The sequence below is a fragment of the Vulpes vulpes genome, chromosome 7 (genome assembly GCF_048418805.1).
Source record: "Vulpes vulpes isolate BD-2025 chromosome 7, VulVul3, whole genome shotgun sequence".
Classification (NCBI taxonomy): Eukaryota; Metazoa; Chordata; class Mammalia; order Carnivora; family Canidae; genus Vulpes; species Vulpes vulpes.
Genome location: NC_132786.1, coordinates 31904991 through 31965062, shown reverse-complemented (window position 1 = coordinate 31965062; position 60072 = coordinate 31904991). Strand labels below are relative to the sequence as shown.

Genomic DNA, 60072 nt, shown 5'->3' with positions numbered 1-60072 from the left:
GCCATGTGGGGAGACGCACTTACCCCGGGGCGCGACAAGGACAGTGCCAGGAAGCCAAGCTCCCCAATCCTCTGCACCACAAGCCCCCTGGCAGCAGAGATGTGATTTGTCTGGTTTTCTCACCTGTGTACTCAACACCCGAAACCCACAGTGCCCGGCTTTTTACAAAGGCCTTGGGGTTGCCCCCCAAGGGACTCAGAAGGACTGTTTTAGGGGAAAACAGTGGTCCCGTGTCCTGCCTCACTGTCCCATTGCTGACTGCCCCCCAGCAGCTGCTGAAGGCTGAAGACCCAGCTCTCCCTGCAGGCTGGCAGCCAGGTCCCCAGGCGGCAAAGACCCTTCTCCTCAAGCCCCTTTGACCTGCCTTTGAGCTGAGCTGCCTGGTGTTGGGGAAGGCCGGCCCCACCCTGGTCTTCGGGAACCCAGAGGGTGAGGACTAGGGGGTGGGGGGTGGGTGCAGAGCCAGAGAGGACCCAGTTCTGGGCTCAAGTTTCTGGGGCAGGCGTCCCGTTAAGAGGAGAAACTTTTTTTTTTTTAAAGAAAGAAAAACTAATCAGAAGAAAGAAGCAAGAGCTTTTCCCTGCCTTTCTGACTTGTTTATTACTAGGATATCTGATTTCAGCAGAGGAAGCCGGCACTGAAGCAAGGTTTTTATTGGCCGTGAGCAAGAGGAATTTCAGGGTTTGCCTCTGATTTGGCTTCCCCAGAACATGCGGCACCGGCACCGAAGAGAGCTCACCGCTTTCAGGGAGTAGCTCGTGCTTGGGGGGGTGGGGGGTGGCCAGAACTCCTGCTTTCTGCAGCTTCCACCGAAATTCCCCTTCGAGGAGCCAGGGGCCCAGCCTGGAAGGTGGCCTCATAAACATTTCAGAGAGGAGAACAAAATAGGGAGCAAGAGTTAGGAAGCTCTGAAATTGGCTGGGGGCAGGGGGGGGGGGCGGTTGTCGTGAGCTGTGCTCACCGCACCCCTCCCTTCTGAGTGGGGACCTGGAGGGGAGTAGGCCGGGTTTGGATGAAAGCACAGTGTCTCTAGCTGACAGAGCCAGGCAGGCTGCAGTCGCAGGGCCAGGCCTGATGGTTTCAATGTGTGGGGAAGATAAAGCCAGGATGTGCAGAGGCAGCCTCTGCCAACAGCTCTCCTCAGCTGGGTCGGCCGGCCTCTGGGGAGGGGATTACCAGCTGGGCCTCAGGCTGGAGGAGCTGCTGCTGATCCCCAGGGCTCCCCACAGACACCTCCACGCACGGACAGCCCAGCCTTCCTGCCTCCTGCTGGCAACTCCTCCGTGGACAGAGGGCGAGGGTGTCCCTCCAATCTGGGGCCTCTGGGGGTGGGGGGAGCCCAGCCATCTCCCTCTCTCCCTCCTCCTCCCCCCATATCCTATGTCTACCTACCTTGCCCTCTAATCCCTCTCATCACCTTCCCCTCTCCAAACACCAGGGACAGGATGGACCTCAAAGCCAAGATCTCTAGGAGTCCCTGCCTTGCTGTCCTACTTGCCCCATCAGGAGCAGGATCCTTGTGCCAAGGGTGCAGAGACTTTGGGGGCCCACTCGGAGTGGAGAGGGCAGCCCCTCTGCCCAGGGATGGCTCTCTTCCAGATCCAGGTCTGGGAGCACCCCCTACCACCCCACTCCTCTTCTGGGCATGGGTCTGTGCAACGGGTCCAGGGCCCTGTCCCAGGGCCAGTGTGCACCCCATGGTGTCGGCTGTCCCCAGCGGGCTCTGCTCACCTATGAGGGCTGGGCCCCACTCTGGAGCCTCACTGTGCCCGGGAGCTCTGAACTGAGGCCCAGACTGGGGGATGGGGGTGGATAGAGAAACAGGGCTCTCACTGTGTCCACTTCGAGGAGCCCAGGCATCAAAAGGACTTTATGCCGTCAGCTTAGGAACATGCTCCCAGGGAGAGGAGCTGCAGGAGTAAAAGTGGATGGTCCACATTGGGGTGGGGAGCTGCTACAGGGGACATACACACACACACACACACACACACACACACACACACACACACACACGGCAGGAGGCTTGCTCCAAGCCTCTGGTACCAGTCTGCCCCGGTTTGACTCCCCACTTCTGTTCCTCACCAGTCAGATCACCTTGGGCCAAGACTTAAGCATCTCGGTGCCTCAGTTTCCTCATCTGTAAGTAGGGGGCATATTAAGAGCATTGGCCTCCTGGTGTTTCCAAGTTGAAACATGATAAAGCAGGGTGCCCCCAGCTGGCTCAGTTGAAGAGAGCCCAGGACTCGGTCTCAGGGTCACGAGTCCCAGCCCCATGATGCATGTAGAGATTACTTAAAAATTAAAAATCGAGGACACAGATCTTCTTTTAATGTGGCAAAGCAGGTAGAGCGCCGTGCACACAGAACCTGGCACATCCTGAAAGCTCAGAAAACTCTAGAGCCCCAGCGTTGGACCCAGCCTGGTTGGGCTTTGCATTCTGCTCAGATCTCCATGGAGAAACGGGGTGGAGCTCTGATGGACCCAGCAGATAAGGACTGTCGGGAAAACTGTTGCCTTCCTTCTTAAATGAAACATGATCCTCTAAGGCCTAGGAGGAAGGGTGACCGTCCAGGAGGCAGCAAATCTCTGAGTGCCCACGACGAGCTCTCTTTCCAGGCATCTCAGCAAGCGCACGGCGAGGTGGAATGGCCCAGCTTCCCCTTCACACGCTGCCCGGATCTGGATGCCCAGGCCTTCCCTGCCTGTCCCCGCAGCTTTAAACTAAAGATCTCGCTAGGGACTGGGGCATAAAAAAAACAGCAAAATCAGCCCAGAGTGAAACCAAAACTAGCCACTCTGGCTCTCATACCCTGTGTCCTGAGAGGCTGATGACACACCCAAACCTCTGAGTGCTGTCCCCACGAGGGAGGTCCAGGGAGGGGGCTCCTCTTCCTACATTTCTCCCAACCTCCCCCTCCATGACCACGGGCCTGCCGGGCCCCAAAGGTGGCCAGCCAGGACTTAGGTAATAGAGCCCAACGTACTGTCCTGCACCAAGTCTGACCTTGACCTTCCAGGGAGGTTGGGGAGGGGGGGGGTTGGTTAGGGTACATAAAGCAGACAGAGGATGAGAGGAGAAAGAAAAGAGAGAGAGAGGGAAAGAAGTAGAGAAGTAAAAGGGAGATAAGAGAGACAAAGGCCAAAGGGCCAGCCCAGAAACCCCCCATGGCCAGCTAGGCATCCAGAGGACAGCTGCTTCAGGGAATTGGGGTTCACGCAAATTACAAGTCTAATGGGCCAGGCTGCAGATCAGCCTCAGCTGTGTGTTAACAAGGCTCTCGGAGACAGGAGGGGTTTCCCACACACCCCTAGTGGGCCAGAGTGCCCTCAGGGGACAGACCGTGGTGTTGGGAGAGGGCAACGGAGACCCAAAGACTCAGGCTTAAAGATCTATGGAGAGCCACGGCCCTGAAGGATGCCCCCCTGGTGGGGAGTTGGAGGGGGCACGTTTCCCAAATCTGGACCTACAAATCCCACCCTCAGACAGGGAAGCTCACACCAGTATAAGGCTCCTGCAGTGACTGCACTGATTGACAAAGAGCATAGAACTAAAAGCAAACCAGGTGAAAGCTGCCTCTGGACAGCTGGTTCAGGGGGAGAATGTTGTTTTTCATTTCAGGCACTTCCATGCTATTTCATTCCTTTTTCAAAGATTTTATTTATTTATTCATGAGAGACATGGGGAGAGAGGCAGAGACACAGGCAGAGGGAGAAGCAGGCTCTGTGGGGAGCCCGACTTGGGGCTCCATCCCAGGACCCGGGGATCACGACCTGAGCCGAAGGCAGACACTCAACCGCTGAGCCAGCCAGGCGACCCCATGCTGTTTCATTTCTAACCATATGTGTGTCCTACATTGATAAAAACAATTTTTATAAATAGTGGTGAGGGTTGGAAGCCAGCTTTGCTCCAGACAAAATTTGAGGTCTGCCTCAACCTGGGCTCCCTGCCACATGCCCAGCAAAGGGAGATCCCTGTCTTCAGTCTTGCCAGCGCCCAGCTGGCCCAGTCCCCCTGGATGAGTGGACCCCAAACACTCCAGGCTTGTCTGGACCTCTCCTCCTTCCCAGAATAACATGAGAAGCCACTAAGTAGCTTTTTGCTCCTCTTCTGTTTTCTTCAGTACTGTGTCAAGCCTCCTCTGGGGTGAGAGGGGCACAGATGTGTGAGCCTCAGCCCTGGGAAACCAGAGGTTCACACCTACCCACACTTGCCCATCACGTGCAAGGTAGCAGGTGGAGTACGAGGGGTGTTGGGAGAGCCAGGGCCCCACCCAACTGCTCCACTGAGTGATCCTGTCATAGCACAGAAAGAGTGAGGTCAGCTGAGCCCTCTCTGCCCCAACACACATGTGCATAGACACCCACACACATACGCACACACAAGCACACCCGCATGTCACTTAACCTGAGTTCCAATGTCCTCATCTGTGAGAAAGGATAGCAGCCGCATATGGGGCAGTGGTTAGGATGAAATGAAATACAGTTGATCCTTGAAGAACATGGGGGGTTAGAACATGGGACCAACCCCTCTGCACAGTTGAAAATATGAGCACAACTTTGGATCCCCCAAACACTTAACCACTACTAGCCTACTGTTGACCAGAAACCTCACTGAAACATGAACAGTCAATGAACACAGTTATATGTATTATATACTATATTCTTTTTTTATTAAAGATTTTTATTTATTTACTCATGAAAGACACAGAGAGAGAGAAGCAGAGAAACAGGCAGAGGGAGAAGCAGGCTCCCTGTAGAGAGCCCGATGCAGGACTCCATCCCAGGACCCCAGGATCATGCCCTGAGCCAAAGACAAATGCTCAACCACTGAGCCACCCAGGCGTCCTTATATACTATATTCTTATAATAAAAGTAAGTTAGAAGAAAGAAAAAGTTATTAAGAAAGTTGTAAGAAGGGAAACCTGGGGGCTCAATCAGTTGGGCATCTGCCTTCGGCTCAGGTCATGACCCCGGAGTCCCAGGATCAAGCCCCCGAATCAGGCTCCCTGCTCAGTGGAGAGTCTGCTTCTCCTTCTCCCTCTGCACCCCCCACCCCAGCTCATGTTCTTTCTCTCTCTCTCGCTTACTCTCTCTCTCTCTACCCGAATCAGGCTCCCTGCTCAGTGGAGAGTCTGCTTCTCCTTCTCCCTCTGCACCCCCCACCCCAGCTCATGTTCTTTCTCTCTCTCTCGCTTACTCTCTCTCTCTAATAAATGAAATCTTTTAAAAAAGAAAGTCCTAAGAAAGAGAAACTAGATTTACTGTAAAATACCCCACAGAGAACTGGGTCTGTGGAGTTCCAACCATGTTCTAGGGTCAGCTGTCTGCACACAGCAGCACCCTCAGTACCTTAGCACCTCGATAAATGTCACTCTTGTTCTCCTCCTCTCCACTTCTCTCTCTACACCCTGGAAGCCACACGTCTACACACAGTCATAAAAATGTTGGCCTTCTGCCCCCCGCTCTCCCCTCCATGGCCACCTCCACCCATCCCACTCCACCCCCCTACACACTTGCTCACACTCTTCTGGCCAGTGTTGCTTGTCCTCCTTCTGGGATAGTCCGACCCCAGCAGGGCTCAGGGAGAGGGCAACACACTGTGCCTGGCCTCCTCCTCTCATCTGCCTCTAGGGAGGAAAGGCAATGGATGGAGCTGTTCCTCAGGGAGGCCTAGAAGAAACAGGTCACAGGCCCCTAAGGAGCCATGAAACCAGATGGAAACCAAGCCCTGATGGGCTTGGCTACCTTGGCCCACCAGAAAAGGCCCTCCTTCTGGACCTGATGAGGCTGTGACTTGAGAGGATTCCTGAGTCCTGATCCATTGGTGAGACTTGGGCAAGAGAGATGCACTCTGTGACCTGGGCTCTGAGGAGACTACGAGCCTGCAGAGGTGTCTCAGGGCCCACCAGGGAGAGGAATGGGGTGGTAGGAGGAGACCCCTCACCCCTCCACCACCAGCCCTGCTTCACTCCCTCTAACAATACAGGTCTGTCCTCTGTCTAAGGCTCCAAGCTTTTCCCTGGTCTCCCTCTCTGCCTGGCTGATGCCTGTTTATCCTTCTAGGTTAGCTTAGCCACTGCTTCCTCGGAGAGGCCTTTTCTGGTCCCCCAAGGAAACTATGGGCTCTCGTCCCCCATTATTCTAATGGCCCCTTCCTTTCACACACATCACCCACCTCACAATTTGTAATCATAGAGTCATTTGTGCCCTTCTTTGTTCAACCACAGCCTCTCTTACTAGACTATCAGCTCCCTGAGGGCAGCAATCATGGCTTTTTTTTTTTTTTTTTTTCTATGATAGTCACAGAGAGAGAGAGAGAGGCAGAGACACAGGCAGAGGGAGAAGCAGGCTCCATGCACCGGGAGCCTGACGTGGGATTCGATCCCGGGTCTCCAGGATCGCGCCCTGGGCCAAAGGCAGGCGCCAAACCGCTGCGCCACCCAGGGATCCCTGGCTTTTTTTTTTTTTTAAACCATTTTATACCCAGCACTGAAGCCCACAGTGATGGGCCAAACTCTTGATTTTCTCCCCAGGTTTTATCCTTCCTGGGTCTTCTCCAGCTTAGTAAATGGCAACTCCATTCTTCTCACAGCTGAAGCCAAATACCTAGAGGACCAATCTTTTTCTTCCTTTAATTGAAATATAGTTGACACGCAATGCTATATTAGTTTCAAGTGTATAACACAGTGGACAGTTTTATAAGTTATGCTGTACTAGGGGGTCATTTTTAAAAAATATTTTATTTATTTATTCATGAGAGATACAGAGAGAGAGGCAGAGACACAGGTAGAGGGATAAGCAGGCTCCCTGCAGGGAGCCCGATGCAGGACCCGATCCCAGGACCCCGGGATCATGACCTGAGCCAAAGGCAGACGGCTCAACCACTGAGCCATCCAGGTGTCCCTACTAAGAGTCGTCTTTGACAAGTTTTTCTCACAGCTCACTTTCAGTATGTCAGGGAATCCTGCTGGACTCACATTCCACTCACGCCCAGGACCCAACCACTTTCTGCCTCCTTCCCCACCTCCTTCGTCCAAGGTGCCATGGCATCTCCCCTGGACGGGTATCCTAACTGGCCTCCTGTGCCAGACTTGTCATCCTTCATCTGCCAGATAGACAGGAGGTTTAAAAGTCTAATTCAGGTGAGATAATGCCTCTTTCTCAAACCATCTGGTCTTTTCTTCCTATTTAGAATCAAACTGAACGCCTTTACCTGGGTCTTCAGTACCCTAGGTGATGGGCACATGAGGTCAAAGGGCACAGTGACCACATCTCTCACTCTGCCCCAACCACATGAGTCCCCAACTTCCTTGATTGAGAACCAAGAGTGCTCTCCCACCTTGCTGCCACTGCTCTTTCCTCTGCATGGGATGTTCTGTCCCCCCAGAGCCATGTGACCTGCTCCCTTCTGAACTCGGCTGGAAGATCACCCTTGTCATAGAGGTCTTCCTCATTACACTTTATTTCCTTAAGCAGCTTCATTTTGCTTCATTGATCTTATTATCCCCCACCTACTAGAAGAGGCATATTTGTTTATTTATGTTCTCTCTCTCTCTCTCTCCCACTGCTGTAACAGTAGTGTCATGAAACTATGGACTTTCTTTTGGTTTATCGCTGTATCTTCATAACCAGAAACAGTATCTGGCACATGGTAGATGCTCCATAAGCGTTGCTTAAATGAATGACTGAGACTTCCGTAGCACTTTGTTGAAAAAATTAAATAAATGTCTCTTCTATTTGTTGGGCACTAAAACAGGTCAGAAATTTGAAAGATCAAGATAAGAATTCCCTCCTCTGGGACCTTACATGCTAAAGGAAGAGTCAAATACATAAACACTGAGCCATAAGAGAGGACAGAATTAAGTAGGTACTGTGGGGAAAAAATGATATTCAACTGACTAAATTTGCTGATCTAGTTGGCTTTATTCACTGATTCATGAACCAGGCAACATCCCATCTAGTGAGCAGAACAGAGCTGCTTGAAGCTGAACAAAACTGAAGGCTTTTCCAGGCAGAAGGGGGTGGGAAAAGGAAGTTCCTAGCAAAGAGTGGATTGGTTCCGGCAAGGTCTCCTTTCTTTGGGCAAAGGCTGGGGTCTATCAGGCATTACCTCACTGGTGCTGACAAGGTAATTCCAGATTGGCTGGTTAAAGGTCAGATTTCTGGGAGGGCTGAAACTGAAATTAGGCTAGGTATTAAGTCTTGGTTTGCTGATGTGGGGCTTAGCACAAGTGACTCCATTTTTGATCTGTTGTTCCTTTTTCAACAGTGCCAATAAGAAAAACAGCAGCAAGCCTCCAGTGAGGAGGTTAGCTAACATTTACGGAGCACTTGCATGTGCCAGGCTGGGGTATTCTCTGACACCGATTAATTCTCCACTGAGTGTCCTACAATTTAATTCCACTCAGAGGTAGAGCAAACCCCACAAGTTAAGGGCTCAGTCCTCCCAGTTCAGATGCCAGTTGCGAGTCTTGGGGCCACCGATACTTCTGACTCCCTGGCTGTAAATCAGAGCCTCCCTTGATCTCTTCTTTAGTTTCAATAACTTGCTAGTATGGTTCACAGGACTCAGGAAAGCACTGTACTTACGTTAGAGGGTTTATTTGTAAGGATTCAACTCTGGAACAGCCAAATGGAAGAGATGCATAGGACCAGGTATGGGGAGGGGAGAAGGAGCTTCCATGCCCTGTTCAGGTATGTGGGCCTCCCAGCACCTTGTCATGTTCAACCTGAAAGCACTCTAAATCTCACCATTGGACATTTCAGAGACCTCAATCTCAAGCACCCCTGTCCATTTCCCAGAAGCCAGTGGGGCTGAAAGTTCTAATCCTCTCATCACTAGGTCTTTCTGGTGACCAGCCCCATTTCCAGGCTACCTAAGAGTCTCACCCTCAACATTAGCATAAAGTCAGGTGCAATCAAAGACGCCCCTTATGATTATTAACAAAAAAACTCCAAGGGACACCTGGGTGGCTCAGTGGTTGAGTATCTGCCTTTGGCTCAGGGCATGATCCGGGGTCCTGGAATCAAGCCCCGCATCAGGCTCCCTGCAGGGAACCTGCTTCTCCCTCTGCCTATGTCTCTGCCTCTCTGTGTCCTTCATGAATAAATAAATAAAATCTTGGAAAAAAAAAAAAAAGACAGTCCTATCACTCAGGAAACACCAAGGGTTTGAGGAGCTCTGGGTCAGGAACCAGGACAAAGGCCAAATGTATTCTTGTGCTACACTACACAGGCATCATTTATATACAATTGACATCAGTACAATTCTCTGAAGTAAGTGCAGATGAGAAAACTGAGACTTTGGTATATTAAGTGATTTGCCCAAAGTCACGTGGTCCATAAACTAGAGAGCCAGGATTTGAATGCAGCTGCAGAGTCCATGCCCTTGGCCACAATGCTCAGTTCAGGAGGCAGCCCAGCATCTGGGGGAGTGTGAGTAGATTTCACTTTAAGGGTGACTCCAATTTTAATAGACACAGAGATCATGACCACTTCCTGCGAGATTGCCTAAATTATACACAGGTGCCTAACGTGGGATTATATCTGATCACCAAAAGGAAGGCCTCCCAGGCCCAAAGATTTACCTGGGTAGCTTCTCACAATCGTTATTGTTTCTTCTGCTTGAGTAGAGCATTTCTCTCCATGAATACCCAGTGTGAATGTTGCAGCAGGACAGGCAGCCTCAGCCCCGTCCCCAGAGGAAGGTAGGAGACAGAGAGCCCGGAGGACTGCCCAGCACAGCCATCCTGGGATGGAGGTGGGAGAAGGAGAATTGGGGGGGAGGTGTCACAGGCTCTGTGCCTCCACAGTGTCTAAGCTCATGGAGCCCTGGAGAAATGTCCTATTTGCATTATCGACCTAATTGTGGACCATTATCTCCTGTACTATTGTCCAGGGTCTGTGTTAGGATCCTGCCTCTGAAAGGCAAGAAGACCCAGAGGGTGTTAGAAAACCTAAGTTTAAAGGTGAACACCCAGGATGGGGCCCCCAGACAGCTGGGGGAGCTAGCTAGCTAGCCAGCTCTTGCTGGTTCAGAGTCTACACATGTTACAATCTTTAGTCACCCTTTCCTTTCTTCTAGCCGAGTATCAAGGCTCTTTTGGAAAGTTTCTGCCTTCCTTGATTCTGTTAGAATCGGGATGGGGGTCCTGCCCAGCTATGCTTTGTGAGTGGACATCTCTAGAGGTTTAGCTCAGAAGGGCCCAGGGAATCAAAATGAGAAAACCTCTAGAAGTAAAATTTGGGGGGAACTGTTGAGAGATCTCCTCCTCTCAGCAAATTACAGAGCCTGGTGGTTAAAAAATTGGACCCTGGAGCCCAGAGTGCCTGAATTCAAATCCTGGTCCTACTACTTATTAGCCTGAACCTGTGGACTACTAAGGCGCCTCTTCACACCTCAGTTTCCTGTCTGATAAAACAGCCATCCTTATCCTGCTGGGAGGACTCAATGAGCTAATTCTTGTGAAATGTAGTCAACAAATGCCTGGCATACAATAAGCACTCGGGAGATGTTAGCTCCCGTGTGCAGGTCCTCCTGCCGTAGCCTCTGCTCTGCTCCAGTCTCGGAGGGAGGGGACACTGACCATTACCCCAGCTTCTGCCCTCAGCTGCTGCTAATGGGAGGACTGGTCTGCCATGAGGTTAAAGGCTCCAATTCATCCTTGACAAGGAAGACTGGATGAGCCTGGAAGCTGGGGGCAGAGAAAGGTTTGCTAGCAGCTAAAACCTAGCAAAGACAAGCTTACTTTGGGCGGGGGGGAGCCCCAGACCCTTAAGGGAATAATTATGGGTTAGTAGTCAGGTGGTTTGCACTTCTGCCCTGAATTGGATTAAAACTTCTCTCTTGCTTCAGCATGATCAGTTCAGCCTCCTCTCTGTGATCTTGATACCTTATCCTTAGTCCATTAAACAGCTTATCACACCAAGAGGGTGTATGTAATTGGCAAAACTCCCTAGCCAGATTTCTTGAGATTGGGACTAAGTTTGAGTTCCTCTTCTGTCTCAAACAAACTTCGAAACAAAAAGATCTTCTTGTAGGCCACTCATCCATCCCACCCTGTGCTTCTGATGACAGTTAAACTGGGAAGCTTCTGTGGGAAAAGCTTTGAGTGGCTCAGAGGAAAGAGCACTTGAAAAGTAATCAGAGGGTAAATTCCCACCCCTGGCTCTTGACTGCTCATGACTCAGTTTCCTCAACCACAATGGCAAAGTGGGAAGGTAGCTCCTGTCCCATTCACCTCTCTGGGTGGGTATAAAAGACAAACGTGATGACAAACAGGAAAAGAGAGAGTTTTATAAATGTCTCCATGCAGCACCTCATTCCCACCTGTGGGGAAGCTTTGCCTCATTAAATGTCATTTGACCTCTGTACAGCCTCACAGAATACGAGTCCCAGTGCAATTCCTTTCCAGACTTTTGAGTGTCTTCATGTAGCAAAAATAATTGACCAAAAAGCTCTGTGTGTGATCTAGGCCAGAGGCCTCTCCTCCCCTGAAAAGTTTGCCTTGCCTGAGAACAGGACTGTTGAATGGCAGACCCTGCCTGTGGCCGTGGCTCCATCTCGACCCTTCCAAAGGAATGCAGTCTCAGCCTGCCTGCCGCCTGTGGAGGGCTCCTGCTGGGGAGTCCATTCCCCTTCTCTCTTACTCCATTTGCAATCACTATTTATTTATCTTTGGAAGTTGAAGGAACCAGAGCCTACAGCTGGGAAAGACTGGAGGAGCCAGAGAGGGAAAGTGAAGAAGCCCGTGTCTGGGCCCAGTGTCTGTCTCTGGCAGGGCAGGGAGAGAAGGTGCTTCTCAGCAAAGGGGGGTGGGAGACTCCAGCCAAAGGCTAGGGTGCTGGAAAAGATCTTGCACACACCAGTAGGGCCTAGACCATAGAAAGGAGGTGGCAGTTAGAGACCTTCTTTGGCGATACAGTGATAGATGAGACACAGGAGTTCTGCCCAGGGATCCCCCAACCCAGGTGGCCTGCCCCTCAGCAGCAAAGGGTCTATTAGGCCCCATTCCCAGCTTGCATTACAGTCCCTCTAGGACCCTCAGGATCCATCCCCAGACAATATTCGAAGCCACCAGCCCTCTGCCTATGGAAACTGAGTGCCACCTCTCGTTCACTCAAATGCCACAACTGACATTCATAATCTAGAAGCCCCCCCCTTATGACCCCAGAGATTAGATGCTCCAGGATGTTAGAGGCTGTGTCCAAGTCAAATAGAGCTGAGTAGAATGAAACTCTACTAACCTACAGGGCAGTGCTCTTTCCACACCCTGGCAGCACTGCGCCCTGCTTTTCCTCTTCCCATTTTGCTCATTCCCACTGCCTTCCAAACACACACACACACACACACACACACACACACACACTGGGATATGGAAAATGTAGAAAGCCAGATCTAGCCTGTTACCTTGGCCTTTGACCCCTCCGTGGCCTAGTGACAGGCACCCCCTCCCCCGCTGGGTGAGGTCACTGGCAGCACTGGCAACAGAGAGGCGGCTGAGCCTTCCTAAGTCTTCGGGTTGGATCCTACAGTGGCCAGGCCGGAGCAGGGCTGCGGGAGGGGGAGCGGGCTTCCAGACGGGCCCATCAGGTCAGGGGCCACGGGAAGCCGAGTGTCAGCTACGCCGGGGCCGGGGCCGGGCGGCGAACAAAGTTCAGTCTCAACCCCACACAGGGAGCACCAACACCCCTGGCCAAACCCGCAGGTCAATGGAAGACCCAGAACAGGGGGTTGCGGGCTGGACCAGCAAGAGCGAGGAAGGGTTTGGGGAACGCGATGGTGGCGGGCTTCGAGGCCCAGATGGCTGGTGGCGCGGAAGAGTCCGGGCCCGGGGAAGACGCGCGGGAGGGCGAAGGCGTCGGGGTTCGGGGCAGGCTCGGGGACACGCGGCGCCTGCAGCCCCGGGGCGCTCTGCTCCGAGGAGGGCCCGGCCTGGCTGCGCATCGGGAGGCGCTAGGGCCTCGCGGACGGGCGAGCCGGCGAGGGGAGGGCGCCCTCCCGGGAGGGCGGGCGGGGGCAGGCGGCGGCGGGAGCGGCGCCGCGCCGAGCTGCCTCCATCCATGGCCCGGAGCGGCGGCGGCGGCAGCAGGAGCGCGGCGCGATCCGCTAGGTCCCAGCCCGGCGCGGAGCGAGCAGGCGACGCGGAGGGGCCGCGCCCCCGGCGGCCCGGGAGCACCGCGCGGAGCCTCGGGCCGCGCCGCCGGGGGCCGCCAGCGCCGCGCTGACAGCCGCGCCCGCGTCCTCCCCGCCGGGGCGCTCGCCGGACATGCCCCCGGGGCGCGGCGGCGGGGACCCCGGGGCTCGCCTCCGCCCAGGGCCCCCCGCCCCGCCCTCGGACGCCCCGGGGCCCCGCTGAGCACGCCTCCCGCCCCCCGGGTCCCTCCGGCCGCCGCGCAGACGGGCCCCGGCGCCGCGGGTCCCCGCGGGGCGATGGGCTGATGGGCGCCGCGGGACGCAGGATGCGGGGGGCGCCCGCGCGCCTGCTGCTGCCGCTGCTGCCGTGGCTGCTGTTCCTGGCGCCCGAGACCCGGGGCGCGCCCGGCTGCCCCGTCCCCATTCGCAGCTGCAAGTGCTCGGGGGAGCGGCCCAAGGGGCTGAGCGGCGGCGCCCCCAACCCCGCGCGCAGGAGGGTGGTGTGCGGCGGCGGGGACCTCCCGGAGCCCCCCGAGCCCGGCCTTCTGCCGAACGGAACCGTCACCCTGTGAGTACCGCCCTCGGCCGGCGCGGCCCGAGCCCCGACGAGGGGACGGAGGGAGACCGGACGGGGGCGCCGGGGAAGGGGGCCGGGGCCGCTGCGGCCACCGCAGAGCCTCGAGGGCGGGCCTGAGCCCAGGCGCCGGGAAGGGAGGCTCGGAGAGGTGCGGGAGCGATCAGGGGTCCCGGGGTGCCGAGGGGGAAGGGGCCTGGGGGGCGGCCGCACCGCTCAGAGGCCCCGCGGGCGCCCGCTCACCTGCACAGGTGGAGGGAATGCGCGCTGGCGGGGCGCCCGCGCCCCTGGACTCTGCAGCCTGGGCCGGGGAAAGACTTCGGGGGGCCGAGGGGGTTGGGCCGGGGGAAGGCTCAGGCAACATCGACGCCCGCCGACGCGTCCGTGGGCGGCCTGGAGGGGTCCCCCAGGTTCACCCCGCGGGCTTGGCTCCTCCAGTGGGGGGCGCCCCACCCGCACCCCCCCACCTCCGTCGCCTGCCAGCCCCGGTTCCAGCCGGTCTCCACGGGCCGGCGGGGCACTGGGGTCTTGGGAAATCTGCCCTTGGGGTTGCGGCGCCCCCGGCCTGAGTGAGACCCCGGCGTCCCGGTCCCTCTCGGGCCTCTGTCCCTCCGCGCACTCCTGTGAAGTGGGCTGTGCGCCCGGGGTCCTGCACCCCGCCCTCCTCTTTGGGGTGACACTAGCTTTGGCTGTTAATCGATTGACTTCTCCGCTCCAAGACTGCGAAGAAAGAACCTGGCGCCCCCTGTCCTTCCTCAGGCTGGCCCCCGCCCCCAGCCTTCCCTCCGCGACGCGACGCCAAGCCCCCCGGTGGAGGCCACTGAGGGACCTCCGCCCGCGCGCGCCTGCTCCGGCCACGTGCTCCCGCCCCACGCGCCGTGGGGTGCAGGGTCCGAGCCCGCGGCAGCCCCTGCCCTGCCGCCCAGGACCCAACCTGCAAGCGCTTCCCCTTTCCTGTCTTCCTGCCCCCGGTGGCAACCGTTTCCCCACCGCCCCTTGCCCAGAGCTGGGGCTGGCTCCCAGTCTATCCTGATTGTGTCCAGAACAATACAGTAATGCCTCTGGTTGGGTGAGTTCAGAGGCTGCCGGCTTCCTGACAGGACACGACTGGTCAGCCTCTGACGTTGGCCGCCTGGCCTGCATTTTCCCCAGCTGGTGTGTGTGTGTGTGTGTGTGTGTGTGTGTGCGCGCGCGCGCGTGCATTAGGAGGTGGAGGCAATGTGTCTGCTCTCTCCCACGTCTCCCCAGCGGTTCTGGGATATGGCCATGGCCTGGGAAGGCATCTGGGGCTGCTCATTCCTGGTCTCTTTGATTGTCCACTGGTGTTGAAGGGTCTAGACAGGCCTGGGCATTCCCCAGCCCACTCAGATCTGGAGGAGAAATATGCTTGCTGTGTGGAATGGTTGGGCCGGTGTCTGTGCGAGCCCCCGCTGGGCAATGATAACTCAGTTCAAGAAAGGGGTGTGTGTGTGTGTGTGTGTGTGTGTGTACTCCATCTTGTGGCTGTACTCACACACAGATGTGGGACACTGTCTCTCTGTATGCCTGCTTGTTGGGATTAGGGAATCCTAACGAACTGAAGGCAGAGAAGAGGGGGAAACATTAAAAGGTGGTTTTGCAGTACATCTTAGAATGATTTGGTAACTAATGCTTTCCAGCCATAGCTAATTCCCATCGACGCCACTCCGAGGAGTGAGTGCAGCCAGCTCTTGGTGAGAATATATTGTGACAGGGTGGCAGCAAACATGACTGCTAGCTTACCTTCCCATCCCAAGCCACTCCCAGAGGAAGGGCCCCTTCATTGTCCCAGGCCACTGACCTAGCTGGCTTAAGATACCTTCCAAAGGAACATCTCTGGGCCTGGCTGGACATCCCCACAGTGACCACAGGGCAGGCCCTAGAAGCCCCCGAGAGCCCGCTGGCCCGTGAGCCTGGACTGTGGCTGAATCCCAGCCACAGACATATTTCTTAGGCTCTCCCTTGGGGCTCCACCTAAACCTGATCCTGATTGCTGGGCAGGGGTTCTCTTCCCCGGCTCAGCTCCTCCAGCCCAGCCATCCTTACCCAGCATGCCTCTTGAGGGAAGAAGGAAGAGAAGTGGCGGGAAGGGGCTTCATCCTAGTAGCAAAACAGGAGGCTCAGAGCTTGAAAACCTTCTCCACACCCTCTCAAACTCTTCCTCCTTACTCTTTTTGTTTCCACATAGATTTCCCCTTCCATCTTTTTGCCTGTCACTTGGTGCAAGCAACAGGACTTTCTTGGATAGATTTTTGCACCATGGCTTTATCTCCCTCCTCCTCCCCTATTTACCTCCACAATGGGCCACCAGGTCCCAGTCCCCTTCACACCTGTACCCTACTCGCTTGGGTCCTCAGGGGACCCAGGATTCCACCTTAGGAAGCCTGGTAGCTGCCAGTGCTGGGACTATTCAGGCAAAGAAAAGGTGCCCTTCTGCAAGGAGCCTCCTGTCTCTGGTCAGAGAAAGCTTCCAGGCAGTTCCAAGGCAATTCTGTGAATCCTGTTGACCTCACTGAAAACCCTTCCACCTCCACCCTACTATCTTAACTCCTGCCTTCTGCTTTTGTAGACTCTGTGCCCCCTCTCCCCACGCTTTGCTTTCCCCTCTTCTGATGGATTTTCATTTGCAGTTTTCCAGGAAAGCAGAACTCTTGGCTTCCTTCCTGATCCATTTGTCCCACCCCTCAGCACAGTCCTGACACCAGTGCTCCTGTCCAGAGCAGGAGCCTTTATGGCTCTCCCGTGGGGGGAAAGGTCTCATGGGGGGTGGCTAACTTCAGGGAGAGCGTGGCTATGAGAGGGGGATGAGGATCCATGTGAACCCCCTACACATCCCTGGGCAGCAGCTAGTGGACCTGCCCTTCTCTTTCTCAGCTCTGAGAGTGAGGGGGAGGAGGGTAGTAAGGAATTCTAGGAAAGGACAGATAACTTCAGAAGGAAATCTCCTACAAGGACCTTCAGGGACATCTGAGCAGCCCCTCAGAGGATTCCAGCCAGCGTCATAAATTCCTGGACTGGCTGCACTGAAAAGGCCCTTACAGAGCAGCAAAGGCAGCCTCTGCATTTCAGTCTTATAGCTGAGCAAACTGAGGCCAGAATGGGAGGGCCTGGTGTCCTGACAGTCACAGCTCCCTGACGCCTGGGTGACTGCTTGGATTCTCTCACATTCCTCTCAGGGAAGGAATTCACCATTCACCTGGCTGGACTTGGGACCCAATGGACACAAAAGCTGCCTTTAAAACCCAGTTCCTTCCCAGCAGAACCAAGGCCCTTTTGACCTGGGAACATTCCAAGGCTGGGTGGGGAGGGGGCAGGCAAGGATCAGGTCACCCTGGATTCTCCCAGAATCCCTTGTCCACTTTGCCTCCCCTTTCTGGGGCAGGGTGTTGCCCACCACATCAGCGACCCACAAAGGGGAGATGGAGCATTTGCCATTCAGATGCGCCTAAGGACGGGCCAGATCCTTTTGCTGGGGGTTTGGTGGTCTTTAGAGAAAGAGGGAAGGGGAGGGGAAGGGGAGGCCCCTTCGCAGCCCTGGTGCTCACTCCAGCCTCAGCAAAGTCATTCTTGAACACAGATCTCCCTCTGAAGCTCCAGCCCTGAACTGGTCCCTCCCCTCAATGCCCCTCACCCCAGCTGCCAGGATCCAGTTAGGGAGTTTGGGGCAAAGTGTGCCAGCTGCCTCGCACATAGCCCGAGGGGAGTGGAAAGATGCTGGCTGCAGGGGCGGGTCCTTGCCAGCTTCCCCACCCCCTCTCTTCCACCCTCTTTCCCCCATATGGTTCTCATAAGGTCTGGGCTCAGAGACAGCAGCCAGAGGAAGTGGCTGTGTACAGAGAGCTTTTGTGAGGGAGAGGAGGGGGAGGGGGGAGAGAGCCGAGAGAAAGAAGGAAAGAAAAGAAGCAAAAGGCTGGGGACAGAAGGTGGGAGAAAGCCTGGAGACTCCTGCACACTACCTTCCCATCCCGGTGCAGGGTGGGTCTTAGATGCAGGCACGCCCTGAGCGCTCTCGACCCCACCTGTCTGAAAGGAGGGGCCCAGAAGAAATCCCGGTTCCCCTCTGACTTCCCAACTACCTGCAGGAGAGCCTAGAGGCAGCCAGCCCCTTCCCAGAGCCCTGGGGGAATCTTGCCCTGAGGTCTCCCTCAGGTGCAGGATGTCAGGGTCTGAAGTCCCATCTCAGGGCAAGCACTGGGCAGAGAACAGAGTCCTCTGGGGTTTACTGGTTGAGTCCTCACTGCGCCAAAGAGACTGGAGAGGCCACCACACTGAACTCCAAAGACAACCCCTATAATTCAACATCCAGTGGTTCCAGGACCCAGAATGGGTAATTTGGCCTGAATTTTTCAGAACATGTGCATGAACCCAGCCACGCCTGATCCCCATGGAGGTCCCTTCCCACTATTGTGGATCAATCACCCTTTCGTGATGGGGAGCTGGCAGTGGGCAATCCCTAGCCCTGGGGGTGAGTCTGAGAATTTCCCCCAAAGGCACACGCAAACCAGTGTAATTTGAACCTGACCATAAATTGACCCTTAAATTGGGGGTCATGTTTTTAAAGGGAGAGAGTTTCCAAGTTGAGGCCGCATGAGAATCATTGGGATAAGAACCCTTTCCTAAAGAGAAAAAGTTCCAGTCAGTCCTTGTCCTTCCTTCAGGGAGCTCTCCTCACCAAAGCCCAGAGATGGGAGGTGAGTTCCCCAGCACCACACAGCCCAGGGCAGACTCCTCACTCCCTGGTGACCCTGAAATAGAGGCCAACCCCCCCCCCCACTCCTCCTCCCTGGGACCCTATGAAGAGCAGAGGAGGGGAGAGGAGGGAAGTGGCCCTGGGCTGAGGAACTAGAAGGAAAGTCCGGTAACTGCTAGGAAGGGGCTGCTCGGAGGGGCTGTTTATTTTCATTCCCCCAGCCCAGCGCTCTGTTCTATTTAGAGCTCAGACACTGACAGGACAAAGCTGCCTCCTCCCCTTCCTCCCTCCTCTGTCGGGCCCCCATCCTTCCCAAACTCCAGAACATTCCTTTGCTTTTAGGACTGGGTAATGGGGGTGGGGGGAGCAGAGAAACTGTGGAGTGTAGCTAACTCCGGCAACCTCCCAGGACCCAGCTTCCCCAGCCCTGGGAGTGGGGAGAGCAAAGGGGTGTGCAAGATGGATGGGGCCAGGTGAGGGGCAGGGGAGCCAATCTGTCACAGAGGAGCAGGGAATGGGGCGGAGAGAGGCCTGAGGAGGGAGTTCCAGCCTGAACTGGAGGGGCCAGACGTCTCCCAGCTGGAAAGTGAAGGGAAAATCTGAGAGCTGCCCACCCCTTCTCAACCCCCCCCACCCCCCCCAGGGCTCTTGGCCTGCTGGGAACTGTGTGGTGAGGCTGAAACTTCAGACTTCAGGCCCCAGGAGACCTGGTATCCAAAAGAGGAAAAGCCATCAAATACCAGGAGTGGGAGTCTTCAGTCCAGATTCTTCCTTTACGGAGAAGAAACCTCCAGAGAGGGGCTGACCTGCCTGCCATCACAGCTCCCAGCCAGACCAGCCTGTACTCCAGTCCCGGTCAGCCTTTTCCCATCGTGACCAACCAGAGACCTCATCCCTGGGGACTGGGCAGGGGAGATCAGTGATCTGCTTCCTCCAATGGACACGTGAGCCAAGGAAGGGGGTAGATAAGCTTACAAACACTTATGGACTCAGGTGCCCTCTGTACAAAATCACTGCACAGAGTACTGGAAGTCAGATGGACTCAGAGCAAGTGGCCTCTAAAGCATCCCTCCTGGTGTTTCTCTCCCTCTATGGCACTTGCACAGCTTCAGGACTACACCACCCCAAGGGCACGGTCTCAGGAGGGCTGTACCCCGGAGCCAGGTTAGCTCAGAGGGGGATAGATGCTGTCTCCAAGCCGTCAGGACCCAGCTCTGCCAAAACACACGGGGAGGTGGAGGCAGGGAGTGGAGGCAGGAGGAAACTGCAGAAAAGCAGAGTTCAGCATGAACCTTGACCACCCCAACCTTCGCTGGAGCTCTGCCCCCCCAGATACCGGGCCATCAGTTGGGCCAGTGTCTGTTCTGTGTCCAGCCCATGCCGGTGCCAGGAGGTGAGAGCCCCGGTGTCTGACCTCAGGGCCGGACAGTCTCCTCACGGAGACTGGATGCAGGCGCACAAAGCAGGACAGGGTCAGGGCCCCAGGGCTCGCTCGGAAACCTTCTAGGGTAGAAGGACTAAGGGACTAATTTATACTTGGGTATAGGAGACTGATAACAAGTTGATCCTTTCAGCTTTATTTGTATTTGAAAAGAAATCACTCTCTCGGGATCCCTGGGTGGCTCAGCGGTTTGGCGCCTGCCTTTGGCCCAGGGCGCGATCCTGGAGACCCGGGATCGAATCCCACGTCGGGCTCCCGGTGCATGGAGCCTGCTTCTCCCTCTGCCTGTGTCTCTGCCTCTCTCTCTCTCTCTCTCTCTCTCTCTCTCTCTCTCTCTCTCTGTGTGTGACTATCATAAATAAATAAAAATTAAAAAAAAAAAAAAAAAGAGATCACTCTCTCCACCCAAAATCGTGTCTGCCCCTGGGCTGAGAGTTTAGGCCATGTTTGGAGAAGCACTTAAGGTGAATTGGGAGTGACTTCCCAGCTTCCTCGAATCCAGTGGACACACACACACAAACATTCCGCTCTGACACATGTCCCTCCGCCTTCCATGAATGGAGGATCGTAGACCTTGTAGACCTCACATCTCATCGATGTTTGTAGTACTATTGTGTTACACAGGGCTGAGCACACAATAGGCGTGAGAGTAGACTTGAAGATTGAATGAGTCCCTGGGGTGAATGATTACAGCAGGCTTGATTCTGTGTGCTCAGGCTAGGGTGACAGGGCCCCAGATCCCCAGCCAGGCCCACTGACCACCCACCTACCACAAAGCCCCCTAGCGCCTTTTCTCAGGCTGCAGATTCCCTTGGGTTGTCCTCCCTGTTTCAGCCCCAGTTTCTTGGTCCTGCCTGCACACCACCAAGATGCGGTGCCCTTGTAAAGAGGACAGGTTGGAGAAAAGAAAACAAGAAGGCCCCATGCATAGGAGCCATTCCTATGCAAGACAGACTATTTTCTTACTTTTTTTTTTAAGATTTTATTTATGTATTCATGAGAGACACACAGAGAGAGAGAGAGAGAGAGAGAGAGGCAGAGACACAGGCAGAGGGAGAAGCAGGCTCCACGCAGGGAGCCAGACGTGGGACTCGATTCTGGGACCCCAGGATCACGCCCTGGGCTGAAGGCAGCGCTAAACCATTGAGCCACCGGGGCTGCCCTATAGACTATTTTCTTTCCTGACCTTGACCTCAGGCCCTGCCTGGACAGGTCAGCCTCAAGGCTGAGGTCTGAGGCCATATCCAGACACAAACCCCAACAGCCTGGGGAAGGAAGGTCCTACTTGGGTCTCCTTTTAAGCAGGTGTCCGGTGCCGTGTAGACAGGCTCCCAGCCAAGGGAAGGGATGGCAGGGAGCTTCCAGAGTGTAGTCTGTCCTCTCCACCAGTTAAGTCCCCTGCAATCAGGATAAATGGACAGAAGGGCAGACTGTGGAGGGAAGGGAAGCCACAGGACGGCAGCCTTCAGCCTGAGGATTTGTGTCAACGCAGGACCTGTAGACTGGAGGCAGTTTCACTTTTGGAGACCCTCTTGTCATATCAAGTGCACTGGAATGCACCCACATCCTTCATGGAACATAACAATCATGGCTAATCGACGTATCATGACACTCGGTTGTTATTTAGTGAAGTGTTTGTTAATTTCAATTTTATAGCATTTCATTTCAGAGGCAGCGATTATTTTTTTAGGTTGCAGACACCGTTGTGAGCCCAGGAATGCTCAGAGGCCTTGGGCACTATGGCTGCAGGAGGCGCTGGGAGTCCTGTTGCACTGGATGGTTCAGAGTGGCTGTGGGCCTGGGACCCCCTCACTGATGGTCTCCCTAAGACACCGCCAAGGTGCCAGCAACAGATGCTGGAGACAGGTCTTTCTGAGCCCAGACATGTCTGTCTGAATTCCAGGCTCAGACTCCCTGGAGAACGTACATTCCCAAGTGCCCAGACATGTGGTCCTTGTACCTGAGTGTGTTACAGTGGGGTAGGGGGGTGCTGACATGTATGACTCTTCTAGCACATGAGAGAACAATTTGGTTCAGGCATGTGTTGGCCCCATGTCCCACGGAGTGGTGGCCACATGACCCCTGAAGGGTCATCTCTGATGTGGGGCTGGGATCTGGTGAGTTCCTGTGGCTGCCCAAAGGCCACAGGGCCTCTCTGTAGACGCCAGCCACTCGCTCCCTTGGCTTCCAGCCTCATTAGTGGTAACTCTGCTTGCTTCTCTTCCCTAAAATAGGACCCTAGCTTGGGAGAGAGTTCTGGAATGGACTCAATGTGCCCCTTCTCCTTGGCCAGATTTCAGACTCTAGGATAAGAGAACAGGGGACTCCAGGGACCAGCCCCCCTTCCTGTGAAAATTTGATGATGTTGGAGTGGTAGACAGGGCGGGAGGGAGGAAAGCTGGAGATGCAGGGTTGGGTGAGCCAGAGGTCTGTGAGGCGGGGCCAGTGTGGTTGGGAAGGAAATCTACCTGGAAGCCTCCCTGCGCTGTTGAGGGGCCAGGGGTTGGTACAGGCTGAGAGAGTAGCTGTCCCATAGGGGTGGCAGGGCAGTTAAGATGAGGCCAAGCTGGCACTGTGTCTACGAAGCTGGATGGGACCGTGGGGCCAGGGCTCCCTCCTTCCCGCCTTGATTGCTGTGCCTGTTTCCATCCCATGAGACAGCCTAGTGCAGTGGGAACATTTTTCTTCCCAATCGTCTAGGCTGTGTGTGTCTCTTACCAGTAGCTGCCAGCTTCCTACCTGCTCCCAACAACGCCAGAGCCGAGCACTTTCTATCCCAAATCATTGCCTTCCCTGCCCCCTGGACAAGAACTGGACCACTGAACTGATAGGCACAGTTGAAGCCATTCTCTGGACAGCCTAGGTCTAAAGCAAAATTTCCTCAGCCCCATCTAGCTTGTAAAGGCCAAAAGATCCAATTCTGGGTATTTGGGGACTTGGATCACACAGATAATCTGCCTGAAGTTTGTCCAAGAACTGTCAATGTGGCAAGAAGGGGATCCGTTGGAGGACAAAACACCGTTTGCCTGGCATCGTCCCTGCTTTTGAGAATGGCTTCTGGAGAGTGGGGAATCGGGGACATGTTTTCTGCCACAGAAAAAGTATCTCATTGCAAGACTTTCTGGGCTGGTCCAGCTGGAACCGTGGGCTGTAGCTGACCCCTCACTCCTCCGCTGCCTCAGAGGGAGAGGGACCTGCCAGACAGAGGGGATAGGACACCAAGAGATGAGTTGTTCCTTGTTCTGGGCCACAGGCTCATCTCCACCTGCATCAGAGGCTGGTCCCCAATTCTTTGCTCCCACACCACACACACACACACACACACACACACACACACACACCCTGGTTGCCTCCTATCTCACAAGCACCCCAGACTTCCTCCTGGGGAGATGCAAACCACAAGGAAACTAGGTAAGGGTTAAGCCACTAGCCATATGCAACTCCTGAACACCTGCAAGGTGGCTGGTTTGAATTGAGATGAGTTGGAACAGTTTAGAACACAGATTCCAAAGTTTAGTTTAAAAAAGAAACCTCATTAATAATTTTGCATCTTGATTACATATTGAAGTGATAACTTTAATTCATTGGGTTAACTAAAATACATATTAGAATTAATTTTCCCCCCACTCCCCCTAGTTGGGGATGGGGATGCTGATGAATTAATTTTTTAACTTAAGGGCAGCCCAGGTGGCTCAGTGGTTTAGCGCTGCCTTCAGCCCAGAGCCTGATCCTGGAGACCTGGGATCGAGTCCCGCATCAGGCTCTCTGCATGGAGCCTGCTTCTCCCTCTGCCTGTGTCTCTGTCTCTCTGTCTCTCTCTCTCTCTGTGTCTCTCATGAATAAATAAATAAAATATTTTTTAAAATGTGGCTATTAGAACATTTGAAATTACATATGTAGCTCACGCTGTACTCTACCGACGAGCTCTGGGTTAAGAATTTGGGGTATGCAAACAGTGTCCAAGGGTTAAAGGCTGAAGAGTCTGAAGAATATGGGGTGTACCCCAACACTCCCTCTAGACCTGTGTGGACAGGATTCTCAAATTAGGATCCCAGGTTTTAATCTCAGGGGTTGGGAATTGGAGGATTTCTTTTTAATTTTCTATTTTCACTTCAATGATCTTTAAACAAAAATCCTTTGCAGATAATTTTGAGATAATTATTTATTAGAAGGTATTTTCATAATGTAAGATTTTCATTTGTAAAGCCAATGTTTCTCACTCTAGAATCCACCCTCAGACATATTCTCAGGACATAAGATACTTTTTCCCTCCCTTTGACAGATCTCCACTCAAATAGTGAGAAATAATGTTCTCTGGCTCCCCACTTTGTGGATGGAGCTGCAATAACCCTGCAGCCCTGTCCCTCTCTCCTTTCCTACCTCCTGTTCCCCTGTACCCCCAGCCTCATCAGCATCCCCATCCCCATAAACCCAGGGAAGTTCAGTCCCTCTGAAAGACCTTGGGGACTGGGGGAGGAGAAGGTTGAAATACAAGCCCTTTCTCCACCATTCTTCCTAACACTCCAGGACCCCTCTCTGACATTACTAAAGGTACTTAAAGGTCCTCTCACCCTCTCTGACATTTAATGCAACCTCTGAGCCGCAAACTCCTGTGGCAAATGAAGGGGATGAAGCAGAGATGAGATGAGGCAGGCTTTGATTTTTTTTTTAAGATTTTATTTATTTATTTGAGAGAGAGAGAATGAGTAGGAGGAGGGGCAGAGGGAGAGGGAGAAGCAGACTCCCCACTAAGCAGGGAGCCCTATGTGGGGCTCAATCCCAGGATCCTAAGATCATGACCTGAGCCGAAGGCAGTGCTTAATTGACAGAGCCACCCAGGTGCCCCTGTGGGCTTTGATTTAAAAGTCACACCATCAGGGGCGCCTCGGTGGCTCCATCGGTTGGGGGTCTGCATTGGGCTCAGGTCATGATCCCAGGGTCCTGGGATCAAGCCCCACATCGGGGTCTCTGCTCAGCCAGGACTCTCCTTCTCCCTCTGCCCCTCCCGCCACTCATTCTGTCTCTCTCTTAAATAAAATCTTCAAAAAATAAAAATAAGAGTCATACCATCAAGAGCCTATACCACTGAGGGGGTCACCACAGCCCCACCAGGGCCTGAATGAAACCATTAGAGGCCCTAAGAACTGACAAGATTATGATTTACCACCACCATGGGTAATGTGAATTAAAATTATCCTAATCCATAAAATGAGCATAAAAGGGGCCATGTGAGTTCTAATTATTCATATAATGACAACTGTGGTGAACTTTTTGAAATGTCAAGATGGTGTATGTGTGTGTGTGTGTGTGTGAAGGGGGGCGGGAAGAGTGCACCATTTGGAAACCCAGCATCCCCCCCACCCCGCCTCATTCACACAATCACTCTTCAGGCCCTGCTAGGAAGTGTCAGCGTTGAAGGGACAGTTGGGTGGGGACCAGAAAGGTAGGAGGGGTCTGTCTGGAAAGCTGAGAAGGGAAGAAATCCCCTTCCAGTCTTGCTCCATCCTGGCCATTGTCTGTTCTCCATGAGCCTATTGAAGATGGACTAGATGTCTGGAGTCCTCTCACCACCTGTCTTGATATGTTCACCTACCCACTTCCTATAAGCTTGGGGGCAGAACTCTGGACAGCTGATCCCATGCCTTGTCACCACGGCCCACCATCCCCCACCTGAAATTTCCTTTATTGTCCATCCCAGAGGCTGCCCACTCAAGAGAAGTTTCCCGACCCAGATCTCTGGGCTTCCAGTGTCCACCAATAAGAGCAAAGACGTGAAACCCTTTGTCTTGGCCCAGAGCAGGCAAGAGTTTGGGCTGAGAGGCTCATTAAAGTGTTTTAATAAGCAATTAACTCAAAGGATGAGCCCTTTGGCTGGTCTGGAACTTCCCCCTCCCAGGGAGGGAGTCTGGCAGAGAAAGGCTAAGTGGGTGGGCAGAGTGGGTTTAGTCAGTAGCTTGGGGCCTCTTTCCTCCCCGTCTAAATACAAATAAATAAACAGAACCTCCGAGTGGGCAGAGGCAAAGGCTGCAGCCTAGGCTTCTAGCAGGCCCAGGGCTCTGTCCATTTTTTGTGGAGGCCGCAGTCAGGCTTGGGGAGGCAAGGATACTCTGTCTCCCTGAAGTGGGGGTCTCCGAGGGCTGGGCCCCGAATCCCCTTCTGTGAAGTCCTCTGCTCCCAGAGCATGGCCCAAGGAAGGGCGGCTCCTCCCACCTGCTTGCACACCTGCTTGCACACCTGCTGGGCCTCCGGTTCCACCTGCCAGAGCCCTGACCCAATTCAGGCCACTCTCCCCACGGCTCTCCTCAGCATATGGAGCTGAGGCCTGAGAAAGACAGGGCCCCGGAGGGCAGGAGCGCTGTGGCTCAGGCCTGTGGTTCCAAGGTGTAAAGGGTCATGGCCACTTGACACCCGTTCAGCCCACTTGCATACAGAGCCCTAAGTCAAATCCAGGCCATGGCGGTAGGGAGGGGGGCTCCCAGGGCAGGTGAAATGTCTGCTTTGGGGATCAGTGGGCTAACCAGTCTGCCTGAGTCATTCCCTAGCTCTTCCCTATAACCTGGAGCAGAAGGTGGGGCTAACTGCCTTACACAATGTCAGGGGGCACCATTTATGGTGCAAAGCAACATGGTTGTACTGGGGAGACCACTCCCCTCTCCGTCCACACTCTCTAGCTTGTAACAGCACGCTCTCCTGCCTGCGTTCTCTCTGTTCCTCCAGGCTCTTGAGCAACAACAAGATCACTGGACTCCGAAACGGATCCTTCTTGGGACTGTCCCTGCTGGAGAAGCTGTAAGTGCTGCTGCGAAGCGGGGCAGAGGTGGGGCATGGCCGTCATGGGCAAGAAGTCAGTCCAGGCAGGATGAGGACCCCTAAGTGCTGAGGGACCCCTCAACCCCAGAACCTGCCAGCTAAGCGGGGCCCAGAGTCAGACCCATGGGAACCCGGCCCAGACCTGACCCACTGAGTGGAGGGTATGGAGAGAGGGACCAGCTCCTTCACCAGTGACAGCGGCAAAGTAGGGAAACCTAGGCAAGGATGGGGCTCCAGGAAGTTCATTAACGCTCTTTAATGAGCAATTAGCTGCGAGGGCTGAACCCCTTAGCTGGCCAGATGCCACCTCCCGCTCCAGCTGGGGGCCCAGCATAAAGGGCTGAGGAGGATTTAGTGTGATTGAGGCCTTTTTCCTCCTCTCCCCAGCCCAAAACAAATCAACAAACAAAGCCCCAACAGGCTAGTGCCCTGGGCTGAGGGTGGGGAAAGTGGATCACCTCCAAAGGGCCCCCACCCCACCCGCACTGCCCTGGTTTGGGCTGCCCTACAGGCCCAGCAGGCTGGTGTTGGGCTCAGGACTGCAAGGGCCCTGCTGACCAGAAGGGACCTTTTCCCTGGAGTTGGGGACCTGACTCAGGAGAGGGCAAGTCACTTAACCTGCCAAGCGAGGGGATTGAACCAGCCCCTCCCTCATTCTCCCTTCAGAGGTCCTGCTCCAGAGACCACAGCCTGTACAACAGCTTTGGGTGCTGTCTTCTCCACAGAAGACCTGGGCTTCTGTCCCTCCTGGAGCATGATCCTTGCTTTCTCCCCTACCCTGTCTTCTACCTCTGCTCCCATCCTGCAGAGCATTCCCAAATTCTTCAACAGAGCCCCTACCCCTCTACTGCCATTTTGCCTGACAGGTTTGGGTCAGTGTGATGAAGGATACAGAAGAATAAGGTGGAAGCTCTGCTCTCAAAGAGCCAGAGATTATAGTCTAGTGGAACCACAACAATGTCATGTGTGTTTGAGTGCAGTAGGTTGGGGCTTGCATAAAGCCCAAAGGAGGGACTTCATTGAGCCAGTGAAGACTGGAAAATCCAAGGGTAATTGGAATGCAGTATCTCCACGACTTGGAGTGTAGGTCTTCAGCCATGACAACAGTCTTATGAGGTCATCTCTGTTACCACCCACTTTACAGGGGAAGGGAAAGCCTCTCTCACACACTCCCCAGCACTGTGAAGAAAGCTCAATGGCCTGGTTGGATTAGTGGCATGGAAGGGGCAATCCCGTGTTTGAGGTGGAAAGCCAGAGCATGTTTTCTCTGATCTGGGGCATGTTGGGGTGGAAGGGGATCTCAGGATGTTGGCAGTAGTGCGTGCACACAGCTCCACGACCAGGTCCCTCAACCCTCTGCTCTGCAGCTCACAGACAGGGTGATCCAGGAGAGGAGAAGGGGCTACTACCAAGCTGCTGTTAAAAAGTCTCCTTGGGTACCACCAGATCAGGAAAGTTTTTATCTCCCACAAGCAGTTGAGCTCTGATCCCTGCACTCAGCCCAGGCTTGGTCTCAGAGGGCTGAGTGGCAGGAAACCACATGCTCCTTCTGGGGATCTTTAGGAGGATGACAAACTGCAGCTGCCTCTGGCCCTTTGCCCTGCCTCACCAGAGCCAGTCACCATCCAGAGTTGGTGTCCCTTCTCCTTACCATGAACGAGACTGCTCAGTGCCTCTGGTGGCCCCACTGACATCTTCCCATCTTTACTCTCTCACTTTATCGGTTACAGACCCATGGGGTCTCCCTGCTTCTCATCCTTTAGTCTCACGAGGGTAAACTTGCTGATGAAGAAAAGAAGATGGTCCTTTCCTTCTCACTCACGTCAACGTACTGAATCTCCCCAGCACTGGGGACCCGAGTCACTGCATGGCAGGTGCTTTCAAAGCATGGGAAACAGAGAAAAATGAGAGAGTGGTCCAAAAATAATGACTAAAAGCTGAATTGTGTGGCAGGAGTGTGGGGCAGGAGACAAATTTGAATTCAGAATCCTGAGTATGAGCACTGCTCTGTTAAGAAGCATCCAAGGCCTTCATTCTAGAGTTATTTGCTGAGCCCCCTTTGTGTGCCAGTGTTCTAGGCATTGGGAGTGAACACAGCAGACCAAGTGCCTGCCCTCATGGAACTTACCCTCTACCAAGAGGACCCAGAAAATAGCAAATAAATGTATAATATATCAGGAGATAAGTCTACAAAGAAAAACAAAGCAGAGTGAGGAGGGACAGAAAGCCATGCAGCAGGAGGAGGCTGCTGTTTTATGCAGTGAGGTCAAGGAAAGCCTCCCTGACAAGATGACTGAGTCTGAGTCCTTCGGGAGGGAGGAACCCTTGGGTCCACAGTATGCCTGATGGGTCTGAGGAACAGAAGAAGCACCTGTTAATGGGAAGTGGTAGGAGATGAGGTCAGTGTATGATGCTGGGGTGGGTGCCAGGTCTGGGATCTTGGTTTCCTCATCTATAAAAAAGGGGGGACAGGGTGATTTGTTGTTTTTTTTTTTTAATTTTTTATTTATTTATGATAGTCACACAGAGAGCGAGAGAGAGGCAGAGACACAGGCAGAGGGAGAAGCAGGCTCCATGCACCGGGAGCCTGACGTGGGATTCGATCCTGGGTCTCCAGGATCGCGCCCTGGGCCAAAGGCAGGCGCCAAACCGCTGCGCCACCCAGGGATCCCGGACAGGGTGATTTGTAAGCTATATTATGGATTTTAAATTCTGTGATCCTTGGGTGTGTGTGTGTGTGTGTGTGTGTGTGAGAGAGAGAGAGAGAGAGAGAGAGAGAGAAAGAGAGAGAGAGATACCCCTAAGTGCCACTTGAGAAGGAAAAAAAATCAGTGCCCAAGGATGCAGCCAAGCTTTCCAGAAGAGGTGAGGCCTCTGGGAGAGGGGCGTGCTGTGTTCAGAGATAGAAAGATGCTTCCCAGAGATAGAAAGGCAGGGCAGGGGCTAGAGGAGCCCAGGAGCTCTAACCTGGCTGATCACTACTGCATCAGTCAGGGTTCTCCAGAGAAAGAGAACCAATAGGAGATGCATATGTGTGTGTTTGTGTGTGTATCTTTCTATAAATATATAAAGGAATTATTTTACATTTGTTCTTTATAAAGAAATTTCTTTTAGGGAAATGGTTTGTATGATTGTGGGGTCTGGCAAATCCAAAAATCTGTAGGGCAGGCCAGCAGACTAGGAGGTCAAGCAGCAGTTGATGCTTTAGTCGCAAGACAGAATTTCTTCTCTGGGAAACCTGTTTTTGTTCTTAAGCCCTTCAACTGATTGGATGAGGCCCACCATATTATCCAACGTAACCTTATTTATCAAAGTCAACTGATTGTAGATGTCCACCACATCTACAAAATACCTTCACAGAGACAATTCCCTTAGTGTTTGATTAAGTTACAAGGTGCTATAGCCTAGCCAAGTGGACACACAAAACTAGTCATCAAAACCACTGTCCCACTATCCCAGGGATGGGGAAAGATCCTGTGCCCCACTCCCAGAGATGCTAATTCATCAAGTCGGAAGGGGCCTGGGAATTTTTTTACAAGGTATGCAGACGCTTCTCATACTCATCTGGGGTTGGGAACCAGTAGACCAGATGACCCCAAGACTGTGAGCCTATTCATCACAAATGAGACGCTGTGGCCTGGCGTGCAGTTGGTGCCAGGAAACACTGATCTCTCTGTCCTGTCAAGCTCAGACATCCAGGCTTGGGCAGCTGAGGCTATGGCAGCTTAACATCCCACAGTCTGTAAGCAGCAAGTCCCGTGGGAGGGTTGGGGCCTCCCCTAATGACTGAAATGGTAGATCTGGGCTGCAAGAATGCCAGCATTGCCTCCTTGTGCTGAGCACCCCTCTGGCCTTTGGAAATGGGTCAAGTATAAGCATATGGGGGGAGGAAATCAGCCTGGTCCCTGGTAATGCATGGCAGGGCCTCGAGGCTGGGGTTGGGGAGGAGACAGAGGGTACCACTTGGGAATATGCCTGCAATGATCTCAGGGGAGAACAGGTGCCCCAGAGAGGCGAGTGGGAGAGTGGGGATGGAGGGCACACCTTGTGGGATCCTATAAGTCAAGCAAGCTGGACAAGAAAACCTGAAACGGGCCAGAGGAGCAGTTCGTGGCCAGCCCAAGGGGTGTACAGAATTGTCCAGATGTGTGTGAGGCCCTCTGAGCCCTCCCCTCTGTATCCCACCAGCCCTCCTGACGGAGGACCCTGTCTGTTACCCAGTGGAAAGACTTCTGGAGTGGAGACAGGGCGGGCGATGAAGGGCACAGAACTCCACTCTGGAGTAAGAGAGGCCTGGGATCGAATCCTGCCTCTGTGATTTACTTTCTGGGTGCCTGTCCAAGCCTCAGGGTTTCTCCCCTGAAAAAGGAACCCTAGACAGGTCATGGGGACAGCACAGGCTTTTCAGTAAGTGCTTGTTCCATTCCCTTCTCCTCAGAAGAGTTTGAAGTTGCAAGATGTGCTATCGGGCAGCCCCTCATTGCATGGATTTGCCCAGCGCTCCCCGCCTTGAGCGGCCAGTCCTGGGACTGATACGTGCATGTGTGCATGGGTGCCCAGAAATTCCTCACGGATGGCCCCTCTGGTCCCTGGCATCTCTGCCCACATCCCCCACTGCCTGGGCATCCAGCAGGGAGCTGGCCACCAGAAGACCTCCCCCGGGGCTCCGAGGGTGCCGGGCCCCAGTGAGAAGCCCCCAGACTGCAGACCAAGTGGGCCGCAGGACAGACAGCCCCCAGAAGAGGCCGAGGGAGAGAGAGTGGGTGTGCATGTGAGCAAGTGGCTCTGTGTGGACACACACCCCTGGAGGCTTGCACGCCTGGAGTAGAGGGCCTGGTGAGGGGAGCCTGGTCAGCCCCGGGATGATTTGTCATTGCCTAATGAGATTAATGAGCCCCGGGGGCTGGTATGCAGCGGTGCTGGGGCACTCATTAGAAGCAGATGCTCATGGGAATGATGGCAAGGGGGGTGCGGGGGGTGGAGTGCTTCTCACCCGCCAGGTGGTTTCCATTAATCCGTGGGCGGGGCCACGAGCAAGGCCGCCCGGCCTGCACTCCTCCCCTTCCCATCCCCACTCCACTGGGGAGGAATGCAGAAGAGAGGCTGCTGACGCTGGGAGCCCCCCCCCCCCCAGGCCTGGGGAGGGAGGCTTGTGGGCTTGGGGACAGCCCTCGTGCCTGCCCTTGGAGCCCCAGTGCCTGGCATAGTGTACATGCTCAATAAATACCTGTTGGATGATATCAGAGACCAGAGGGCCACCAGGAGGGACCGGCTCAGTTTTCCTGGGCCAGGTCCTCCCCCTGCCGCTCCCCCCACACCCTCATACCTGCGAGGGATCTCAGCCAGCCCCCACTTTCGAAAGAACCCTGGAAGTCCTGGTGGGCCCAGGGAAAGCTGCTCTGTGGCCTCCGAACCTATAATTTGGTTTCTAAACCCGCAAGCAGGGAGGTCTGTGGGGGCCAGAGGGAGCCACCCCACCCTCTCCAAACGAGGTCCACGCTCACCCCACACACGCACGCTCTGGCCTGCACACTCACTCTTTAACAGCTTTAGTGAGATATAATTAACATCCCCTAAAGTTCACCCACTTAAAGTGTGCCATCCGAAGGCTCAGAGTGTATTTACACAGTTGTGCGGCCTTCAGCATCTAATTTTAGAACATTGTCATCATCTCCAAAGTAACTGTGCATCATTAGCAGCCACTCCCCACTCCCCCTCCTGCTTCCCAGCCCTAAGCAACCACTAATCCTTCTGCCTCTATAGATTTGCCTATTCTGGACATTTCATCTAAATGGAATCATATATGGAATCTTTTATAATCGGGCTTCTTTCATTTAGCTTAAATGTTTTCAAGGTTCATCCATATTATCGCATGTTTTGGCAGCTCATTCCATAAAATAGGGCCGAATGATACTCTGTTGTGAGAATATAGCATAAATGCACTATCAGGTGCCGGACATTTGGGATGTTTCCACTTTGGGGCTTCTTATGAATAATGCGGCTGTGACCATTCCTGTTCAGGTTTTTGTGCAGATGTACACCTGTTTCTCTTGGACGTGCACATGGGAGTGCAGTCTCTGGGTCCCTTGCCAAACTGGTTTTCACAGTGGCTGCACCACTTTACACTGCTACCAGTAATATGTAAGGGTTCCAGTCTTCCACAGCCTCATCGACTCTTGCTATTGCCTGTTTTTCTATTATCACCATCTTAGCACATATGAGGTGGTATCTCACTGTGGTTTTGCTTTGCATTTCCCTAATGGCCAGTGGTGCCCACCATCTTTTCATGCATTATTTGGTCATTTGTATCTGCTCTTTGTGAAGAAATGTCTATGCAAATCCTTTGCCCATTCTTTTCAGCTGGTTTGTCTATTATTGAGTTGGAAGAGTTCTTTGTATATTCTAGATAGAAGTCCCTTATTAGATATGTGATTTGCAAATATTTTCTCTCATTCCCTTGGGTTGCCTTTCACTTTCTTGGTGTCCTTTAGAGAGCAGAAGTTTTAAGTTTTTATTAAGTCCGCTTTATTAATCTGTTCTTTTATTGCTTATGCTCACATACTCATGTTACACTCAGCTTCTGAGCTCCAGCTTTCCCAAGAAGAATATGATTTGCTCTCAGGACCCCTCACCCCCGCCCATCTTCTGCGATAGAGTCCTTCCCCTCCATACTGGCATAGATACATGGAGAGGAGTATGCCTCGAGTCAGGGTAGCCTCGCTCTGGGTTGCACAATGGACGGTGGGGAGGGAAGGTTCCATCTACACACCACACTTTTCCCAGCTTCCAAATCCTGGGCTCTATGGAAGCAGAGAGAAGATGAGAGATTCCACTTCATAGAAACATCTGTTTACCCTCATGATTTCACCTAAGAAATGAAGGGATTTTGGGTGCCTGAATGGCTCAGTCGGTGGAGTGTGAAACTCTTGATCTTGGGGTTGTTCGAGCCCCACACTGGGTGTAGAAATTTCTTAAAATATTTAAAAATCTTTAGAAAGAAAGAAAAAAATGAAAGGATCAGAGTAGACAATCCAGGGCAGGGGTTCATCACCTGGGTTCCACAAGCCGCCTGAAATCATGTACACAGTGTTGGGTGTAGTGTACTTTTCTGAGGCAGGAGTCCATAGCTGTCATCAAACTTTTAAAAGGATGTGCTAAGCAAGGAACACCAACCTATAGGGACCTTGCTGGTCCAAAAAAAAAAAAAAAATCCAAGTTCTATGATAACATTTTCTCCTGCTGCTAGGAAGGGTACAGCCCCAGACCTGCTTCCTCTATGTTAGGGACCAGGATCCCATTCCACTCTCAAAGCTCAGCCCAGTGAGCAGCCCCAGGCCTGTGCCCCTCAGGAGAAGACCCAGGACTGGCCTGTCTGGTCCGTTGAGGGGCTGCCTTGGTCACCTCTGATGCCATTCTGTGGGCATGAGGCAAGGGGGAAGGAATGCCAACGGTTCGGTGCAAGCTCCCCTCTCAGAGGGCCCCCACGTGGCTCTGGGCTGCAGGAAATCCAGGGCAGGAAGGGGCTGGGGCCCAAGTGGCCGCCTTGCTCCCATCTGCAGAGCATCAGTGGGGCAGGCGGGGTGGGGGTTCTCAAGGGGGGCCGGGGAGGAAATGAGAATAAACACAGTGAGCGGAGAGGGAAGGGGCGGGGGGCTGCGGCCTCAGCCCCTTGGCAGCCCATGAAGGGAAGTGACACAATGAGGAATGTGTTTCCCTCTGCCCGTCCCCCGCGTCCCCCGCGTGGGGGTGGGAGGCAGAGCCCTGAGAATGGCCAGACCCCAACCGGGGCCAGGGGGCACATGCTGAACAGCACCAGACCGGGTGCTGTGAGAGCAGGGAACTGAATGGAGGGTGCTGGCAGGAAGGGCAGCACAGGGGGCTACCCCCCACACCCCGCTCCCCCACCCATCTCCAGTCTCCATGCTGTATGGGCATCTAGGGTCTGCGTTCTTGCACATTCCCTGCTGGTACACCACCAGCCTGGGTATGGAAGCCCTCCCTTCTCTAGGAAGCTGGCCCCTTCTGGTGGCTTTCCCTTCCTTCTCAAGAGACTTGGGGTTCTGGAGGCCAAGTCCTTGGTATGAGGGTGTTTCATTTCTCTCTCTCTGGGTGTTTTTGTTCCCAGCTGGGACTGGCTGTGCGAAAACAGGCCCCCTGGTGGGATGGCACCTCCCCATCCTGGACACCCATTTCCTCTCCCAGAGCAGGGAGTGGCCAGTTAACCCCCTCCTGCCCGTAATCCAGAGATGTCCCTGAGACTTTAATGGCCGGCAGAGCCACGTGCCCCCATGTGTCAGCCTGAGCTGGAGGGTCACAGGGCCTTGGAAAACAGGTTGACCCCAGATATTTCTGTCCATCTCCTACTTCCTGCACAGCGTCTTTCCAACAGGCTGGTCATTCCAGGAATCCCCCCACCCCAGCCCTCTGCCTCATACTCTCCTGGGTGCTTGGGTGGGAGCAGAGGGCTGGCTGGAGTGAAGGGAGCATGCAGGGAGGCTGCAGCCCCCAGCCCGGGGTCCCAGGAGGGGAGGCAGGCTGGCTGAGCAGTGAGGCCCTGGTCAACTGCTCTGCAGGGCTGCAAGCGTGCTGGTTGTGCTCAGGAAAGACTCAGGTGGTCATTGAGTAGTTGGGTGAGTGGCCAGGTGGTGGCCTAGTACCTCTCTCCGCGGCTGTGCTCCGGAAGGAAAGGATGGGAGGGGAGCCCGTGGGCCAGCACTACACCTTGGTCCTTAGTGGTCCCAGGGAGCTGCCAGTCTGGTTTTGCGATGGGGCCCGGTAGGCACCCATGGGTCCCAAGTGGGTCCTTACACCCCTTGCCACTCCTTGGGAGAGAGGGTTGCAGTGGCTGCGTGGATGAGTTTGAGCAACCAGACCCTGATGCAGAAGCTGCACTGATGACTCACTTGCCCTTCACTCCTCTGGTGGATGGCCCTTGACCCCATGGAGCCCTGCGGGGGCATCATCTTCTTCTGTGTCAACCAGCTGGAGCGGGGCCCAGAGATGGCATTTCCCTTGTACGTGCTTCAGCACCGTGGGCTCCTAGGATACCCCCCCATCAGCGTTGCCTTTTTTCATCTGAAGAATGAGGGGTCCCCAGGAGGGGTTATGGTTCTGCCCTGGTGTCAGAGCCCCTGGTCAGCACCCGGGGGGTCATCAGCTGCATGGCCTGCTTCCTCACCTGTCACATGGAGAGATCAATCTGGACAGAACAGCTATGGAAATACCTCCCCCACTGCTGGGCTCCAGAAGATCTTACCTTTCTAGAGCAATTTACAAAAGACTCTCACACCCATTATCAAGTGGTCCTCACAGCAGCCCCTGTGAGATTCCTTGGCAGCTCCGATGGGAGCAACAGGGGCAAGTGCTGGCTCTGCTCCTTATTTCTGCTGGGTTCTGCTTCCTCATCCATGGGGCCCCCATCCCATCTCTTGGCCTCTGTGTTCTTCTTGACATCTTTCTAACCAGCACCCCTTGATGGTAGCCGAGGCCGGAGGGGCAAGGAGACCTAGCTGAGGGGTGGAGTCCTTCATCCAGCCTCCCCACCAGGGCTGAGGAGAATCCAGTTCCCAACACTTGTGGTCGAAATGAGGCTTCCCCACCCCAGGGGAGCGTGCGGCCCCCAGACTGGGAGAGGTGTGAGGGCTCCCACTTGCCTCCCACAGGGACCTGAGGAATAATGTCATCAGCACGGTGCAGCCTGGGGCCTTCCTGGGCCTGGGGGAGCTGAAGCGCTTGTGAGTGGCATGTCCTGCTCCCCCAGCCCTCCCAGCCCTCCCCCTATCCCTGGAGATGGTCCCCTGGATCCCTCGGCCCACTATCCCTTCTTGTCCCCCCACTCATTGTACTGTGGGGGAGGGGCAGGCAGGGGAGGCACTTGAGGCCCATCTCCTTGTTCATCCCATCCTGCTCCCCACACAAGCCCCCGCCACACACACATGTGACCCGCCCGAGTGGATCCATGTGCTACCATGTGGCCCGCTTACTGAGGCTGTGTGTGTCCCTCTAGAGATCTCTCCAACAACCGGATTGGCTGTCTCACCTCTGACACCTTCCAAGGCCTCCCCAGGCTTCTCCGACTGTGAGTGGGGGCAGTTAGTGGGGAGGGGAGGCTCTTCTCCAAGGAGGAGCAGCAGCAGACCCTCATAGCACACCCCTCCCCTCCCCCTTCACTCACTCTCCCTCCTCTGGCCCAGGGAGACCCTAAGATCCCGGCTCACTGTTCCCTGCCCCCTGCAGAAACATATCTGGAAACATCTTCTCCAGTCTACAACCTGGGGTCTTTGATGAGCTGCCAGCCCTTAAGGTTGTGTGAGTATCTCTTCCCACCCAAGGACCCAGAGCCCAGCTTCCTTTCTCTGCCCAGGGAGGACACACATAAATATCACGACCACCGCGGCCGGCCTTCTCCGTGGGCAGGACAGGCAGTGGCCCAAACCACCATTGCCTTCCCACTCTCGCCAGGCTGGTGGTGCTGGGACCTTCCAGCCTCAGTCTCTCCCAGGGCTCCATCCCCACCCCCCAGGAGCCCACACTCCCTCTGCCCTACTCTCCCCATTTCTGCAGGGATCTGGGTACTGAATACCTGACATGCGACTGCCACCTGCGCTGGCTGCTGCCCTGGGCCCGGAATCGTTCCCTACAGCTGTCTGAGCACACGGTCTGTGCCTACCCCGCTGCCCTGCATGCCCAGGCCCTGGGTGGCCTCCAGGAGGCCCAGCTGCGTTGCGGTGAGCACATCCTCAGCCCACACACCTGCCAGGGGCCCCTCTGGCTACCCCCTGGTGCAGATGCGCTCCTGAAGGGTCCTGGCTGGCTCAAGGCTCCCTCCGCCTTGTGTTATTGAGTAGTGGGCATGTTCTCCAGGGCATCCTCCTCAGATCCCACTGGGTTCCTTCTCCAGCCATCAGCATTTCCTCACTTTCTTTGGGGCCACTGTTTTATGTTTTCACCTGGTCCCCCTCTTGGGGTGATAAGTGTGCCATGGAAAGGAGCACTTTTATTTGCTCGTCCCAAACCCACCTGTTCCTCTCTTGTGCTCTCCTCTCCAGAGGCTTTCTCCCGTGCCCTATTTACCCAGCTAGAGGGGGCTCCAGTCAGATGGGGCCTGGCCGTGCCCCTACTGGCATCTTCCACACTGGTGCACGATGGCCTCACTGCCCATGTCTCCTCCCACAGAAGGGGCCCTGGAGCTGCACACGCACCACCTCATCCCATCCCTACGCCAAGTGGTGTTCCAGGGCGACCGCCTGCCCTTCCAGTGCTCCGCCAGCTACCTGGGCAATGACACCCGCATTCGCTGGTACCACAACCGAGCTCCCCTGGAGGGCGACGAGCAAGCGGGCATCCTCCTGGCGGAGAGCCTCATCCACGACTGCACGTTCATCACCAGGTACAGCCTCTTCTCAGCCGGAGGCGTGGGGTGGGGGAGGCCACGGTACCCATCATCTGCCCCCCAAATGAGTCGGGCTCAGACATGTTCCTGAGGGTATGTTCCTCTGTGTAAGCATGCACGTGTGTTTCTGGAAATCCAGGACTAAGTCATAAAGGGTCTGGCTAGGGGGTAGAAAGTCAATGCCAGATAGGAAGAAAAAACTGATTCTGACATTTCTTTAGCACTTTTACAATGTATATAGTGACTCTCACCTATGTGCTGGGACTGAATCTCTGCAATGACTTGCAGGGGAGGTGTTATTAGCTCCATGATGAAGGGGGGGATTGAAGCTCAGCCAAACAGTATCGTAAGGCCAATCGATATTAAAGGAGAATGTACTTGTGTCCTTCGCTCAGTTAAAGAAAGCCCTGAAGCTCATGCCCCGCAGGCCCTAGGTCAGGGCGCTGCGGGTGGGCGCTGGGGCGCCTGGGGGCCGGCCGGCCGTCCAGACTGCCTCACCCAGCAGCCCCCCGCCGCCCGCCCCGCAGCGAGCTGACCCTGTCTCACATCGGCGTCTGGGCGTCAGGGGAGTGGGAGTGCTCCGTGTCCACCGCGCAGGGCAACGCCAGCAAGAAGGTGGAGATCGTGGTGCTGGAGACCTCCGCCTCCTACTGCCCCGCTGAGCGAGTCGCCAACAATCGCGGGGACTTCAGGTAGGGCGCCCTCTGCCGCCCCAGGGGCGCATCACCACCGGGTCCCATCCCCCACCCCCACCCCAGCTCCGGCGTCGAGAACAAACGGGCCCCGGGGCTCCGCACCTGCTGTAAGATGGAGAAAGCGTGTCTGTCGCCCAGCCCCGCGTCCCACTGTCCCGCTGTTGTATTTACAGAGACCTTATCTTTTTGTATAAACTCCCCATCTGATATGTGCGGTGCAGAACAAAAAGTTTGGGTGGGATTTTGTTTGTCTTGTTTCCTTGCATCAATAGTTGACAAAACTCTCCCACCACGAGTATCAGATTTTAATATCCCAGTAGACGTCTTGGTTAGGAAAGGCCGGGATCATCCTCCCCATGTACAGCTGGGAACACTCAGGCCCAGAGGGGGCAAGGGACTTACTCAAGGCTCCCAGTCTGAACAAACACGGAGTTAGGAAGAAGGTGGAGCTCGGGAGCCACTGTCTCTGAATCCCTGCCTGAGGTCCCATGGGGCTCAGCATCACAGGGCCAAGGGCAGAGGAGGGACCCTTGCTCTGCAGAGCCTAGGGCGTCAGAGGCCTCCCATCTCTGCCCCCAGGTGGCCTCGAACTCTGGCGGGCATCACAGCATACCAGTCCTGTCTACAGTACCCCTTCACCTCCGTGCCCCTGAGTGGGGGCGCCCCAGGCACCCGAGCCTCCCGCCGGTGCGACCGAGCTGGCCGCTGGGAGCCGGGGGACTACTCCCACTGTCTGTACACCAATGACATCACCCGGGTGCTCTACACGTTCGTGCTGGTGAGGCCAGGAGAGGAGGGGGGGAGGGGGCACCTCATCAGCTCTGGTCTGGGGAGTGGGAATGGGAGAAGCCGGATTGCCCCATGGGGCCTAGGACCCCCCCCCCTCATGGCTGGGCTGTAGGCTCTGCTGCCCCTCTGTTCTGGGGGGGTGGCGTGCATCCCGAGGGCCTCTTGCTCTTCTCATCTAGCTTTTCTCCTTCTAGGTGTTCAGATACCTCCCCCCAGGGCCACCCCAAGCACCTTCCTTCCTTCCTTCCTTCCTTCCTTCCTTCCTTCCTTCCTTCTTTCTTTCTTTCTTCCTTCCTTCCTTCCTTCCTTCCTTCCTTCCTTCCTTCCTTCCTTCTTTTTCTTTCTTTCTTTCTTTCTTCTTTCTTTTCTTCTTCTTTCTTTCTTTCTTTCAAGATTTTATTTATTTATTCATAAGAGACACAGAGAGGGGCAGAGACATAGGCAGAGGGAGAAGCAGGCCCCCACAAGGAGCCTGATGTAGGACTGGATCCCGAACCCTAGGATCATGCCCTGAGCCAAAGGCAGATGCTCAACCGCTGAGCCACACAAATGAGGACTGTGTGAGGCCATCCCATTATCCTTAGGGCGTTAGAAGTGGTGTTAGAAGTGGGCAGCCTGGAGTCCTGTTGAGTTTATTCCTTACATGTGCCTTCTGTCCTGATTAGACCCAGCTTGTGGGCCAGCCCCCTCTCCCAGGGCACTGTTGCCCCAGCTGCAGCACAGACCAGGGGGCCCCCTAGGGGTGGCTCTCGAGGAGGAGAGAGCCCAAATGGACCAGCTCCTTTCTTCCTTCAATTCTCCCAGATGCCCATCAATGCCTCCAACGCACTGACCCTGGCCCACCAGCTGCGAGTGTACACAGCAGAGGCCGCCAGCTTCTCAGACATGATGGATGTTGTCTATGTGGCTCAGATGATCCAGAAATTTTTGGGTTATGTCGACCAGATCAAAGAGGTGAGATTCAACCTGGCCTCTGGGGTCCCTGGAAACCACCCCCCCACCATTTGCTCAAGCCTCTTGTGCCCCAGCCCCTGGGCCCCAAACCCCACTCCTGCCCTCAGTGACTCCCTGCCCCTGGCCCCCTGCCAGCTGGTGGAGGTGATGGTGGACATGGCCAGCAACCTGATGCTGGTGGACGAGCACCTGCTGTGGCTGGCCCAGCGTGAGGACAAGGCCTGCAGTGGCATCGTGGGTGCTCTGGAGCGCATCGGGGGGGCTGCCCTCAGCCCCCATGCCCAGCACATCTCTGTGGTAATATGGATCGGCTGGGAGGGAGCTCCTTGGGGAGCCTAGCGCTGGGAGGGACCTTACAGTCAACTGGGGCCAGCCCTTGCCTGCCAGGAGGCAAACACTCCTGTCTTTGGGCAGCAAGTCCTCCAAGTATGCACCTGCCATGCGCTCAGCTAGCAAGAACCCCGAGTGTGACTCACTTGTGTGGAATCCAATTCCAAGTTGTCAGGGACAGCACAAAGGAGAGGGAGGGTCTGGTGACAGGGCCGTTATTCAAGACTTCATGGTGGGAAACGGAGTTATAATGCTAGCCCAACGGAAGTGAACAGAAAGAAGGGTAAAAGGAGTCAAAGGAATAAGAGGAGGTTTGGAAGCAGGATGACAGTGCTGTGATGGAATGAGGAGTAATGGAGACTCCTGTTCCCTAAGGAGAGGCTGACATTGCCAATGGTGGGTTGTGACCCAATGAACCACCACAGCAGAGCACCTTTAACATGGAAGATACTGTGCTAGTCACTTGAGGAGGTATAAGGAGGTGGGACATTGGCCCTGCTCTGAGGCTTGGTTGGGGCAGCAGAACTAGTACTGTTCAGAGGTGAGCAAGGTCTGAGGTAGGGTGAGTGGGATGAAGGGTCTTAGGAGAAGGTGCTGTGGCCAGGGGTTGGGGAGACGCTGCGGCAGGTGTAAAACTGCCAGGCCTTGAGAAGACAGTAAGGAGTGTGTAGGGGGACAAATCTGCAGAGAGGGACTGGGCAGCGTCAGGCAGGAGGCCAAGAGAGAGCCGCTATATCTCAGATGGAGGGTGACAGGTTCCATATCCCCAGAACTCAAGGAACGTGGCATTGGAGGCCTACCTCATCAAGCCACACAGCTATGTGGGGCTGACCTGCACAGCCTTCCAGAGAAGGGAGGCAGGAGTGCCGGGTGTGCGGCCTGGGGGCCCTGGCCAGAACCCCTCACCGGAGCCGGAGCCCCTGGCTGATCAGCAGCTCCGCTTCCGCTGCACCACGGGGAGACCCAGCATTTCTCTGTCATCTTTCCACATCAAGGTGGGCACCAGGGGAGGGATGTGCCAGATGCAGGTGCCTAGGGAGGGTGAGTGGTGTGTGTGGAAGCAGATCCAGAAAGGGGGTTCCGGGGAGGTGGGAGGAGGGGACTGGAAGGCCCCAGAGTCCGAAGCGTTCCCGGATGTCTCTGAGGAACTCCGATGTCCCCCCCAGAACAGCGTGGCCCTGGCCTCCATCCAGCTGCCGTCCAGTCTGTTCTCGTCCCTTCCGGCTGCCCTGGCTCCCCCTGTTCCCCCAGACTGCACCCTGCAACTGCTCATCTTCCGAAACGGCCGCCTCTTTCGCAGCCACGGCAACACCTCCCGCCCCGGAGGCGCGGGGCCCAGCAAGCGGCGCGGTGTGGCCACCCCTGTCATCTTCGCGGGAACTAGTAAGGGACCTACACCCCGCGCGCAGCGCTCCCGTGTCTGCCCCGCGCCCCTTCGCCCCTTCAACCTGCCCTTCCCACACCCACAGCGCCCCTCACGCCCTGGGGGAGGTGGCTGAGGAAAGGGCCCCTCGTGGGGCGGGGATAAGGGACGGAGACATCCCGTAAAGGAAGGGATTGCTGGAGACAAGGCTCTGGAGGACAGTGGGATTTACATCCTGGACTTGTCGAATTTCAAAAAGGTTACAAACACACTCCGAGTCCTCCCTCACCTTCCTCTTCCCAGTATTACCTTCTACCCTCCTTCCCACCCCTCCCTCCCCGCCCCAGCCCCAGATCGGCTCTTCTTGGGTACTTGACGCCACCACTCATTTGGCATTTGGAATGGGCCACCTCCCAGATCATCCTGAGCCTCCCTGCGGGAGACCCACAACCTGGAAGGCAGGAATCCCACTGGGTCCGAAGCCCAGCACACGCCCTGCCCCAGGGGTGCAGCCACCCCGTGCCCCCCGCTCTACCTGGGTGGTCTTCCTTCTCCCCCACAGGTGGCTGTGGCGTGGGAAACCTGACCGAGCCGGTGGCCATTTCACTGCGGCATTGGGCTGAGGGGGCTGAACCCATGGCAGCTTGGTGGAGCCAGGACGGCCCGGGGGGACCCGGGAGGTGGAGCTCCGAGGGCTGCCAGCTCCGCTCCAGCCAGCCCAATGTCAGCTCCCTGCAGTGCCAGCAGCTGGGCAACGTGGCGGTGCTCATGGTGAGTGGAGTGGTGGGCGGAAGGTTGGGAGGACCGGGGAAGTGTGCGCAATGTGGGGAAGACCCAGGTATTCTGACCACCTGGCACCGCCGAGAACTACAGAAAGGCGGCAGCCTCGCAAGCCTCATAACTAGGATTCATGGGGAAATGTCCCTCTAGTCTTCCCCACACGTTTCACCTTTCAGGAGACAGAGGAGTCTTGCCTCCACTCATTGAGAGACATGGATCTGGAACCATCCAGCCTGGCCCTCACGTGCTGCACTCTCTGAGACCCAGATTGTTAAAGTGGAAAAAAAAAAAAAAACATGTAGGAACATTTCTCCTTTCTGGTCACCCTCCTCAGTCACTCCTCTCCAGTTCCCGCTCCTTCACCACATTTTACACCCCACTGTCCAGGCTGGCAACTGGATTATAGACAGAAACCTCCCCTTCTTTCCTCATCTGATTTTTATTTTTTGTTTAAGATTTATTTATTTATTTATTTATTTATTTATCCATTCAGAGAGAGAGAGAGAGAGAGAGACAGCCAGAGACACAGGCAGAGGGAGAAGCAGGCTCCACGCAGGAAGCCTGACGTAGGACTCAATCCTGGGTCTCCAGGATTACACCCTAGACTGCAGGCGGCGCTAAACCGCTGCGCCACCGGGGCTGCCCTCATCTCTGATTTTTACATTGAGAATCAGATGTGTTCCCAGAAGGGCAAGAGACTAGGAGGGAGAAAGTGGCCGATGGCGGTGGATTATTAACACTACCTAAGATTGACTTTCTAAGAGTGGATGTCGCAGCACTTAACGTCTTCGCCTACCCAGATGGACTAGGGGCTAAAGTTGACCCGACTTGGGAAGAGGAAAAATGGTCTGGGGGACTGGCCAGGACTCCATGGAGTGGCCCCTACCCCTGGCTTCCTTTTTTTTTTTTTTTTTTAATTTTATTTATTTATTTATTTATTTTAATTTATGATAGTCACAGAGAGAGAGAGAGGCAGAGACACAGGCGGAGGGAGAAGCAGGCTCCATGCACCGGGAGCCCAATGTGGGATTCGATCCCGGGTCTCCAGGATCGGGCCCTGGGCCAAAGCAGGCGCCAAACCGCTGCGCCCCCCAGGGATCCCTACCCCTGGCTTCCTAATACTTCCTCTTCCTACCCTTTCCAGGAGCTGAGTGCCTTCCCCAGGGAGGTGGGGGGCTCAGGGGCAGGGCTGCATCCAGTGGTGTACCCCTGCACTGCCCTGCTGCTGCTCTGCCTCTTCTCCACCATCATCACCTACATCCTCAACCACAGGTGGGAGCTCCTGAAAGAAGGGGGGACATGGAGGGAAGGCTGTGGGTCTCACGGAGTCCTGGCCAAGGGTTCCTTTCCCAAGGGGTCCACATGACTTTCCCAGTCTCTTGCCTAGCATTTTATTTGAAGGTTCTAGGGCTGCAAAACACATTTTGGAGGCGAAGCCCATCCTGCCCTGGGCCCTCTAATCACATCCACACACGTGCATGCACACAGTTATCTGTCTCCCCACCCTACCCACCCCCCCAACCGCTCGCCCAATGGCCTTGAGACCCCATGGGTCTGACCTTGGGTTGGGTGGCCCATTAATTAAAGACCGTTTCTGGGGCAGCTCCATCCACGTGTCCCGGAAGGGCTGGCACATGCTGCTGAACCTGTGCTTCCACATGGCCATGACCTCTGCCGTCTTTGCAGGAGGCATCACGCTCACCAACTACCAGATGGTCTGCCAGGCAGTAAGCAGGAGAAGGGGCTGGGGCAGGGTGGGGGGCGCCCCAAGATGAAAGGAAACATGGGTATGGAAACCCATGGGTACAGAGTCAGGAGGTGCAAGGGGAAACAGGAGGTTCCTGCTAAAAGGTCCCATCTCCACTGTTGTGGCCAGCCCTGCTGGGGGTGGGGCCGTGGGAGTAGGGGTGGTAAGAAGTACAGAGAGCAAGAGATGGGCCCTTAAAATGGAGAGTGGGAATCTGCAATGGAGCAGAGGTCAGGTACTAGCCAGACAGCGAAGGCAGGGTAGGGAGAAGTCTCCAGAGCAGGAGAGAAGCAGGGTGTGGAAGGAGAGAAGGTGACAGCAGGGCCAGAACCTTGAGGGGGATCTGGTTAGACCTGGGGGTGGGTCCCTAGGAGGAGTGGGAAAATATTTGGACTGAGGCCCTGAGGCAGTTCTAGTAGCAGCGTGGTCTCCCCCTCGCCCCCAATCCCCCACCCCGTGGCTTGACCCCGCAGGTGGGCATCACTCTGCACTACTCTTCCTTGTCCACACTGCTCTGGATGGGTGTGAAGGCCCGCGTCCTCCACAAGGAGCTCACCTGGAGAGCACCCCCTCCACAAGAAGGGGACTCTGCCCCGCCCGCACCCCGACCCATGCTCCGGTACGTGCTTCTGACTGTCAGCTTCGCAAGGGTGAAGGGCTCGGAAGCGGGTGTGGGACACCAAAATCTGTTCTCCCAGGGTGGAGGCAGGCCGGGTCCAAGGTCCTGGCAGAGAACTATCCAAAGAGAGAAGAGGCAAGGCCCCAGGTGGCTCCGGGTTGCCCAAGGCCATGGAACCATCCTTAGGGCTTTTCAGGGATGACAAGCCCAGGGAAGGAAGTGACTCCAGTGGCTTTGGGCAGGGATCCTGGGAACCTGAGTGGTACCCTGACTTCAGTACCGTTTCAGGTGAGAGAGCAATTCTGGCCTCTGTCCCCTAGGACAGTTGTGGCCAAGTCCCCTAGGAAACTACTGAGCCTGCCCTGTAGGGGCCTTGCATTTCTGACAAAAAATTCTGACAGAATTTAAATGGGAAAGAGGATGGGACAGAGACCCGGAGTCAAGGTCTTTGAGCATCTGGTTCCAACTCCCTTAGTTCCCCAACTCCCTGACCCCCGAACCCCACTCCTCTCCAGGTTCTATCTGATTGCCGGAGGGATCCCACTCATTATTTGTGGCATCACAGCTGCTGTCAACATCCACAACTACCGGGATCACAGCCCCTAGTGAGCCGCTGCCTGCCTGCCCACCCCAAACCCACCCACCCTGACACTGGATGCCTTCCAACTGCACTCTTAGGGGCACCTGCCAGGCCCACCCAGCCAGGGACCTCACCCAAACCCATGCATGCTGCCTAAGCCAGTTTCTGCTTTTTCACTCACCATGTCCTGTCTCCCCGACCACCCAGCTACCTCAGATGTGCTTCTCCCACCCCTCATCCACTGCCTGTGTCTCCCCTCAGCTGCTGGCTGGTGTGGCGCCCAAGCCTAGGAGCCTTCTACATCCCCGTGGCTTTGATTCTGCTGATCACCTGGATCTATTTCCTGTGTGCAGGGCTGCGCCTAAGGGGTCCTCTGGTGCAGAGCCCAAAGGGGGGCACCAGCAGGGTCTCCCTGGAGCCAGGGGAGGAGCTGAGGGGTTCCAGCAGGCTCAGGAGCAGCGGCCCCCTCCTGAACGACTCAGGTTCCCTTCTGGCTACTGGGAGCGCGGGGGTGGTGACACCCGGGCCCCCGGAGGATGGCGACGGCTTCTATTCTCCGGGAGTCCAACTGGGGGCGCTGGTGACCACGCATTTCCTGTATCTGGCCATGTGGGCCTGTGGGGCCCTGGCCGTGTCCCAGCGCTGGCTGCCCCGCGTGGTGTGCAGCTGCCTGTACGGGGCGGCGGCCTCCGCCCTGGGACTCTTCGTCTTCACCCACCACTGTGCCAGGCGCCGGGACGTCAGGGCCTCCTGGCGCGCCTGCTGCCCCCAGGCCTCGGCCTCCCGCGCCTCCCCGCGGGCCGTGCCCGCCGCCCCAGAGGACGGCTCCCCCGTGTTCGGAGAGGGACCCCCGTCCCTCAAGTCCTCCCCGAGCGGCAGCAGCAGCCACGCGCCGCCCCTGGGCCCCTGCAAGCTCACCAACCTGCAGCTGGCGCAGAGTCAGGTGTGCGAGGGGGGGGCGGCGGCCCGCGGGGAAGGGGAGCCGGAGCCCACGGGCTCCCGGGGCAGCCTTGGCCCCCGCCACCCCAACAACTTGCACCACGGGCGCCGGGCGCACAAGAGTCGGGCCAAGGCGCACCGCGCGGGGGAGGCCGGCGCCAAGAACCGGCTCAAGGCGCTGCGCGGGGGGGCAGCGGCCGGGGCGCCCGAGCCGCCGTCCAGTGAGAGCGGCAGCCTGCACAACAGCCCGTCCGACAGCTACCCGGGCAGCAGCCGCAACAGCCCGGGCCTCCAGCTAGAGGGCGAGCCCATGCTCACGCCGTCCGAGGGCAGCGACACGAGCGCCGCGCCACCCCCCGAGGCCAGCCGGCAGGGCCAGCGCCGCAGCGCCAGCCGCGACAACCTCCGGGGCGGCGGGGGCGGAGCCCCCGAGCGGGACAGCAAGCGGCGCTCGTACCCCCTCAACGCAGCCAGTCTGAACGGCGCGCCCAAGGGAGCCAAGTACGACGACGTGAGCGGGGCGGACGCGGCGGGGGGCGCCTGCATGAAGACGGGCCTCTGGAAGAGCGAGACCACCGTCTAGGGCGGGGGGCAGGGCGGGTGACGCTGCGGGACGCGCAGGCCCCGCGGCCCGGTCCGCCGGGCTTCCCGGGGCCTTGGGAGACGTCTACCGGTACATCGGCAGGTTGGAGGTAGAGGGGTCCCGGGGCTGTCGCCCGCCTGGCACACCAGCTTGGGTCCTGGAGTCGGGGGTGGGGGGTGGGGGGAGGAGGAAGACAGGCCCAAGGCCCGCCGCTGCCAAGAGGCGTCACTCTGGGGTGGCGACCACCCCGGGACCGCAAGCAGTACACATTTCCGTCCCAGCCCAGGCTGGTTTTGCCAGCCGTATCGGTGCCGTCCAGGGTAGTGGGGGAAGGTCCTGTAGGCCCACGGGAGGCCCGTGGGAGGCGGGCAATGGCACATCCCCCAGGTGAGCTCCTCCATAGGTACTCCCCAGGTCTCCGCCCTGTCTGGCTGGTGGTCATCAGCCTTATGAGGAACACACAGATGATGGGAGCTTGAGAACCCTGTTCTCTCCTCACTGCCCTCCTCTAAAGTCAGCCATGGCCATCTGTGCCTAGATCCTAGGGCCTCTCCCCCACCCAGCTTTTGGCCAACTAGGGGCCAGCCTAGCAGATGAGCCAAGTGACCAGGACCCATAGGTGCTGCTTTTAAAATAAACTATGCAAGAGAAGGTGGAACAGTGTGGAAGGCAGCCCTGGAGTTCTAAGGAATGGGGGGGTGCACGTGGAAAGGGTGCCCAGTCAGGGACAGGTGCATCCCACAGGAGTGGTACACAAACCACACCGCAGGGCTTTAGAGGTGGTACCTCAGGAAAGATCTGAGGCAAGTGGAGAGTAGTGCTTAGATCTGGAGCGAAGGCAATGGTGCCCTATACACAGTGCTTTGAAGGGAGGCTCCATCACAAGGCTGCAGGTCGTCCTGGAGAAGCACTTCCTGTTCAGTTACAAGACCCATCTCCCCAGTCTCAGCCTTCCAACACCAAGGGACTCAGGAAGGGCCCTTCCCTGCCTCCAGGAAGCCATAAGGAAAAACCATTCCAAGAATCTGACGTCTAGCTCGGTATTAGGGACAAACCTTCCAAACATCGGTCCAGGTTCCTGCCTCACAGAAGCCCAAGCTGAACCCCCCAGCAAGGCAGCAGGTGGGGTCCCTGCAGCTCACATGGGGGCTGTGCCTTCACTCCTTTTCAACACCAGCACCTACAAAGCAACCACCAGCCTTTTACTACAGGACCCAATGAAAAGTGGAAGGAAAGCCGAGCCTGGTGAAGAGCAACAGGGAAAACCAGACCTGGTCCAGGTCCCCTCCCAGTGTCCATGTCGCCGCCATCTGATCACCAAGGCGAAAGACATAAGGGAGGGGAGAAAACCCACACACCTTGGGATGAATCCTGTTATTTATGCTTGCTGCACAGACAATATTAGACCCCCCCCCCCAAAAAAAAGCTTCGTATTATTCTTCCACATATGCTGGCTGCTGTTTACATACCCTGCCCATGCCTTAGCACTGGAGAGCTTTCTGCAATACGCTGGGGAAAAGGGAGGGAGGGGATGAAAAGTGCCAAAGAAAACGTGTTTTTAAAAGCTCGGGTTTTATACAATAGAATGTTTTTTAGCAGATGCCTCTTGTTTTAATATATTAAAATTTTGCAAAGCCCTTTGAGCTATATAACTTTAGTCCACCCACGGTCCTTTTGTTATGAGTTAGAGGATTTTAAAACCCCCAACCCCATACACAAGAACCCATCAATCTACAATTGACACAGGGCCAGGAGCCACCCAGTTCCTGTCCTCTGAGGGCTGATAGCTTTCAAAACACCAACCACTCCACATGAGCAGGGAGGGCCTGGCAGGCCTGCAGCAGCAGTGTATCCAATACAAACCAGGAGAAAGCCTGGCACCCTCCAACCTGTCTAGGAGGAAAGCCATCCCTCGTAGTATGAACATATACACCTTCCTTCCTGGCACCAACAGATGGGATTCTCTCCAAACCCACTGTCCCTGCACTGCTCCCAGCTACTACTCCAGGACCCAGGGTCCAATTAACTGCACAGAGTCCCATGGTTCCTTTAAATAAGGAAAAATAAATACCTCAGGACTCACATACACTCACTTCTCCAGATGTGATAGATCTATTGTCAAACTGCTGCCGGAATGGTGTGAGTGCTCCCCTGGATGCACATCAGGGAGGGTTTGATACCCCTACAGCAGCCTGTCTTGCAGCCTGAGCTTTCTGAAAGTCCCTAACTTCCTGAGGGGTACGCAGATACTGCTCTATTTCACTATCAGAAATGTCCTCATCTCCGGTGACTGTGGAGATAGGGGGTGGGGGACAGATCCGCTTCGGGGGCTTCAACATGCAAGGTGGGAGAAGAAGGGCAGGACTAGCTGGTCTCTTGCCCTCGGGCCGATCTAAGGAACTCGTCGCTGCCTCCTCTTTTCCCTGCCCTGGGCTCTTGCCCCAACCCTGCTGCTCCTTCTCCCTGGCTTCCAACTCTGCTGTTCCATCTCGAAAGGCCTTGCGAACCAACGTGTGCCGGTGCTGGAGAAGGTCGCCAATGTGCTTCACCACAGACCGTTTGTCAAGCCTCAGAACCTGCAGCCACGCCAGCTGCTCGGCCATCCGCAGCAGCACAGCCAGCAGCTCCTGCAGGCGGGAGGAAGCAGGGCAGGGCAGGTCCACATTTGCCAATTTACAAAATCGGGCAAGTGAACAGGTCAGACGCTCCGAAGGCTGCAGCGACTGCCAAGCCAGGAAAGTAGCAGCGGTGATGACAGGCAAGGGATGCCGCCCAGTCACCAACCATGTCTCATCTGCCAGCTCCACCAACTGCAATGTTCGCGACAGCATCTTCTCTTTGTCCTCCACATATTTGGCTGGAACAGATGGGGAAGCTTGGAACAGTTTGAAGCTGAAAAAAGAAAATGAGAGTCTGGTCTCCATGCCTACAGGGGAGAGGGCTGCTCTTCCAAAGCGAGGAAAAGCAGTACACTCACAATGGGCAAGCTCTTCTCTCCTCTTGGAATGCTCAAGTTCGCTGGCCAGGTACGGAGTTCATAGAGGTGCAGAGAGAAGACAGGCTGAGTCTTCTACTTGTGCAGGAAAATGCACAAGAAAGCTCACGTTTGTCAGCACCTCCGCCTGCCATCATTCTGAGCGCTTTACAAATGTTCTCCTGTCATCTACTCTATACCCCACTAAAAATACGTATAGTTTAAAAAAACTGGCCCATATTCATCCAGCTAAGAAGTAACCATGCAAACCCAAAGCCACTTAACACTGATAACCTTTGCTTTATACTGTATTTTTCAGAAGAAAGAAAACACCACAGCTACTTAAAAAAAAGACATTAGTTTCTGCTTCCAGCCCCATGACTAACATCCTGTTGCCTCCATTCACAGATGATCCTGCTGAGGCAGGGCTGGTGCACACAGCCAAGCGGGCTATGCACAACACAAGAGCCACAACTCAGTGGCCCTCTGCCAAGGCTGACACCTACTTTGCCTATGTCATTAGGTTGTAGTGAGGGCAAAGGGATTTGGAAATGACAGCAGTCTAGAAATGTAAAATGGGATTAACCTTATTAGTACTGGGCACAAGAGAGGGAGACTACATTTTTCTCCCAAATCCCTTTAAATGGGCTTTGGTGAAAAAGAGACAGCAAAGCTCAAAGACTGGGGTCTAAGGAGCCAGCCTGTCCCAGAGTTTGCCAGCGGGCAGCTTACCTGCTACAGTAAGTCTTCACCAGGTCCGCCAAGCAGAGGGATGGCACATCCAGCCCCAGGAGCTTCACTATCTGCATGTAGGTGCCAGAAAACACTTCCAAATCTGCATACAGCAGGGCGCAGATGGTTCCCATGGTGAGGGGCCAGTTATGCTGTCGGCAGGTAATTAAGACACAGCAGCCAACCAATACTTCCTTCTTTTGCAGCCTGGCAGCACGAATGCCAGAGTGCCGGTACGCTTGCTGGTAGTAGGCAACTGCTGTGTCCTCAAAGGTTGATGGCAGCTGCAGAACTCGACAGAGGTCTCTCACTCTGCGGAGACCTAAGAAAGCCCACAGCAAGAGTTGGGGGGAGAGGGGGTGTCAAAGTCAAAGGCACTACTGTGCAGCTCCTAGCAATTTCTGCTAAACTTGCCTCCAACACCAGATGCACAAATAATGCAACTTTCTAAAATGACAAGAGTGACATTTGGTGAGGTCATTCTAAAGGCACAAAGAAATCTGTGCAAAGAAGTTACATTTCAACCCACCATTCTTTGGAGGTCTGATTCAGAGCCACGTGGGAGTGTGATCTGGGATGTTGGAGTCTACATCTCACACAGCCCTGACACACCCAACCTGTATACAGAATCAGAACCATAGACTCTCTCAGAACCACCTCCATTCTTTATTTCCAACTGCCATTCTTTTAGGCTCTACTGTACACAGTAACAGTGAAAACAGGAAAAGCAAGAGGATGGGCTGGACCTTCCAGAGAATTTTCTGTATCATAAAAGATTGATTCTCACCTTGTTGCTGGCTGCGACTGACTTGTTCGTTTTCCCCTGTGCTTCGGGAATAGGTTACTTCTGTAAGGCAACGGACAACAGACAGCTTGTTCAACCTTTATTCACCAAACTCCTGGCCACCCGCCACACAAAACTGGGGAGAATTCCTATCATTAGGCTCCATTCCTTATCCCACAGAAGGTGCCCCACTTTGCACGTTAAGAGTCCATCTGGTTTTCTATGCCCACAAGCAGTATCAAATACACAGACTGAGAAGGTCACCATTGCACTAAAGTGGCCTCAGGTGCTCCATATTCTCAGCCCTCCCTCCTGTGTATCTAATCCCGGCAATTTTCCTGAGTCATGATTTTGAGGGCTGAGCTGCTCAGGCACTCGGAAAACAAAGAAAAAAAAAGGGGGTGTTTTTGCCAATTAGCGCTAAAAACTATTTCGGGATAACAGTCTTGTCTGTATTTGTAAAGAATTGACCCATAACCCTTCCGTCATATCCAGACTAGGTAAACTGAGTGTACTTTGTTTCTGTTTCATTTGGTCAACGCTTACTATACCTAACATTTATACATGTTACACCTAATACATAAATATATTAGGCCGGAATCTGACGACAGCCCCTCCACCGCCGCGGCCCGCACACCCACAGCCCTGGGTACCTCGGAGGTTGCCTTCGTCGCTGAAGGTGGTCGTAAGGACTCCCTCGGTGACCACGCAGCCACAGTCTGAGCACACCAGCTGGCTCTGCGAGTAGTGCGAGTCGTCCACGAGCTCAGCGGACCCGCAGTCGGGGCAGCGGCCTCCACCCGGCATCTCACAACCCAGAACCGCAGATGCCCCGGGGCACCCGGTCCTACGCCTGCAAGAGCAACGGTGGAGAAACCGGAACTAGGAGGGAAGGCTTCTACGCGGTGCACCTTCCTCTTCCGGCTCCAGAGCAACCGCGGGATACGTAGGTAGTTCGGGCTGCAGGCCTCGCGCACTTCCGGTCCGTTTCCCTGACGGCTCGGGTAGAAACGTGAGCTAGAAAAAGAGGTTCCTGGCCTGGACCGCGTCTTGGCGTCCCGTGGTATCTATGGTCCGTTTGAAGTGGACCAGACTGGGGGTTGAGTGGGTGAAATTCTACCTACGGGGACACACATCACAGACAAGAAATTGTTGCCGTTCCCAAACAACTCTCCTTTCTGAAACTCTAGGGGAATCGTAAATTATCCATTTCTCTTTGGTAGCAAATGTTGATTTGGGCCGTAGTACAAAGTATGCGTAAAAGGAAGAATATTGTAGTGAGAGGGCATTGTGCCAGACATGTTGTTTCCTCTCTTTGCAGTCTATTTTTCTCAACTATAGAAAATTCAGAGTGGCAAACTCAAATGCTCTCAGAGAGAAGGCAAGGAATGTCTGAGGGAATTGGGAGGGAAAGAACATGAGGTGCTGAGGCTTTGGGCAAACTGGAGGTTCCAAGCCGACTTGGATGTTTTTGAAAGCTGAGTTTTCAGATATTCCAAGAGTCTGGCTCCCAAGCTCCTATGTTGGTATAGTATAAGTCAAAGAATCAGTGATGCAAACCAAGCTTACAAATTTTAAACTACGTATGTTATGTTTGAATACACATTAAGTCACCAGAAGAGTGTATTTTCTAAGCAAATCCTAACTGCACTCACTAAGAATAAGACTTTTTTTAAAAAAGATTTTATTTATTTATTCATGACAGACACACAGAGAGAGGCAGAGACATAGGCAGAGGGAGAAGCAGGCTCCCTGTAGGACTTGATCCCAGTACCCTTGGATCACACCTAGAGCTGAAGGCAGACGCTCAACCACTGAGCCACCAGGACATGCCAAGAATAAAGATTTTTTAATGCTTGAACGTTTTAGAATCAGCTGTGTCTGAAAAACAAGAAAGTTGAGTTAAATGGCAAGGACCACCAGAAGTCTGTTCCTTAAAACTCCAAGAAGGCAGATGGGAGTCAGCACAGCAGGTGCACGAAATCTGTGTGGAGAGTCTGTTTCTCAGGCTGACAGTGGAGAATTTCAGGTAGGCTCCTGGCATTAGCAGATTTTAAGAACTGTCATGGGCTCAATTTCAACCTTATACGGGGGATTGGGGTTGGAAGGGTAAGATCAGCATTTTCCACTGAGAACAGAAAATGATTGGACAGCTCTATGCAGAATTAATTGAGAAGTAAGTATGTTTTGTTAGACCTTCATAAATTGGGATACGGGTCACAGCTGCCTTCCTTAGAAGACTAGTAAATTTTGCATTCTAGAGCTGAAAAATTTTCAAAATAAAAAATTAAGCTTATTAGTCTGAAGAGACAGGTGACACGATGACCATGTACCCGGAGATTCCTCAGAGGATTTGAGCCTCAAAAAGTAAAGGATCTGATTAGACAGGGCTATAGGTTCTTTTGAAAAAGCTATCATCAGTGGTCAGGTACACAGGATTCCCTGTATGCCTAACGAGACTGTGAGTTCCCTGGACCACAGTGGGAACAAGGGCATCTCTGACGCAAAGATTGCATTTAATCTATAATCCAAGCATCAGCGTGCTCTACTTCATATGTCACTTACCTTTAGTATAAATTCAAAAGGAGATGCCGTACCTTACAGGAATTGTCCATTCAATTTGGCAGAAGCCCCCCTGGCTCACAAGTTCCTTCCCTCAGCTCACAGGTATACCATAAACCTCTTCTCCTTTACTACCACACAACAGAATTTCCTGCATCTTGGACCTCAGTGGGCTGGCCAGATGCTGTTCCACTGACTAGTTGTTAGTCTAGTTGACGTGCAAACACAGATCAGCCAGATTTCCGTTTTCTCATTTCCCACACCAGCACCACGAGACTGAGTGCACCCTGCTGAAGGGTTGCGGAACTTAATGTGACTGTAATAGAAATGAAAAATATATTTGTAAAATGGGAAACTTCGTAAGGCTCTCCTTACCGTTCAAGAGGTAAGCATTAAAAAAACAAACAAACCAAACCAAAATACCTTTAAAAGCTGTCAGCCCCTTCTTTTCCAGTTTCTTTCCTTGATATCCAGACCTAAACATACCACCCCATCCCCAAGAAATTGCCTTCTCAGAGCATAGAACCTCTTCTCCTTTTTAGAGAAGTCCCACCTATTACCACAGTGCTTGATCTCGATGGAGCATTCACCCCCTCCCCCAACCAAGGGATGCAATAATCCCCAACAGTCTATTCCCTTACATTTGAATTAGTCACTCTAGCCTCACACCACAAAGGGGCTTCAGCACAATAGCTTTGGGTGGGTGCTGGCGTTCCAAGTCCCCTCTCTTCTAGACTTGCCCCCTAGTGTGAGGTATTTGCTCTGGCTGTCCAGCTGATAAATACTGAGACACACTCCCATGCTTGTGTGTGCACACACACACCTGTTAGAAAGATTCATTAGTTTTAGACAATACATACAGTTGACAACCTTATTGGGGTGGGGAAATATGTCTCCAAAAGCAACATAATTGCATTGGGAGTGCTTCTTCAAGTCATTATACAGAACAGTATCAGACTCCTCTCATCCCCAAGTTTATGCAAATCTTGACTCTAACTGCATTTTTTTAAAAAGTGGGATTTTGGGCAGCCCCGGTGGTGCAGCGGTTTAGCGCCACCTGCAGCCTGGGGTGTGATCCTGGAGACCCAGGATCCAGTCCCAATCGGGCTCCTTGCATGGAGCCTGCTTCTCCCTCTGCCTGTGTCTCTGCCTCTCTCTCGCTCTCTCCTCTGTGTGTGTGTCTCTCATGAATAAATAAATGAAATCTTTAAAAAAAAAACTTTTTTAAAAAAGTGGGATTTTATTAGAATCCTCTACCCATGAGAGAAGCCTTAAAATTCACCTTTCCCCAACATTACTCATCATCAAGTAGAAGAGCGTTTTTTTAAAAATATTTTATTTGTTTATTCATGCGACACACATACACACACACACACACACACAGAGAAAGAGAGAGAGAGAGAGAGGCAAAGGGAGAAGCAGACTCCATGCAGGGAGCCTGACGTGGGACTCAATCCAGGGTCTCTAGGATCATGCCCTGGGCTGAAGGCAGCACGAAACCACTGAGCTACCTGGGCTGCCCAGAAGAGCGGTTTTATGATCCTCCAACCAGCACCTCTAAGGGGTACAGGAGTGGTTCTCTTTTCCAGTCACAAGTGTGTGATACCATAAGAGAGCCTGGCCCTCAGACACACACAGGCTGGGAGGTAGGCAGGACCCAGGCCAGAAGATGGCACACTCTATTAAGACTTGCAGGTTGAGGTATACCAGGTTGGCCCAGTCACCTGGCTGGCTCAGTCGGTAGAGTATGTGAATTTTGATCTTGGGGTTGTGAGTTGGGGCCCCATGTTGGGAGGCAGATTGTACTTAAATCTAAAAAAATAAAATAAAAAGACTTGTAAGTCTGGGGTTCTCCACTTCCTCAGCAAGAAATTGGTTTAAGAAACTTCTTTGCCTTCCTCTGGACATCAGCACAGACACATCCTTGGTGCCCTTCCTGCTGCTGCAGACTCTCCTAAGAGTTACCTTCGTTCAGTGATAGTGATGATCTGTTTACCAGATGCTCCTCAAAACCCTTTGCCCCATGCTACATCCTCCCCCCACCCCCAGCCTGTGAAACTGGAGTCAGGTTTCTTGTCTCTATATCATTGGTGCCCGCAGGGTGCCTGGCACACAGGCTTTTGGAATGCTGAGTGCCCAGAATATGGTGGATTTGAGTAGAAAACTCCTGGAAAGGGAGGCTGTTGGAAAGGCTGCCCCAGCAGTGGTCCAGATGTGAAATACCGACCTTAAGGCCACAGTTGTTTTGTGCATGTGTGTGGTTTTTTTTCTTCAGATTTTACTTATTTATTTATGAGAGACACAGAAGCAGAGACATAGGCAGAGGGAGAAGCAGGCTCCCTGAGGGGAGCCCAATCAGGGACTCCATCCCAAGACCCCGGGATTACGACCTGAGCCAAAGGCAGATGCTCAAAACACTGAGCCACCCAGGCGTCCCAAGGCCATAGTTTTTTCCAGAGAGGAAGAGGAAGAAGAGTTTTATGGTCAAAGTGGGATGAAAAGGAAGCTTTCACCAGTCCTCCCTGGGTTAGACGTGTGCATTCTAGTTTGTTGTTTGCCTGTCTGACTCTCCCTCTGATTGCAAGTCTCTGTAGGAAGGATATGGTTTTCTGGTCCCTGTGTCCAGGGAGCACTTCCTACAGGGAGGATTAGCATTCAGGAAAAAGCCAGTCAACTTCTGTGAATACCTGTCCCTCTGGGTGGGCCCATCAGAAGCAACAAATAGACTAAATTTCCTAGAAGGAAGCTGATTCAAATTTAAATTAAGTAACCCGGGAGATTGGAGCTGCCTCCCATCCTCAATCCAGCCTCACCACCGAGCTCCTCCTGGCTCAGTTGATTGAAACATTGTCACTCTAAACCAGTTTCACTCTGAGTGCTGGGGACATGCTCTACTTGTCACACTAAAGCCAGGCTGAGGCTCAGGCCGTGGAGTCTTTCTGACTAGATTTCCTTCTTATCTCCGCAGCTTTTTGGCCGATACTCCTTTATCACACGTGGTGAGACTGCCTTGGCATATAGCACGGCCAGGAAGACCTAAATCCCGGTGCCCACTAACTGCCCTCGCTCAGATCGGCTTTCCCCTTTTGCATGGTCTATTCCATCCCTGCCACACATTCTGCCTTTCCTGGGCTGAGGAGTCATGTGTTCAGTTTCTTGAACTCCTAGGAACCCAGGCATTGGATAACTCTAAGGGAGGGGCTCACAGGCCACATATCGCTGCCCAGGCTAGGAGCACGAATTCCAGTCAGCTCACTTACCTGGAACTTCCCTCCTCAGAGAGGCTGTGACTCAGCTGGCCTTGTCCGGAGGGGATATTGAGTCACATCACGTTGATGAGGTTTTGGAATTATAGGTAAAATCCGGAGCCAACGACCAAGAAAGAATTCTTGAGATGTCTGTGGTGCAAAATGGTGGTTTTATTAAAGCCCAGGCACAGCCCAGGGCGTGATCCTGGAGACCCTGGATCGAGTCCACGTCAGGCTCTCTGCATGGAGCCTGCTTCTCCCTCTGCCTGTGTCTCTGCCTCTCTGTGTGTGTGTGTGTGTCTCTATAAATAAATACAATCTTTTAATAAATAAATAAATAAATAAATAAATAGCCCGGGCACAGGACCCATGGGCAGGAAGAGCAGCTGCCCTGGGCCTGTGAGGGGTGGCTGATTATATACCTGGGAGTTGGGAGGGGTTTGAGGATAGTCTGCTCTCTAAGGAATTTTGGAGGCAAGGTTTCCAGGACCTTGAGGGGGCTTAGCTATTGTTGGGAAAAGGTCACTTATTACCATCTAAAGAAACCTAAGTCATGAGACCCTTCAGATGGATATTGGTGGGCCATGTGCTTGGGGGATGATTGCCAACATGAATCTTGGGGGTTTAGAGATAAAGAGAAATTTCTTAAGGAATTTTTATATGTTAAAGTAGGCTTACAGGATCCTGGGGGGTCGGTTTAAGATTGCCTTCTGCCTTTAGCAAAGTATGAACATCCAGGCAGTTGAGTCTGTAGAGGAATGTCACGCCCCGTTTCAAGGACTTGTCAATGTGCTTTGTCCTCAGCTAGTCCTCTGTTCCCCCATCAATGTCACACCATTTTCCCTGCCTGTTCCAATCCTCTAGGATTCCAAAAGAATCAGAACATTATCTCCTTGACCCCTGAAGTGATCCTAGGCCAGAGGTTAGCAAACTTTTTTCTGGAATGGACCAGATAGCAAATATTTAGCTTTGGCAGATGAGAAGGTCTCTGTTACAACTCCTCAGGTCTGCTTTTACAATTTGGAAACAGCCATAGCCCATTATGTAAACGAGTGAGCATGGCAATATTTCCGTAAAACGTTGTGGACACTAACATTGGAAGTTCATGTGATTTTCATGTGTCACAAAATATTGTTATTTTGACTTTTTTGCTAACAAATGTAAAAATTCGGGGTGCCTGGGTGGCTCCATTGGTTAAATGTCAGCCTTCAGCTCAGGTCATGATCTCAGGGTCCTGGGATCAAGCCCAGTGGGAGTCTGCTTCTCCCTCTGCCCCTTCCCCTGCTTGTACTCACTCTCTCTCGCTGTCAAATAAATAAATAAAATCTTTTTTAAAATGTAAAAATTCCAGTATTCAGCATGGTGTTGTTGATGGTGGTCATCATTCTGTACATTAAAACCCCAGACTCATTCATTTGATGCTAAAAAGAAAAGTAAAAATCATTCTTGCCTCGTGGGCTGTACAAAACCAGGACACTGGCTGTACTTGCTGACCTCTGTGTAGATCTCAGACAGATGAGGAGTTCAAATCCATTCTTCTTCTTCTTCTTTTTTTAAAAATATTTTATTTACTTATTTGACAGAGAGCACAAGCAGGGGGAGTGCAGACAGAGGCAGGAGAAGCAGGCTCTCGGGTGAGCAGGGAGCCCGATGCCGTTCCATCTCAGGACCCGGGGATCAGGACCTGAGCCAAAGGCAGACACTTAACCCACTGAGCCACCCAGGTGCCCCAAATCCATTGTTAAGTCCTCAGTATGTGATCCTAGGAGAACTAAAGTTCTGATGCCTAAGACTCAGTTTCCTCATCTGCATAATGGAAATATTATGCACCTTGATGAGAATTAGAAATAGTATATGCTTAGTGAATAATAATGCAACAAAGGAGCCTTCCTTTTGCATTCAAGGCTCAGCCTGAAGGGCACTTGATTTGCAAAGAGAGGAGCAGCTTTCGGTCACCTCTGTGAGGGCTTATCAGTGGCAGCAGAGTGACTATTTCCAGGGACTCTGATACAGGTTATTGTGTAAAAAAACTCAAACATTTAGAGGCTGAAGACACTCTTCTTGCAGGAGATTCTGGGACTTTGGAGAATGGTGGCCATACAGAGCTGAAGGAAGCCTGTTTTGAATGCGAAGTGAAAGCTCCAGCCTTCCCAGGAGAGCAAGATTGCAAAGCCCCCAAGATGACACCTGAAGAGAAGCCGAGAGAACAGGGTCCATCTGCTTAGAGACTGGGTTCTAGGGCTAAGGGGGCCTGTGCTGCTGATGCTTGGGCCACAGTTGAAGAGTCCTAAGCACACCCTGTATGCTTTTCCTGGGAGGCCGGGGTGGGGTAC

At 54.2% G+C, this 60072-nt stretch overlaps 2 protein-coding genes across 4 annotated transcripts; one reads left to right on the top strand and one right to left on the bottom strand.

Annotated features, from left to right (window-relative positions):
- Positions 1–13247: 13247 nt before the first annotated feature.
- ADGRA2 (adhesion G protein-coupled receptor A2) lies at positions 13248–47811 on the top strand. 3 transcript variants are annotated; one of them, XM_025993591.2, is made up of 19 exons: positions 13248–13703; positions 26576–26647; positions 36331–36402; positions 36675–36746; positions 36905–36976; positions 37232–37395; positions 37844–38057; positions 38588–38752; positions 39335–39533; positions 40349–40498; positions 40634–40795; positions 41599–41823; positions 41995–42211; positions 42754–42962; positions 44116–44243; positions 44575–44698; positions 45192–45337; positions 45853–45942; positions 46179–47811. In XM_025993591.2, the coding sequence occupies exons 1-19, from the start codon at positions 13441–13443 to the stop codon at positions 47437–47439; spliced, it is 4005 nt and encodes a 1334-aa protein (XP_025849376.2). In that variant the 5' UTR covers positions 13248–13440; the 3' UTR covers positions 47440–47811. The 3 variants fall into 3 exon arrangements, with proteins under 3 accessions (XP_025849376.2, XP_072619626.1, XP_072619625.1); XM_072763525.1 differs by lacking the exon at positions 41599–41823 and having other exon boundaries at positions 13298–13703; XM_072763524.1 differs by lacking the exons at positions 36331–36402; positions 36675–36746; positions 36905–36976 and having other exon boundaries at positions 13298–13703.
- Positions 47812–48992: 1181 nt separating this feature from the next.
- Positions 48993–53180, bottom strand: BRF2 (BRF2 general transcription factor IIIB subunit). Its single transcript, XM_025993592.2, has 4 exons — positions 52583–53180; positions 51933–51992; positions 51146–51467; positions 48993–50331 (listed from the first exon to the last, which is right to left on the bottom strand). Exons 1-4 carry the CDS (start codon positions 52734–52736, stop codon positions 49602–49604), a joined length of 1266 nt encoding a protein of 421 aa, XP_025849377.2. The 5' UTR covers positions 52737–53180; the 3' UTR covers positions 48993–49601.
- Positions 53181–60072: the final 6892 nt, after the last annotated feature.

What these genes read in the sequence shown, in the direction of transcription:
- BRF2 (XM_025993592.2), bottom strand. Translation starts at nt 52,736, where the DNA reads ATGCCGGGTGGAGGCCGCTGCCCCGACTGCGGGTCCGCTGAGCTCGTG. An exon ending in CAGTCGCAGCCAGCAACAAG is followed by an intron (nt 51,468 to 51,932) that starts GTGAGAATCAAT and finishes GGGCTTTCTTAG; the next exon opens with GTCTCCGCAGAGTGAGAGAC. An exon ending in GTGAAGACTTACTGTAGCAG is followed by an intron (nt 50,332 to 51,145) that starts GTAAGCTGCCCG and finishes TTCTTTTTTCAG; the next exon opens with CTTCAAACTGTTCCAAGCTT.
- ADGRA2 (XM_025993591.2), top strand. Translation starts at nt 13,441, where the DNA reads ATGGGCGCCGCGGGACGCAGGATGCGGGGGGCGCCCGCGCGCCTGCTG. An exon ending in GGAGGCCCAGCTGCGTTGCG is followed by an intron (nt 37,396 to 37,843) that starts GTGAGCACATCC and finishes CTCCTCCCACAG; the next exon opens with AAGGGGCCCTGGAGCTGCAC. An exon ending in TGTCATCTTCGCGGGAACTA is followed by an intron (nt 42,212 to 42,753) that starts GTAAGGGACCTA and finishes TCTCCCCCACAG; the next exon opens with GTGGCTGTGGCGTGGGAAAC.